Source organism: Protopterus annectens, chromosome 4.part0 (genome assembly GCF_019279795.1).
Source record: "Protopterus annectens isolate FY-2018-M chromosome 4.part0, PAN1.0, whole genome shotgun sequence".
Lineage (NCBI taxonomy): Eukaryota > Metazoa > Chordata > Ceratodontiformes > Protopteridae > Protopterus > Protopterus annectens.
Window position 1 is genome coordinate 820,558,233 of NC_056733.1, and position 72,089 is coordinate 820,630,321.

Consider the following 72,089-nt stretch of genomic DNA (forward strand, 5'->3'; position numbering starts at 1 on the left):
TAACTGTATATGTGTGTCTAAAAGTGTATAAAATGTATGTAGCATGTAGAATACTATATGTGGGATGCAGTACTATGTTTAAATGCACGTCTAACTGTGTGTGCGTGGGATCATTTAAACACATTTAAGTACTTCTGATTTCCCTTTCTTAATGTTTTTAATTCAAGAGCATATAGTAAACATACTTTAAAGTAAATTCAGCTGTATGTTATGGTTGCCATCAATGGTTACATTCCCTTTGTGGACTACAAAATGCTCATGCACTTACCATTGTAAGAACTGACTCAAAGTCGGTGGAAATCTCTTCCCATGGATCTATGTGTACCAGATATGCATCCCCCTCTAGAAGGATGTCACAAAAAAGCATAAAAGGCATTTTCATGAACACTATGAGTGTACCTAGTTGATAGGGTTGCCACTTGTCTCTCTTTCTGCAGTTGTGTCCTGTGTGGGGTGGGGTGGGGGGGTCAGAGGGGCTTGAAAGGGGTAAATATGTTGATACTTTACAAGAAAACATATTTTCTTATTTTACTCTACATGTCACAGAAGTCTTTGATACTACATTTAAGTTATCTTAACATATAAACTATTAACCAGCATTTAAAGCTTATCAGTTTAATACTGTATTGCTGCTTATGTAAATTTGTCAGAAAATGTGACAACAGCCTTTAAACCCTTGACTGATCTAATTGCTTTGTTTTGCTATGAAAGTGGAGTGTTAATTTCTCCTCCTATCTTCAATAAAAACAGTGGACAACAGTTCCACAGCTTTTTGTCTTTTTTTATATCAGCTACTGTGTTCCTGACATTAGCAGGATTAATTGCCCATCTAACACTGACAGCAGTACCTGACAAGGTAAACTACAAATTTAACTGTGTCTATGATATGTCATGCAGGTGGAGACAAATTCCTCTGCAAAGTATGTGCAAGGTTAAGCTTAAAAAAAGTAGGTGGGCTTTCCATTCCATTCATTTCAATGCAAGGAAATAAAAGTTTTAAGAATTACAAGCAGGCTTCTGGTACCTTCACAATACTGGAACCATATTGTAGGGAGAAAAGAAACCCAAGGATTGAAGTAAACTGTAGGATAGTCTGGAGTTTTCCTTTAAAGGATTTTTCCATTAGTACAATGATGTATTTTTTTATTGACTGTATTAACCTGGGTTCAGTATTTAAATCATTTAGTGCCTGTAATGTATAAGGTTTCTCAAAATACTTTACAAAGAAGTGAATTAAGTTTTTCTTATCTTATGGTGCTTTATGTCAGGATTAACACCAGGGTTGACTGAAATAATCTCTTATGTTATTTTATTAAACTAGTATAATCTATCTTGCCCACCTTGCAGCCAGTTAGGTTCATTCATTCCCCCACTTGGTGAAAATGAGAGCTGACAGTGAGATGATGCCATCTGGGCAGCTATCAGGATGTTTTCTATAAAACCTTAACTCCTTGTCTGTTGGCAAACATGCATACTTACTGACACAAGGGCTCTGCAAAGCCCCTCTTCCAGCAGAAGGATGCACAGGCTACCATTTATGCCCTCACCAGAAAGCTACATACTGTTTTAGGACTGCTAATGAAGCATCTTGGCAGAACCTGAGTTCCTTGCTTTATCCTCTGCATGCCTTTCTTCATCCTCCAGTGGGATTCAGCATTGTATCAGACTGGACCACCACACTGCCCTCTGCATAATGGGTGAGCCAATGAATCTACTTGGAAATGTCGACTTACCAGAACTAGAGAGAGACCACAACGTTGAAACTTCATAAAGCTAAAGTCCTGGAACGTCGCAAGTTAGCTCCGGGAAAATAACCACTGGACCACCAATCACTTTAATACAAAAGTAAACAATCTAAACCCACCAACGTGGGGGCTTCACACCCCCCCATGTGGGGGTCTGCTGCCCCCACACCTCCAATAACTAAATATACCAACTCCAGGATTGCACTACAGTGGAGAACAGGGCATATGTCACCATAGTGGCCCAGTGGTTATTTTCCCATAGTTAACTTCCAACTTTCCGGGACTTTGGCTTTATGAAGTTTCAACTTTGTAGTCTCACTGTTGTGAACATCAGTGTTCTGATAAGTTGATCTTTCAAAGGGGATCCGAGTCGACATTCTCTCCTGATCCCTATTTGCCTGGCTCCTCCAGTGCCCGAGAGACTACATAAACTTGAATCACCTGACTCATATTTAGGCCTTCATCTCTCTATGCCATGTAGCGAGAGCATTCGACATTTTTTATATTTCTTTGTAGCCTACTCACTACTCTGGAGCAGCTATGCCCTAACAACCCTTGTATTCTTCCAACTTCTTGGCATTCAGGGATGCCAAGTGAGGGAGGCAGGAGCTGAGAATTGTGACTTTCATCCAGTGAGAACTTAGGCAATTTTTGCTTTTTTCACTCATAAGCCCTCCTGTGTGCTCCTACACTTCTGCAGTTCCTTGCTAGAGCTTGTTGCACCCATTGGTAGAGTTGCTGCTTGCCTTCCGCTCATTATGCATGAAGCATACATCTGAGAGCCAATCCACAGAGAGTGGTCCTATAATTTAATTTGGCCAAGCCCATATTCCTGGTATGGGCAAGTTGGCTTCAACTGCTCTGTGTCTTTTCCTGGCTGGCCTCTTGTTTCCAAGTCACTAATAAACCCAGGTTATCTGGGACATAGTCAGAGATTCATCCTTTTTATGATGCAGAACAAGTTTTGCATGTAATATTTTTTTTCTGTTGTCAGAAGCCAGAACTAAAGAGGCATATACCCTAGCACAGAGTATTACAAGAAACAATGTCAGAACCTGGCTGCACTAGATTTCACTGTTGCTTAAGCCATTATGGAGAACTGTCGGTGTTAATATAAATTTCACCCAACATGTATCAAAAATGGGTGTATTATGTTTTATCACTGCTAATATGAAAGTAATCAGTGCCATCTTCCTCGTTTTTTATTAGCTTAATATGTTCAGTTAATTTCCCCAGTATAAGGACGTGATAACAGCTAGCAAATTAATGGTAAATATATGCTGTCATATTGGGAATTAGCTTAGACAGTGTGCAAATATTGATGACAGTACTAGTAAAGGGATAGGATATTTGATGCAAGTGCATTTTATGACTAATGTTCACTTTGAACTAGCCCAGTAACAGTTTTACAGTAAGCTTAAAATATAAGATCAAGTGTATAAAAAAGGACATGCAAGTAAAATGTATGTCCCTCTGATATGCCTCCCTTTTGTTTACTGTCTTCCCAGACTCATAATTCCAGTAAAAACAGACTAATTCTCTATATATTTTTAAGGCACAGATTTTGAAGAGTGCCACTTTGTTAACTGATGAACAGAGAGTTCTTAGTTTTTGTGTCTAAGTCATCTATATTAGGAGGAGCTGGTTGTTGCTGTGACTTCAAAAGTAGGCCATGTCCAGATAATGTAGTCACGTTAATGGCTTTATTAATGTCCTTAGTAAATACAGGGTGGAAGGGGAGGATGCTTATTAAACAAACATGTCTGCTGAACGTAATGTTCACACCTTGTAGTTATTCTGCTGTATGATGAATTGTCCCCCTATTTGTTCTACCTCATTGAAGATCATAGTATATTGTCATACCTGCAAACAGTCCACAACAGTTGGTACCAGCATAGATTCTGTTAATAAAGTTCATCCTTGCTGACTTCATAATAAGTGCAGGAATAGCTTCAAAGAACGAGACTTAGCTGATCAGGATATTGAAAGAATCATATAAGTCAGGAGTTAATCAACATTTGAAATGGTCTTTTTATGTAGAGACTATCAAATGAAAATTATATCATGGAGAGCAAATGATTTTATCCCAGCAAGCATTTCAGTTTCTTTATACTTTATCCATATAGAAAGTTCATGAGACCCTTTACCTTTAGATATATACTAGAACAAATAATTTACTTCATCTGGTAGAGATGGGAAGAGGCCTTGTCATCTAAATTTATTTGTGTCTTTGGTCTAGCCAACCCTCACTAGGTTATCTCCTTCCAATAATTCTGAAACTTTAATTCTTCACAATTTAGTAGTTACAAGACCAGCTTCATGATGTAAAGCAAGTTTACAATTTGGATTGTCAATAACTGGTTGCCCAGAAGCTGTTTGGGGGCAGAATACAAAAAGGCTTCTCAGATGGGCCCAGACCTTAATCAAAATGCCAGCTGGAAAATATTTCTAGTCTATTTGAAGTTGGTGAGTTTTCAGTATGTATGGCCTGTTCATTAATATGAAAAAAATGTTGCTTGCTTGATTTTAAACATCTTGGGAGTAAATGACTACTAAATAAAATATCTAATAAAGGAAAGAAGGGCAACATTATTAAAACTCCAATAAAGTACTTTAAAGTAGGGATCATGTACAACATCCTCTGAAATCAGGTGACTGAAAATTGTATCCTCTTAAATCAGATGACCAGAAATTATTATAAATAATCCTAGGACAACTGCCTTTCTGAATTAACTCTTTGGCTGAGTTAGTAATACAAGAAGAACAGCCCTTATTAAGACTGACAGGAAGTGTATAGAAAGAATAAAATAGACAAAGTAAAAACATTTCTAACATATTAGGGATAAAAGAAGACTGGGTCATCCATATACATCTGGTAGCACTATTTTTCTAAGATTATTAGATGTTTAGTTTTCCAGAAGGTTGACATATGGGTTTAAAAAGTACATAAATATTTGAAGCCAGTGAGAATCTGCTAGAAACCCAAATGGGAAATATCATTTGAAGTTAGATTAGAATGTAAATCAAGCATGCAGGAAATGTCTATATTCATTTTATAGATAAAGAAAACATTATGTTTGTCAACTAGTTTCCAAAACAGAGATGAGGGAGTCCTCTAGGAGATCCTAGCATTAATATTATGTTGTAAACATGAACCAACAATTTAATAGGAATCTCAGTCATTTTAACAGGAGCAATTTGGTTACTAATTTAGAATTAGATTAAAAGGAAAAGGAGGTGGAAGGCATCCTGGTTCTTTAACCAAATGGAAAGGAGGTGGAAAAATGCCTTTTTGGCTACAACTTTGGCTAAGGGATAGAGTACAGGAGATTAACCTAATGACAGGAACCCCCTAACTTTAAACATAATGAATGGATAAATGCAGGTAGCATAGCAAAAGGTCTTTCTGCATTGAGTAGAACTAAGGCCCAAAGACCAATAGACCTATTATGTATTTTGCCACAGCCAGGATATAGAGAAATTACAGACTTAATCACAAGGTTTGCAGACCTAATGATACCAGTATGTTCATTACTCACTTTTTTCAAACCTTTTCAAAATACATGGCTAAAAGTTTTGTAAGAATTTTAAGTTCAAATTTGATATGAAGGACAGGGATCCAGTGGATCCTTAAACAGAGAAAGCGATAAACCTTTCCCTAAATTATTACTGTGATAGAAGCCTATAGACGAGGTGGATGTCAGGAATGGTCATATAAAACTTGTTGGAAGAAAAGAGACAAATAAGAGATAAGACATTTACATTTATTAATTAGTTTGTTGGAGTACATTCATTTGATTGGAAATGCAATATACTGAATCATAAAATGCTGAAAACTCAAAATATTGATAACGAGAATTTGCCCTTTCCCAGTTGTTCTGCTATCCTGGTTTGGGATATATAATTAACAAGGGTGTTGGGGTGCAGAGGGGGATTGCCACCTGCATTATTCAGGCTTTCAATATTTTGAGTTTTCAACACTTGTGATTCAATATTTTGTATTTTTGATCAAGTGAAAGTATTCTTATTCAGCACATAGGCTGTATGTTCCATATGACTTTCCAAATTTCAGCTCTTAATTGTGAATTTGTTCTCATCTACTGAGATAGGGGAGTCGATTTATGTCAGTACAATGTTTACATAAAAACTTGGACCAGAGGATAGTGGTAAAATTGATAGAGGTATATAGTCCTTTGTAGCATTTAGTTAATTCATCCTCAACACTTGAATTGCTAATCTTAAGGTTTATTTTTAATGAAAGGGTTTTGAAGGTTTCTTTCTTCATAGTCCTTTAACTTGACCCAGTGTCTTGCTGGGAAGCTTAGCTAGCCACCTTTACAAAGTTTTGTACTTAATAAGGCTGAACTTCTGTGGTTTCATTTGGGGTTAAATTCCTTTGATTTCATTTGGTGAATTTTATATTACCATAAACATTCATTTACAGCCTATAAAAAGCAAAGGGAAATCTATGAATGAACTGTTATTGCATTTCTCTCATATGTTCTAGTATTATATTATCCTAATTTCTATGTTGTGTTTCTTATCTCTTACTGCTGATAGCTAATGATACTCTTGAAAGACAATAGACTTTAGGGTGGCCATTTAGTTTCTGAAAAATTATCACCAGTGTCACTAATGTAGATGAAGTTTGTAGTGTTACGTTTCGAATGTTCTTAGAAGTTTTCCTGATGCAAAATGATAGGAAAATACTTTGTAATTAATGAAACAGTTTCCAGCAAAACTGGAAGCTGATTATCTCGTCTAACTAGTTAAATCTTAGCAGCAGGTGTAAAAAGTATGCAAAATGAGAATGATTCTGAAAGAAAAAGATACATTTGAGACTAAACTATGCCTTAACTACTTTAGTTTATCATGAAATTATCTCCACAGGTCAGCCACATTAAAGGTCCCTACTCACTCATATAAAACATCTGCATCTGTGTTTTATTTGGCCAGGTTGGCTACAATCCAACCATAAAAAGGGCTGAGCATTAGCATTCCAATCACCTGCAAGTATTCTGGAGTCACATTATGCTTTGCAGAAGTGCAGCTCAAGTTTTATAATGAGTGACCAGTTCGATTGGGTCCAGAGCAGGAACCTTAAACCCTGTTGCAGCTCCCTCTAATGGTCCTTTTGACAATAGGGTATCCTTCTGCATTGTATCTGCTAACTATGTTGATTGTCCAGCTGTGATATCTTGAAGAAAGAGACTTGTACTTCAGTTTGCCTGACTTCAGCAAAATGTTTAGAATGGAACTCCTTCAACTTAAAAAAAAGAAAAGATTTCATTATCAGTAGTGATATGGATCTCTTGAGCAAGCCAGATATTAATTTTAAGTTATTTAAGGAAAGTCTGAGCATTAGATCATTAATATTAATAATCTTTCAGATAAACATTTATATAGACCTTTGTAAACAACTTCTGGAAAACGAAAATATGATGAACCACAAACTCCAGACCAGTCACGGTGCAATTCTGTAGAATATTTAATAAAACAAATCCAAGAAACTTGTTTTCTCTAGCTCCTCAGCTTGAATCGCCTTTATCAGAGTATACTAAGTCTCTTTCTGTCTCACACACCGACACAGATGGACAGATAGATGCATGTGCACACATCCCATAGGCACATACATATTTAAACACACTAACCTGCATACAGTCAAGCACACATATATACAACACAAACAAACACACACACAAAACGTTTTTTTAGGAAGAAACTTTCAAGTACTTAACTCAATCACCAGATGCCATGCTAGGAGACAAGAAGTGACCCACCAGAAATTTTTTTTTTTTTAGAAAGGAAATTGACCAGCCTATAAGGGCAGCTAGCCTATGAAATGATGGCTTTGCAGTTGGTGTTTTGTATGTATGTTTTCTATTGGCCATCATTAGCTTTTAATATTTTGAAACAGTAATGATGCCACTTCCGCTCAGTCTACTTTAGCTCAGGCATAGATAGAGAAACAGCTAGATGGAAACCACCACGATGTAAAAATAAAGTTGATTTATTTATATAACAAGCGCTTTCACGTGCATCCAAGGCACGCTTCCTCAGGTTTATACAACTTTATTACAATGAGTAGCTTTTATATGCTACCAAATCATTCATCACGCAATCTAATTCAATTAACCAATAAAAATATTTATCAATTAAGCTTGCTAAAAACTAATACAATGAGGTATAGCAATTTGAAAACAGAAGTAAATGAAATAAAAAATATATATATTCAGTTCCTTAGAACATGAAGCAATATTATCAAATTTTAATCTAGCATATAATAAATTATGATGCCTAGGACCTCTTAAAAATAAATCATAAAAATATATAAAGAAAGAGATAATACAAAACCTGTCTAAAATAAACTTATATATTATCAAAAATATTTATATATATATATATATATATATATATATATATATATATATATATATATATATATAAAATATAAGCTCAGGCATAGCAACGAAACTGGAAATGATCAGAAATCAGACATAAAACTTTTCAGTCTTTACAGATGTGGCTAGCACTAATTTCAAATAGCTGAATCTATTATTAGTCTCATTTAATCATGACAGGCTTCAGGAATTCCTTCTCTCTTTTTTGTACCATTTAGCCTATGAAAAAGAGGAACTCAGAACCATCTATGAATAAATCAGAACAGTGGAACAGACAAGCTTTGGGAAGCTAAAACTGGAGTGTTGTGCTGAATATGGAGCAGTTGAGAGGTGTGGTAGACCATGCTAATATATTGGCTACTTTGCAATCCATTTATGGATTGCTCATTTATGTATTATATAAGTGCACTAACTGTAAAGAACGTCACTTATGCAGACAATTACTGTGCTGCTAGGGTGGGTTTAGCATAATGTATAAGGTCTTCACCTTATAAGCACAAGGCACAGGGTTTGATTCTGACCTCAGGTTATTGGCTAGGTTTAAAGTGGCCTTTCTAGGTAGTTAGTCTAGTATTCACCTATGAATCTGTTGCACAGGCAGGCATTTTATATAACGCAGTGAACAGTTATAAGAGGTGATTCGTGAGTGTCAGTTGTTGGAAAACACTGCTAAATGTATGACAATGCTTGAAGTAACTCCCTAGACATCTGACACATCTGCAGTGTATGATCTAGGTATCTTGAGAGGCACTGTGTTACTGCATGGGTTTGCTCATGCTGCTGTATATAATGATTTTGATGGTGCTTATGTGGTAATTATGTAAAGTTTCTAGCCATTTTGAGATTGCCTCATTCATATCACAGTATGTATTTGCATAGTCCAATGTTACACTATGCAGTGTCATAGGATCATAGGAGGTTAATATGTGATTGGCCCTAAGGCCTCTACAAGCCTAGCCATATTATACCCTTGTTTTTTTGTTCCCTTGTTGACTAAGATATATAGTCTAGTTCTGTGGGTGAATCTAAGATCAGCACCAGCTGCCCCTATCTAAGGGGGACATAGTTGAAACCCCTGGTGTAAATCTGCAGTTTTCTATCCAAATGTCCAGGTTACACTTAAACAGGGTCATTGAGGAGTTCTGTTTTACATGAATTTTTCCAGAGGAATGGCAGCCTCTGGGAGATATATCTGTCTGTCCAGCACGTCCTGTTAATATCACAGGTAAGGTTAACCTAGAGCGAGGGGATTTTGTCCCATTTGATTTGCGGGTGTGCAGTAGCATCATCAAGGCAGGGTCTTAGACTGCTGTCTAGGCCAGGCATAAGTTGCCTCTAAGCAGTCTATACAATACTGAGTAAAGTGATAGGGCCTTCAGTCTGTCCATGTGGGTCATGTGTTGAAGGCCCTGAATTTTCTTGGTGAGAAACCTCTGAGGTCTCTCCAATTGCTGCAGATGTCTGGTGAGGTACACACAGTAAGGAGCATTGTACTGTATTATTGGTCTGATGAGAGCTGAGTACAGGGGGCTTATAACTTCTTTAGCTTTGGATGCTATACCCTTACTTATGAAGTGTGCATTGTAGAAGGCCTGTCTTACTACTGTAGACAACTGATGATCAAAGTTAAGGCTGCTATCAACTTTCATTACTAAATTCCTCACCACTGGGTTTGAACTTAGGGGGATAATGGTGTAATTAACAGGGGTTTCTCCTTAGCCTGAATGGGATGATAATGCATTTTTTGGGTTTAGTTTAAATCCATGGCTTTGACACCAATCATTTGTCTGTGTAAGCCCATTTTGTAGTATGTTGATTGCACCCAGTTTGCAGTCATCAGCAAACTTAGTAAGCCATAGGCCATATATTTTCACCTGGACTTCTGAAAAATGTATACCAAACAATAGAGGGCCTAGCACAGATCTTTGTGGAACATCACTGGTAAAAGGTCTGCTAGTAGAGGTGGCATCCCCAATTTTGACTGTATGTGTTCTGTTTGTGAGCCAGTTGGTAACCCTTTTAGTGATGTAAGAGTTAATCCCCAGCTGTGTGAGTTTCTCAATGATGCCTGAGTGGGGGATTGTGTCAGAGGCCTTGGCTAGGTCGAGATAGGCAGTGTGAACTGTTTTGCCTTCATCCAGGACCTTGGTGACATTCTTGAAGAAGTCCACCAGGTTTAGCAGGCAAGGTTTGCCCTTAACGAAACCAGACTGGGTTGGGTCAAGAGTTTGAAGGTCACCTATATCCTTGTTTATAAGGTCCTTGATGATTCTCTCCATGGCCTTGAAGATAAGGCTGGTTAGGGTTATGGGTCTGTATTCCTGGGGTCAGTTGAGGGACTCTCTTTGTGTAAGTGGATTTATGTTGCTGTTGTCCACTCAGCTGGGACAAATCCAGTGCTTAGACTGAGATTGAAGAGTGTGCTCAGTAGTTCTGCTAAGTCCTGTTTTAAACCATTTAATAAGCAACCTGTTATGTTGTCCAGTCCCACAGAGGCTGAGGTGTTGTCCTTGAAGAGCGAGGCTATGACCTGCTCTCTGGAGACACTAGGCCAAGCAGAGAAAGCTGTTGTAAGATGGGTAAATCCAGGAGTAGCATTAGGTCAACTGGTAGCCTAGGCAAAAGGGCTCTATGGTGCCCCCCACCACACCACCTGGTGCCCCCATCCTGGTCTACCTACACCAAATAAACACTGAAAAAGCACCCCTGCTAGTGTGGTGCCCTAGGTGGCTGCCTAGTTGGCCTATGCCTAAGGCCGGCTATGGGTACATCATTTTACTGTCTAGTTCCATAAGTTTCATACACAACTAATGATCATGCCAAACCTGCCCCCACTTTGTGCCCTGGTGCAAGATGTTCATGTTGTGCTGCACTATTGAACAATTGAAACAGAGAACACTTTTGCAGAACTGTGTACAAAATATTTATAATTACCAGAATGGACACTAGGGACTATTTGATCTACCTTATAGTCAAAAAGAACCTCTTGAGTATTGTGAATTTTTTTGCATTCTTTTTGTGTCATTTGTTTTTCCTGTGAGCCATCAGCTTTCCCTCCAGTCACCCCACTGATCCATTCATTCACTCTGCACCAACCCTTGATTGAGAACTGAGTGAACCAGGAGTGGAACCATCATCTTTCCTGTGGAGTGGAATATACTTCTTAAGCCTTGTCGTCCGGCTGTGTATGCTCATTGGCATTTAGGAGATTAACATGCAATGGGCTTTGTGGTGCATGTCTAAATCTCTGCATGTGATGTGATGTGATCAAATGCCCCTGACCTCTTGTAAACAAACACATCTGTGTGATCCCCCATCCACAATGAAGATTATGTTCCAGACAGTGTTTCAGAGCACACAGCCCCTGCCCTCTCCCCCAAAGATAGGTAAGCAGGCTAAGCCACTTCATTTATCTCCTCCCTATGACAGTTCCAACAGGTGCTCAAGGTGCTACTCAAACTGAGATCACCTGGGTCATAATCAGTGCTTTTTCCTTGTCCAACAGGGGAGCATGGAATGATGCTTGAACTTATAATAAAAAAATGAATGTGCACCTGTCAAGTTACATCTGCAAATGCATTTGAGTCTTCCAGTATGAATATATACAAAGCAGTAGTCTCAGTAACCAATTGAAATGTTGAGACCCACTAGACCAAGACTGAAAAAATGGAGACAAAATGGATGAAAAAATGAACTTAAATATATTAAGTCTGAGGAAGCCATTTCTTGGAATATTTCCTTTCCTCTGAGGTATGCTGATGCTAGAGTTGGTATATAAAGTTCAGGAGTTATGGGGGGTGGGGGGTGGGGGTGGGCTTGCCTCCTGAAAAAAAGAAGTTGAAAAAGAGCGATGTTTGAGATTCACTATTCTGCTGAACTTTCGGTCTTTTATTCCAGCATGTTTGCACTCAGCAGATTGCAGTCTCAAGAGTAGTTAATGGCATGAATGTTCGATTTACTTTGGAACTTGAAGAATATCATAATAATGTAGCATATTTGTAGTGCTAATTGTATCAACACTCACAAAATAATTCCACACATAGCAACATCTTATTATTCTTTGCATAACATTCACATACTTTAAGATTTTATTATAAATGTTTAATATTTCACTCGCGTGTGTTGCATAAAACCTTGAAATGAAAAAGATATTTATCCTTACATTTGTATTTACCTAGGATATATGCTGTCATCGGGGACTATATCACCAAGTCAGATTCTGAAAAGAGTGAATGCCCTTACATCAACACAAAATAAGCGAACATACGGAAAGTCAAACAGCCGGAACAACGATTCTTTTTCCACACTTTATGTTGTGTTTAGATTTTATTTATTTATTAATTTTTTGGAGCAGCGATTTTGTTCTGTATGTTCGAGTTTCTGTGGTTTTAGGTATTTGGTTTCGGTTTAAGAGCATTCGCTCTTTTTAGACTTCGATCTTGCACTATAGACCCTATCATCGGTGTCACTTGCTTCTCCCTCTTAAAATAATGACATTCCAATATGATGAGCTGAATTACAGTGTAATAAACCAGTAATTCAATGTGTTTTCCAATATGATGGTGATTTCATTATATTTTTAGTGTGCATGCATACAGAAAGAATAAAAGTCAATTCTAAATTTAGACCAATGAAAGCCATAGACTGGTAGTGTTACAAATAACAAATATCAAAAGAAATGCAAGTTTGAATGAGTGAGTATTGTAGCTGAAGCTATCAAATTTCATAAAATTCATTGTCTCTGTCAGTACTCAGTCTAGTTCTAGAATTTCAGACAGATTTCACAGAAAAATTTGTAAAGCAATGGCTTCCAGCAACCACATTTGGACATAACCAGCAGGGACTGAGAAACCTGTATCCTGCAATAAATCTAATCAACATTACTTGGTGGCAAATACTTTAAATATTCCCCTAAAACTAATAGCCAGTGAATGATGAAATTTTAAAGGCAATAACTACTGACAGATCCCTTGTCATGGGAACAATGCTGCATTTTGATTAGATCACATGTGGCCTTGGGACAAGTTAATGATGTCATTTTTACAAAAAAAAAAAAAAAAAAAAGATGGGTAAAATGGGCATTCCTTTGTACATTAACCCTGAATTTCAGAGAATTTCTGTCTGCCCACACTAGTTGGCCAACGTGAGTTGATCAATTAGTATGATATAGAGAAATTATGATTTAGAAACATAGTATAACAGCACACACACACACACACACACACACACACACACACACACACACACACACACACACACACACACACACAGACACACAGAGTCATCACAAGCCCCTCCCCATACTTTCTCACAAATATGGAAACACTGAACCATACACCCCCACACACACACACAAATGCTCCAACACACATTCAGACTTGCAATCCTAAATCTAGAATAATGCAACCATCCAAACACATGCGCGCGCGCGCACACACACACACACACACACACACACACACACACACACACACACACACAGTCTTGGCATCCACTCCTTGCCTAAATGTACACTGACCTTTCAGGCACATAGACACACACACACACACACACACACACACACACACACACACACACACACACACACACACACACACACACAGACACATATACACACACACACACACACACACACACACACACACACACACACACACACACACACAGACACATATACACACACACACACACACACACACACACACACACACACACACACACACACACACACATGCAGCCTCATTCTTTTCCCTACAGACATTTCCAAACACATGCACACTGACATATCTCTCACAGCTTCACTGGACTTATTCGCATATTGAGTGAATGGGTGACTGCTGTCTTTTAATTGCATTCACCTTTTCATCATGAATTAAAATTTTACTTAGCCAAATTGCCCAGCTGTGCAAACTGGGAGCTGCTGACATTTATGTGGAGAGCACAATGCTAATTAACATTTGCCACTCCCCCAGAGTGCCACATTAGCATGTGATTTTGCACATGAGAATAAAGCTCCTGAGAGGTGAAAATCACAGCGGAAGAGTGGTCTGTGAATTGAAAAGGTTTAATATGATCCCAAATCCTCCTGAAGTAATGCTTCAAAATCATACTAAGCCTTTCCAATTCCGAGAGTACGTGTATTTTGCAGCTGAAAAGATATAACACTACAAGGCCCCTGAGTATGTATTTACTGATTTTTAAGGCATTAGCCATATAATTAAGGAACTTGATTATTTTAATTGGTACGCTGCTCTTCATATCTTATTTTTTTATTTGCTAATTTGCAGTGGAATATAGCATATAAATGTAAGTGCTTCAACTTGCATTAAAAAACAACTTTTTTTCTGTTTTAAGCAGGGTGGATTATATCCTGTTTTAAGTTAATGTGATGGTGAATTGAACCCCTACTCTAACAAAAAAGAGGCCATACTGTACATGTCAACAGATTTGTAAAACTTTGCTAGAGAAGCAGTTACAATTACACTATATGTTTTCTTATCTGCTGCAGCACCTTTTAGGCTTACCTTGGTTATAGTACAAATCCTGGGTCTGTGTCTATCAGTAAGTATATATGTTTTAAATAAGAAGACAACAGCTCAGTAACACTCATAACATTTTTCAAACAATAAATTATTTTAAACAATATATCTGTACAAGCATTTTATCAGCTAAAAACAGTGTCATATACATCTTTGCATATCACACTATGTTACATATATAAAACAGGAACTTGTTTGTGTTGTATTTCATTGTAAAATATCATGAATACCTTAAAATGAATTCACAAATCCAGTGAAGCTCCCAGATGTTTTTCCAAATAAAGCCAGTCAATAAATATTTAGCTCTGGTACTTTAGTGGCAAGACTATTTTTTTTTTGTTCAGTATTTAAAATTTAATCTGTGAGTCTTAAAAGACCTATTGAAATTAGAGTGCCTTTATGATTTTATTTACTCTCAAACATGCAGTATATTAATGGTTTGTTATAGAGCAGTAAATTAAAGATGTTTATATTATTCCATAAAACTATATTTGTCAATAGACAAGAAACCACAATGTGAATTGTATGAGTGTTGTGCCCTTTGTATATTTAGTAGTTGAATTCATTTTATATTATAAAAATTGGCAAATAAGCCACATCCAATATTTAAACTATACCAAAGTATGTCTTATACTAGTCTAGATTTAATAATAGAAAACTCTTATATGTAGATTTGTGTATTTTTATGTTCCCATTAAAGAGTGATAATGTTTGGTTATATATTCCGTCATGTTGCCATATCATAACATAGTTTCATTGTGCTCTGCATTAATCAAGTATAATTCTTTTAAATAAGTCACAGATAATTAACTATAAATATAATTTAAATAAACTAGTCAGATCTCCACACATCTTTTACAAATATTGTTCTTCATAGTAAATGACACTTGTCTAGGGATTTGATATAACAGTAAATCCTAAATGTTACTTATATAAATAAGTTCAGTAAATGTCTTGAGTCTGCTGGGCTTATAAATATAATTTTTCAATATTATTTATAGATGTGTTCTGAAATTTCTTTAGTAAAATAGTTTGACCATTTACTTTTATGTTAGAATTCTCCCATATGGTTTACTCTCCTATGTGGTTGAGAAATGAAGTATTATCATTTTAAGTTTGGTAGCTTTGATAATCAAACAGCTGTCAAAAGCAATTATGTTTTGCAATGCATATCTTTTGTTAACAAAAACAAGTGAAGTGATATTAACAAACATTTAAATATTATTTGCCTATATTAGCAAGTTGGATAAATATTTCATCCCTCCCCAATGATTTGAGAAATTCCAATTGCTAAATGATAAAGGAGGATATATAGGGCCTTAATGTATCAACGGAGATTGAGGATACCAAAATGTAAGCACTTTTGATGTAAGACAATTAAAATACATTTTAGTGGTAGCTTAAGATGCAATGCATGTTAATTTTAGATCTTTTATTTTTGCAGAGCAAATATTTCACAAAAATATTAATTAGAGAATCTACCACCTACAAAGCATGGGAAAACATTTTTAAAATGCAGAGAGGCATAGTGGTGCAGCAGTTAACGTTTTCTCCTCACAGCAAGAGGTTCTGTGGTTCAATTCTCGGCTGGGGTGCCTTCTGTCCAGAGTCTGCATGTCCTCCCTGCATTTGTGTGCATTTCCTCCGGGTACTTCGGTTTCCTCCCGCATTCCAAAGACATGTGCCTGGAGCATTTTTCCCTGGGCCTCTGCTGAAAATAGGCTCTGTCCTAGTTGGTCTTTCCCGGTCAACAAATCTTAATTAAATAAATATACATGATTTTGCAACACATATTTATATAGTTCAGTGTCGTAAAATGTAATGTGTGAAAATTGCTTAGTACAGTGTATCTATAAAATTATCTAACTATACTATATTGTCCTGCAGATCACATGTAGCACAAATATTTAAATGAAGGATTATATTAAGGAATTCTATAAAATAATCACAAAACCTAGTAATTTTTAAGATATTCAGGTAAGTGAAGAATAATATGTTTTTGATGGGTTAATGTGTATCACATAGTTGCAGGAAAACAGAACAAAACAAAAAAACAGTATCTAGCTTATTGGTTCTATTTTCCTAATTACTAGATCTATAGTAATTAAACAATCATATAAAGATATTGTACTGGTAAATGCTTGTGTGAATAGAGAATTACTGAGAATTGAATCCTACAATATGAATAGTGAAGTATGCTTTATTATACAGAAGGCTAATATATTAAGTAAATTTAAGCAGAATGGCTGCTGAGGTTTTGTACAGCTATATATTCTGTATGGCTGAAGGTTTTTTTTCTACATTGCAAGACAAAAATCTTGGAAGAAACATTGTTAAAATCAGATGACCAGTATATAAAATATTCACTTTAGGTTATCTGAAGACATTCCTGGGAATTCATTAAAGACCCTAATGTGAGCTGTGCAGTCTTTGTTAGAAGGACTCTTACAGTGCAGCACACCCATTTGCAATTCAGGAACATGCTAACCATGATGATGTAAGAAGCCATGATGATGTAAGAACCAGCAACAAGTCAGGATAAGTGATTTAACAGCAATGCCTTCATGGAAAACCAGTAACCCAAAATGAGGAGTCGAGATATGTCCAAAGAATTCCACAATGTCTTCTTCTTGACTTGTCAATGTTTAATAAAACTTAACTAAATGTTTGCAGTGAAGTGGTGTCAGAAGTTGAGCAAACAAAACCACCAAGCATGCAATCATCACCAAGGTGAGTTAGTCATAGATATAGGTTACTGGATTGCAGGTCATTGAAGTAGGTATGAATTGGAGATGTCCTTGCACAGAAACCTGAGGGCCACCACTGGTCACATTTTTACTTTCTGAGTTTGTTAAAGCTTCTTCCACTGTGTGTGTGTTCTGAAAGCCATTTTGCTATCCATAGATTCATAGGTTCTTAGAGGTTACTTGGCTGTTGGCCCTAGGGCCTTTATAAGCCTTGCCATGTTATAGCCTTCTTCCCTTATTGACCGAGTTGTATGGTCTACATTTGCAGCATGAGTCTATGATCAGCACCGACTGCCCTTATCCAAGAGGGATATAGGTGACACCCCTGTGGGTACATTTATGTTCTCCATTCCAGTTGTTTATATGAATTGCAAGTTTGTTCCAGAGGAGTGGCAATCTCTGGAAGACGTATCTGTCTCTCCAGCATGTCCTGTTAATGTCGCAGGCTAGGTTAAGATTTCTAGAGTGAGTGAATCTTGTCCTATTTGACTCACAGATGTACAGCATTTCCATTAGGGCAGGGTCCTTGACTGCTCTGTAGGCCAGGCACAAATCACTTCTCAGCAGCCTGTAAGATATAGAGTATAATGACAGGGCCTTTAGTCTGTCCATGTAGGTCGTGTTGAAGGCCTTGAATTTTCTTTGTGAGAAGCCTACGAGGTCTCTGCAGCTGCTGCAGATGACTGGTGAAGTACATACAGAAGGGAGCATTGTACTCTATTACTGGTCTGATGAGGAATGAGTACAGTGGAGGTATAACATCCTCAGCTCTGGATGCGATGCCCTTACTTATGACATGTGCAACAAAGAAGGCCTTTCTTACCAATGTGGATACATGGTGATTAAAGTTAATGTTACTATCAACCTGTGTTCCCAAATCTCTCAGCACAAGGTTTGAGCTAAGCGGGGTACTGTTAATATTGTAATCTGCAGGGACTTCCCCTTTGCCAAAAGGGATGATAACACATTTTTTGCATTTAGTTTAAGTCCATGGTTTTGGCACTGATCGTTTGTCTGTGTAAGCCCTTTTTGTAGCATGTCAGCATCATTGGGGGACTCAATGATTGCACCCAGTTTGCAGTCTTTGGTGAACTTGGTAAGTCACAGGCCATCAATTTTTGCCTGGACTTCTGAGAAATAGATTCCAAACAGTTGGGGGCCCAGCACAGATCCTTGTGGTATACTACTGGCAACTGGTCTGCTGGTAGAGGTGGAATCCTCAACTTTGACTGTGTGTGTTATGTTGGTGAGTCATCTGGCTACCCATCTAGTGACATATGGGTTAATTTCCAGCTGGGTGAGTTTCTCAATGATGCCTGAGTGTAGATTTGTCAAAAGCCTTGTCTAAGTCAAGATAGGCTGTATGTACTGTTTTGCCTTTATCAACAGCTTTGGCAACATTCTCAAACAAGTCCACCAGGTTCAGTAAGCATTATCTGCTGTTAACAAAGTCAAATTGGGTCAGGTCAAGAGTTTGAAGATCACCGATGTCTTTTTTGATAAGGTCCATGATGATTTTCTCCACGGCCTTTAAAAATAAGGCTGGTTAGGCTTATGTGTCTATAGTTCCCAGGGTCAGTTAATGGACCCCCTTTGTGCAAGGGATTTGCTGTTGCTGTTTTCCACTCTGCTGGGACAAAGCCAGTACTTAGACTGTGGTTGAAGGGAGTGCCAAGTGGTTCTGCTAGGTCCCATTTTAGACCATTTTATAGGCAGCCTGGGATGTTATCTGTTCCCATAGAGGCTGTGTTTTTGACCATGGAGAGTGTGGTTATGACCTACTCTTTGGAGATACTCGATAAAGGACTAGTGACAGTTATGCTTTGGGGTATGTCTGGTGGGGTAAGGGGGGTGAAGTTTGTGCCAAATCTGTCTGCTAGCAGGTTGACAATGTCCTCAGGGTCAGTATGAGTGGTACCATCCAGCACTAGGTCAGCAGAAAGCTGGGCCTTCCCTTTTAGATTTCTGATGCAGTTAAAGAATGCCTTGTGATTATCCTTAGCAAGGGATGCTAGTTTAGCTTCGTAATCCCTTATAATATAAGGCATTATGCATAGGCCTTGAGTGTGTTGACAATACCAGATTATTGTATGCTGTGCAAATTGAAAGATCATCATCTGCAACTCCTGTTACCCTTTCAAAGAAGTTTGCTGGTTTGAGTAAACAAGAAATACCCATGGTAAAGCTGATTTGGTAAGGGTCCCTGGTAATTAGTTTTTCAATATTTAAATTTATTAAGCCTGATATTGTGCATTACATATCTTTGCAAATTAGACATATTAGGATAGTAGGCCTGTAGTTACCAGGGTTGTAAGTAGAACAACTTCAATGTAAGGGCATTAAAGTGACCATAGTCTATACTTCAAGACTATACCCAGTGGAAATGCTTAGGCTGAAAATGCTTAAGAGAAGATCCAACAGAACATATTTAACATGGGTAATAATGCATCCAGGAATATTACTGAGGCTTATGAACATGGAATTTCTGGCTTTGGAGTAGGTGGTTATGACTCTTGATCCATGGCAGTCCTTGGAAAGAGATGAGACTCTGGGATTTGTGGAACTTCTGCAATTGTAGGTGTGAAATTAGCACTAAATGTATCTGCTAGCAATGCATAGTGCAATGTCCTTTGGGTAAGAGTAGCTATTATCATTGTGGATTATTTTACAACATTGCTAGGTGTTGATTATTACTTTCCTGATATAACTGAAAAATGCTTTGTAAATACTCTTGGTGTCTACTACTTTTTCCGTTTGTGTTTGGCCTCGACCTTCCTAATGTTACTTTTTAGCTGTTTATTGATTTTAGCATCTGAAGCCAATAATAATCATAAATGTTTCTATAATTACCTTAGTCAGTTAAGAAATAATACTCAACAATGCTCAAATTAACTCATAACAGTACTACCGACCATGACTGCCAATATATATATTGTTAATATACTTGCCGGTAAATGTAGTGCCAACTTCGCACTACAAACATTCATCAAACTTCCAGAGATTACTGTGTCCCTTTCTCCCCAAACATTATTTTTTGTATGCCCCCACAGGATCTGTCCAATGGATGCTCTACCTTCATCACTACAGTACATTCATTCAGTGGAGAAGGGAGACGGAAATCTCTGGACTAGTCAAGAAGTCCATGTACTATTTATTACTTCTCAGGAATCCCAATTGGCCTGTCCATCCTGCAGTGAAAGTCAGATGGTAAGGAACAGGCCAGTTTACTATCCCTGCAAGGTGGTCCACCCTCTGTACCAACACAGGAACCCTACCTTTGGAAGTTCTTATGAGCTGTGCTATTGCTGTGTAACAAGAGGAAGCATGTCTCTGCATGCTGATTTCATTGTGGCTTACGGTACAAAAACACATAGCGGAATGTACTTCGTAGGCCTAAACTCCATGGTGTGTAGAAACTACTGCTTCTGCTAGCTCTCATTCATGTAGTGAGCCAGAGCAGTCTCCATCGCTCCAGGATGGCTGAGACAGAAACATCCTCTTACATACATACTACTGCTTCTGCTAGCTCTCATTCATGTAGTGAGCCAGAGCAGTCTCCATCGCTCCAGGATGGCTGAGACAGAAACATCCTCTTACATACATCATCCACTGCCAACTTCTAGAAGCTCTCGAGGCAGCATTTGAAGTCAGGTCACATTCTCCATAGTCATGTCTTTATCCATCTATTCTGAGGAGCAGGCTTCCTCTCCCAAGATTATTATGGAATATGTCATAACCGCATTTCCTCAAGCTAAAAGTACCACCTCTATGGGCCCCCAAAAAGTACCCATTTGCTTAATTAACAGCACCAAACACACTCTGTCTGAACCCCTCCTAAAACTGTTTAACTTTGTATCAAAGTGCTATCTAAACTGATCTTTTTATTTCCATTTTTTTTGTTTGTAAAATTTGCTTTGTGTCCATATGTGGGCTGAGTCTGAAATATGTTCCAAGTGAATTAACACTCTGCCTCATTTAACAAATCTAAATACTAAATAAATAAATACATAAACTGAACATAGCAATAGGGGATGATTTTGAAATATTTAAAATGGCTGTCATGATGTCATTCCATAAAAGGGGTGTCCATAAATTCAGATGTGTAGCAGTTTGTTCAGTAAAATAGTAACTTGGAATTTAGAAGACAAAAATACTTTCTTGCTTCAGATCCTGAGAACTATAAACCTATTAGAGCCGAACATACCCAATTTCCAAAGTCACAGAATGCATTATATCAGATTTCATAAGCTCTAATATAAGAAATGTTATTGCTTTAGACATACAGCAATATGGTTTTGTCAAAAGGGGATCATGTCTACATAATTTAGTGATTTTTCTTCAAGAAAATCATAAAGCTGTACATAGTGGCAATGCTGGTCATGCAGTGTGCCTGCATCTGCCTGAGGCCTTTGACTCTTTTCTCCATATTGGAATAGCAAATAAGCAGCTACTTCTCAGATCTCCAGACCACTAACCCACACGTATAGCTAACTAAATCTGCAGATGATTGCAAGTTGGACATTGTCATTTACTCTGCATCCAATACTGTGTTATTGCAGCAAGGAGTAAACCACACAAGACAAAGGTGCTTTAGAAATGGGCTTAACTTAAGTGCAAAGAAGTGTAGCAATGTCACATTTGGTAAACAGATCTTGACAACAATTTATAGCATAGACAACACTCCACTCCAGATTAATACAGTCTTCAGAGACCTAAGCACCTTTGTAGACCCATCCCTATAATTAAATGCATGTCACCCAGGTCAAAAGAAATTATACTTCCTCTGTATTCTTCCCTGATCAGGCCAGTTATAGAATAAAATGATATTTTTGGTATGCATTTTTTTTAAACATATCATATATCTATAAAGATCTCAGGTTTCTAACTAAGGAGGCCACCAGACTAAATCATCATGACAAGCTTGAAGCTTTGTTCCTATGCTCTTCTTGTTACAGACTCCTGTGTGGTGATTTACATTTAGCATTCTGTGCAGTTAAGGACCGAACTCTCCATGGTCTGCTATAACTCCACAAAACAAATGGCTTCACAAACACTCAGGCTAGACTTCAACTACATCAATAAACAAGGCATTTAAGAGGAACTGACCTATTCAGTATTTTCCCCATCTCCAAAAAAAATTCCATTACATATGAACCAGAGTGGTACTGTTGCTTCCATGAAGACACACCCTAACAATAGGATGTCTGTCTGTAAATTCATTACAGGCTTGAATTGCTTTACTCTTTGGGAGGCAGGAGGTGCCCTTTGAGAGTGGGCATTAGTTATTGCTCATGGACTGACTGTAATTTGTAAACCGTATAAATCATATTTAGGTGGGCGGATTGCAATTCGTTGAAAGCATATAGTAATTTATTCATAGTTTCATAGATTCATAGGTTGTTACTAGACTAATGACACGAGTGGGGGGGGGCTTTCTAAACCTAGCCACGTTTTCCCAAAAGAATAATGATGTCCTGTATCCAAATCTATACATCTTAGCTGTGGCTGCATGGGCGGGCAGAGGTATTGCAGTGGAATTTCAAACTGACATTGAAGAGTTTTAAAAAGTTTGCTTTTCTTGAAGTCCTTAAACTCGTTTTTTTAACAGTTTCTTTAGTAAAATAGTAGCTTAGAAGTTAGGAAAAAAATGCTTTCTTTTTTCAATTTCCTTCTTTACAGTTTCATAAGTAATTGCTTTTTTAACGGTTGTCTGATGATTGTTTCAGCCTCATTTGCTAAAGTTGTGGCTGGCTGTTTTAGCATATGAAGCTACAGAAGTGTGTGATTTTTTTTAAAAATGAAGTTCTACTTCAGGTACAATTATTTCCAGCAGATTTAAAGTATAACCATCTCCAGTCCATTGCTATTTTGTATTGTTGGACTCAGACATTTTAAGTTCTTGTTCTTCTTTATTATACTGTGTATTTTGTAAGTGTGTTTTTCTTTTTGTATGACTTTATATTAGTGAAAAATGTCTACAAGCATTCGTAAATTACTGAGGATGACATTGTACAGAAATAATCTGCAATACTGAGTATCTGAGTATGGCTACATGGAATTTTGGGAGAGGTCTATTTAGGGGTGGAACTAGGATGTTTAGTTACCATGATATGTGTAACATGTGCCCTGCGCCATAATAATGAAATGTGATGCTTGAACAGAATCATTGTACACTTTCTCAGCAAAGGGATAGGGTGTCATTGGCTGTGGCTTTTGGAGATGTGATGAGTTTATACGCAAATGGCAGAGGGTGAATAGTCACTGACATATAGTGTGAGATATTTTAGGATGGGGATGATTCTATTGTACTGTCTGTAACTATATATTTACTATTACCCTTATGACTTATGTAATATCTATAAAGGGTCCAAAGACCATCCTATCTTACCCATTAGAGAAATGATACATAACTAAATCTTTGCTCTTCAATAGGGTGTAAATGCAGAGTCTAACTGCTTATATGCCATGGTGTAATCAAAGCTGACTATTGAAAGGGTGAGTAGTCACACACAAAAACCATGAACACTAGAGAACTGACAAGGAGAGATGGCCTGGAGACTGTGACTACAGCAGATGAGGTGAAAAGGTGGACAGAGGAATCTGCCGGATTGGTGCATGAAGTGGATTGGCAGGAGTCTCAGCCCCAGACCACTAAATCTTGTGGTGTTTACCTCCAACTACTGCCAGGCTGGTAGGATAGGATGTTCCAGACACTGGCGGGCCATGGTGAGGTAGACATGGGATTATCTTGACAGCATAGGTGAGGATCTAGTGAATATATCTACTGAAATGCATACAGGAAATGTGGGGGTGGCAACTGCAGGTTTACAAGCTGGGAGGAGACATACCAGTTATCACTAAGCATGGTATGGGGTGGCCAACAGTATTGGTGGCACTGATCAACACTAAAATAAGGTGGGGATGCTGTTTGCTGATAGTGTGCATGTGGGAGTCAATCAGTTCTTAGTGATCTCAGGCTGGTGGGGCACTGTTATGTTGCTGGCAGTGGAGAGAGCTCTGTACATTGGCTTATAAGGAGTTTAGTGAACCAAGATTCTCCAAAATGTTAAATACATTGTTCCAAGTTTTAAGGATTAACAAATTCTATCCTCTACTCTTATGTCATCATTCACACATTTGTATGCCTCAGACCGTTTTGCATATTTTATATTTAACTAAATTATTTCAGATAGGTGTATATATAATAATATTACTTTTTTCCTTAAATCCAAAGTTGTTAACCCCCATAACTTTGTACTGGTATTATTTCCTGTTTATCTCTGTAAATAAAAAAGTTAAAAATTAAATATGCTGACCTCAACATTCTGCTCTTTCTCAGGTAAGCTCTTTTTGTAGCCTGTCCTATATGTGTAATGTTTTATATTAGTGTTAAATAATTGCACATCAATTAACTTGATCCAGTGTTGTCTATTTTCATCCAATTCAACACGTGGGTTGTTGGATTTGACTGGATCCAACCCCAGCACCGATTTGGAAGTTTTTTGGATCCAGAGCTCTGACTCCTCCCCTACCCATAACTCCCTCCAGTCCACCTTAGTACCTCAGATCTTGTTTGTCACCTGATGACTTCGGACTTGTTCCATGAGGGCTCGACGAACGGTTTAAATCCTTTGGATTATAACTCCTTTTCTCCTCCTCCCTACTGAGAAGCTTGTCACTCTAGCATTGGTTTACACATTAATAAGTGTTTTAGATAGGGCAGGTAATTATTAGGGTAGCAGTACTAGTTACCAGTAGAGTGGAAAAGCATTTAAATCTTAACATGTAGTTTATAGTTATTAGTCTTAGTTAGATAACTTAGGGTGCGTTTTTTCTTATTAGAAATAGTACCAACTCTTTCTAGGGTGTTTTGCAGTTCCAGTTGCCTTTGTTTCTTGTGGTTAGTTATATTTGTTACTTTAGGCAACATAATTATGTCTGGTAGTCAAGGATTCAAATAGTGTACTTAATGTGGGCACAACCTTCCTCCTCAGAACCACAATTGACTATGTGTGTGTATTGTTTGGGTGCTGCCCACCTCGATAGTGAATGCCAAGCCAGTGCCTCTTTTAGTTCTAGGGCACTTCAGACTAGGAGAGAGAAACTCATAGTCAAGGGTCTCCTTCCTCCACAGACAGGGTCTTCAGTTTCTACTGGATCTACCTCCTCTGCTACTGCTTTCCCATCTGGGAAGCAGGACCAAAAACAATCCCAAGGACAAACCAAAACAGAAAGAAAAGGAAAGGAAAAGAAAAGTGAGTCAGACAAGACAAACAAAGTAGGATCTGAAAGGTCCAGGAAATGTTCTCCAGATCTAATGGTGTTGATTGGGCCAGATCTGAAAACTCCTACAGGTTCGGGCCTGATAGTTTCTCGGGTCATCCCTCTTTTCCTTGGCTGTATTTCTCTCCGGGTCCATTGAGCCCAAGTTTCCATTCCCATATACTTCAGGATCAGAGATACTGGATACCACCTTCAGTAGCTTCTTCTATCCAGTCACCCAGGAGCCTAACCAAACAAGATGTCAACAGGATGATGTGGAAGTTTCTTAGAATGCAAATCCATCTTAGGGTTCTCTCAGGCCTCCAATACCAAAGGACAAGGTGCTTTGATCCAGCTTTGTTCCATCCAACCCCCAACAGGATTCTGATTCTTCCTCCCACCTCTCTGTCAAACAGGGATAGGCAGTATCACAGGCTTCTGAGACTCCATGCTATATTAGCTCTCATTCTGATTCAGAACCTTCTCATCTCCCACCAAAACCAGTTCACAAGAAACAGACATTCAAGCAGAAGCACATAAGACTCATCTCCAGAGTCTTTCAGTGAAGACATGGATTTGGATGAAGGTGAAGGCTCCCCTAGATCCTCCTCAGAAGACATCACCTTCGGTGAGATTCTTGAATTGATGAAACAGAGAAGGGGATGGTCAACCGAGAGCCCTTCACCTAACTAGCCTGCATTCTTGGAAGCCTTTGGTGCCAGCTCAGCATCATCCTGGGTAGTGCCACCTGTTGACCCCTTATTGACCTCATTGCTCAATGGGCATGGAGAGACCTTAATGTGGTGGAATCAGTTCCCCAAAAAAAACAAACAGCAGGACAATGGCAGCCTCAAAAGACAGAAGGCATTGGAGAACAGGTCCTCCAGTGAATGATATGGTGGTAGCAGTAGCCACTAAAAAGGATTTATCGTAAGAATGTTCCTTTTTCCATCCCCCTAACAGGGAGTCTAAGGCTACATACTCAAACACCTTTTTATACTTCACCAGTTGTCATCCTTTTTCTCAGAAAAGGTCGGTAGTCAAGGGCCAACTAGCAAGAGTGGCTAGGATGGTCAGTTTGGACAACGACTTTTTTGAGGAATGTGAAGTACTTAAAGGTATGTTTTTATCATGAGGCTACCCTGAAACATTATTGGACAACCTTATAGATGAAATTATAGGTAAACGGAGTCAGAACATTTACATACCACTCCTCCCAGTAAAGAGTAATATACCCACGGAACCACCAAGTTGTGTATCTAAATGTGACAGTGTTAGGCCACATGAATTAGACGTTAACTTGTCACTTTGCATCAGTACTACTAATACTATTTACTTTACTACTATTTAGTGTAGGAAGTAATTTTTGCATTAACATAATTAATAAAAACTGGGAACTGTTTAAAATGTACCCTATGATATTTGACAAATTGGGAGTCGCACCTAAAGTTGCTTTTAAAAAAGGTAAAAGTATTAAAACAATACTAGAAGGCAATCCCACCATACCAACTCGTAACGCTGGCATGTATAAGTGCCAGAATTGCAATTATTGCAAATATGTTGAAGAGGCTACCTGTTTTTTTGTAAATGGTATATCATACAAGCTCAAACACAAATTCAATTGTAACTCTACATTTGTAATCTATTTGGCTAGGTGTACATCCTGTTTGGCTTTTTATGTTGGAAAGACCGAAAGGAGATTGCGAGATAGATTATACGAACATGTATATGCTATTAAAAAACTTAAGCTTGAAAATGCCCTAGCCAAACACATTTCAACCTACAGTGACCACAATTTAAGTTCATTATTATTGATCATATCAGCTGTAATTGTAGAGGTGGACCAAGGCCACTTAAACTCGAAGAATTAGAGTTGATGTGGCAAGTAAGATTAAATGCATACAGCAACCCAGGGCTCAACGACACTTGCTCGATCTCATGCTTGCTCAAGTTGAAAAGCCTTAGGAGATAACTAACCTGTTTCAATTCTACTTAAAACACTCAGGTACGCATATAATCATTGTAGTGGCACTACAACGATTTATATATACATAAACACATTTCCCTACTTAAGGGGATGACACTTATGTTTTTACTGGATTTGTTTTATTCATTATATATACACTCTTTCTTATTCTTCTTTTTTATAAACACTTTTGCATTTTGTGAATTTTTTGCTTAGCAAAGTGTCTCTTTAAACAGACCGGATAATGATGTTCAGTAATCTTAATTATTTTAATTGTTCAGCTATTTTAACTGCTTAATTGTTAATTAATGTGGTTTTAAATACTTCATGATTGTGAAAGTATGGTTTGTTCCTTCTGAAGAAGTCAGCTATTTCACGCTGATGAAAAGCGCTTAAAGAATACCTTTTAATAAACGGTAAATCACTACTTGTTTCGGTTTTCGTCTGTTTGCTGCTTGTACCCATTTTTTTACTTTTTATTAGTACTGTCACCTTGTGTTTATAGTCTAAGGCTACAGACAGGTTTGGGAAACAAACATATGCTTCAGCAGTTTTTGCACTCTGAGTGCTGAATTATTTCACCCATGTTACTAGATTCCAGAGAGAATTAGCCAAAGAGCTTTCCAGGTCTCTCTTGGGTAATCTGCCTGCGGATGTTCAGAAGTCTGTGGACTCCTAGCTTTTTACCCTCCAGTCTACTTCCAAAATAACCATGTGATTGCTTTCCATTGCAGCTGATGGAATGGCTAGAGTGGCAGGTACTGGCATCACTATGCATCAGCACACCTGGATGCATCTTTGTGATTTCACAGAAGGCTTTAAGATGTCCTTCATTAATGCCCCCTTTGATGGTTCCACTCTGTTTGGACTCAAGGTAAAAGACACACTAACCAGGAGTCACCAATATAGTAAAACTGTTTCTACAGTGGGGAATCCATTTTTCCACCCCACAGAGAACATTTTCTAGGAATCAGAGGGCTGGAAAGAAGATGTGGTTTCAAAATTACAACATTTTTATCAGGACAACCCTGGAGATAGACCCTCTCATGACAGAAAAGAAGGTAACTACAATGGACATCACCCTAGAGACAGAGGTAGACTGCACAACTAGGGCTTTCATGGCCTCTTCAGCACTTCTGAAGGGTTGCTATATTGCTGCCCTCTGAAAGCAGTGAGGGGGTGCTTCTCCATGCACCCACAAGCCTAGCAAAACATAACAACAGATTCTTGAGTGCTAAACATAATTTCCAGAGGATATTCCATTTCCTTAATCGAAACTCCTAAAGATGTGCACATCCTACAAAAGGACCTCACTGAGACAGATGCCTGGTGTCAAAGCCATGGCCTCAAGCTCAATGCTAAAAAGTGCATTGTCATCCCTTTTGATAAAAACTCTGTACCCATGAACTACCACATAGGCGGTAGTCTACTTAACACCGAAAGTGTGATAAGAGACCTTGGGACACAGGTGGACAGTAGTCTCTCCTTTGATAATCACATCGCCACAGTAGTCAGGAAATCCTTCTATATGGCACACCTTATCACAAAAGGCTTCTCATCCAGGGAAAAAAGAGGTAATTGTTCCCCTCTACTCGTCACTCATTAGACCCATTATAGAATACAATGCCCCTTTTGGTATGTACCCAAGACATCTACAACAACTGGAAAAGCCACAGAAATACCTCACAAGGAGGATTACTGGCCTCAAACAGATGCCCTATGCAGACTGTCTCAAAAAACTCCAGCTTTACTCTGCCACATATTGCCTACTTAGGGGTGATCTCTGCCTAACACACAAAGCTATGTCAAACTCAGAGCTGTTGGACATGCTCCACTTAAAGAAATCCCAGTCCCTCCGAGCTACATGCTCTAGGGACCTAAACCTGGTAACCACAATAAACAGAACATGCTGGAGGGAAATATTCCTGTCCCAGAGACTTTCCATACTCTGGAACAAACTACCTATCTATATCAAACATAGCTCCTGATTAGCACTCTTCAAGAAAAATCTTGATGATTGGATGAGAGATAGGAAATTCACCCCGGGGATCACTTCTGTAGCTCTGCTCAACAGGGGCACAGGAAAATAATTTTCTTGGGTGGGAAACCTTTTTGGCTAGGCTTATATAGGCCCTAGGGGAAGTAGCCCAGTACTTACCTATGAACCTATGAACCTTTGCTCTTCCTCCAATAAAAAAGGAGAAAGTTCCTGATGTTCTACCCAGTTAATGGGAACTCGCAGCAGCAGACGTTTCAAAGCTGCTAAGGAAAAGAGTCATCCAACCAGTCTCCTAAGACCAGTTAAAGTCCAAATTCTATCTGATGTTGTTTGTAACACCCAAAAAACCAGGGTACCTCAGACCCACAATGGGGATGAGTCACTTAAATCTGTTTGTAAAACAGACAAAATTCCAGATGGTCACAATTCAGTCCATTTTGGTTCTACTGAGGAAGGACAACTGGATGTGCTCCATAGATCTCCAGGCTGCATACTATCATGTAAAGAGAGAAAAGTGATCAAGGAGATTTCTCTATTTCTGGCTGGGAGCCAATCACTATCAATTCAGAGCCCTGCTTTTTTGTCTCACCACAGCCCCCAAGGTGTTTACCAAGCTAACAGTAGTGGTGGCGGTGCATGTCTGCCAGCTATGCCTCCACGTTTTCCCTTATCTTGATTATTGCCTCCTAATTGCTGCCATCATCTGGACCTTCTGCTCCACTTAATGCAAAATCTAGATATTGCAATCAATCTACCCAAAAGCCACCTAAGTCTGTCACAGCAGACAGAATTCATCAGATGCCACCTGGACTCAGTACTAGAGATCAACAGCCTCCCCCACTCCAGAGTGACCGCTCTATGTCTCACAGCTATGCAGGTACTTCATCAATCTTCTCCTCCAGCAGGGTTGATTCTTTGGATTTTTGGTATGAAGGCCTCTATAATGTTAATGATCCTGATAGCCATATTTACATGAGAGTACTTTGATGGACCATGTCCTAAAGCATTCATCTGCTGCACACACAATTCACATCATTCAAATCTGCAGGCAATACATCTACTGGGGGATAAAATTTCCTTCATTGACAGAAGGATACCCATTTTATATAGGATTCACCTGTAGCTGCAGTAGCCACAGACACTTTCCTTTGGGGGGGCATTTTGAAGGGAGGACAGACCAAGGTATGTGGTCACATATAGAGGTCAATCTTTGCTTCTCTCTAAGGCTTTGATGTCTGTACACTCAGACAACATGCCAGTAGTCTGGTACATCAACAAACAGGGAGTAGCACACTCCTATCCCCTTTTTTGAGAGGCTATGATAGTCTGGCAATGGGCGACATATTCTCATTGTTATCTGACAGCAATGCATATAGCAGGGACATCCAATGTATTGACAGAAAAACTGAGCAGAACTATCTTAATGCCTCTCAAGTGGCCCCCTCAGTTTAGCAGTATTAGCCATGATTTTTCATCACTGGGGCCAACTTTGTGGTGACCTCTTTGCATCCTACGTAAACAACAAGTGTAGCAGTTACTTTGTTCTGATCCCTCCTCAGGACAGTCACCAAGGGATAGTGTGGTCCACAATTGGCCCCAGGTCTCCTTTATGCTTTTCCCCATTACCCTTAATGAAAAAAGTCATCCAACGAGCAAGAATGTGCAAGGCAAGAGTGATCTTTATTGTTCTTTTCTGATACTGATAAATGTGGCTTCCTTTCCTGTGGCCTCTATTAGTACACCCCCCATGGATGTTGGATCAATATTCAAACCTATTAACACACCCATCATGATTGCCTCCACCAGACCAGAGATCGATGAAATTAACCACTTGGTTCCTCCAGTTCTAACCTTAGCCAGAGATGCCAGGCTCCCAGCATCAGTTGTTCAGATCATATCAGCCTCTCAAAAGCAATCCACTAAAAAGATCTACCATAGCAAATGGAAGAAATTTTCCATTTGAGCTATGTCAAAAGGTTTAGACCCCTTTTCTGCTCCTATTCCTTCCATATTAGAATTCTTGTCTGAACTTTTCCACAATTGCTGTTGTTATTCCACTATCAAAGTGCAAATGACCGCAATCTCATTTTTGACATAGGGCAAAATGACAAATCTATAGCTTCCTTAAGAGTCTCTAAAGCATTTTTGAGAGGAACATTTCTTCTGTGACCCACCTATCAGAGATCTACTACTTCCCTGGGATATTACTATCATGGTTCAAGTATTAACACAACCTCCTTTTGAACCAGCAGCATCACTTGATTTGAAGTTCCTGTCTTGGAAAACCATTTTTCTGATGGCTGTTACATCAGCCAGATGGATTTTAGACTTGCAAACCCTTTTCTGCAAACCTCCTTATTTGGTATTCCATAAAGACAGAGTCCCCTGTAGATCTAATGCTTCCTTTCTTCATGAGGTGGCATCCAAAACAAATTTAAATCCGTCAGTAAATCTATCTGTCTTTATTCCCAGATTCTCAAACAAAGGTGAATACATTGTTCATAGGCTGGACATTAATTGCAAACTTCATATTCTACCTTCACAAAACTAAACAATTTCGAAAGTCTGATCAGTTGTTTTCTGCCTTCTTTAGACCAAACTTAGGCAACCTGATTGCCAAGGTTATTCTTTCAAAATAGCTGTCAGGCTTCATTTGTTTTGTCTATAATAAAAAGTGATTGTACCTGTAATCTAAAACTAAAGCTCACTCCACAAGGGCAATAGCCATGTCAAGTGCATTTATGAGTAGACTCCCTATTGATATTTGTGCTGCAGCAACTTTATCAACAGCTCACACATTTGTAGCTCATTACAAATTGAATGTACAGTCGAGATCATGCTCGGTCTTTGGTTCAACCATTCTCAGGAATGTCCTTCCTTGATACCACCCAGGTAAAAGCTTGGAAATCTGTCTCACATATTGAATTGGATGAAAATAGACAACATTGGATATGAAATTATGTACTTACCATAACAATTGATCCATGTTGTCTTTTTTCATCTGGTTCAACCTTCTTCCCTCCTGCCCCATTCCAAACTAACACAGATGGGTGTCTAGTGACTGGGCAATTCTCACTTACACCCTGTCTGTGAACATCCCTAACAAACTGCCTTCCAGTCTGGCTTATTGCCTGTCTGCTAGCATTTAGTTTTGAATGTAGCATGATTGTTATAAATTATCTTTATTGAGGCAAACTTGATCTGAGGTACTATGGTAGGATGGAGGGAATTATAGGTAGAGGTGGAGTTAGAACCCTGGGTCTGAGAAGCTTCAAAAGCAGTGCCAAGGTAAGGTCTGTTCAGATCTGACAATCCACTTGGTGAACCAGACTAAACTCAGACAACATGGATCTATCGTTATGATAAGTAAATATCTTTTGTTTTCCAAGCCATTAGGTAAAGATGCTTATCAGTCCATCACCCAGATCCTCTTAATGCTACTTTAAGTTAGGGTTATTTGTTTCAAAACAACTCACATTCATACAAAAACAGATTATTTAAATATAAATTTACTAAGTAAATTGGTATATACATTATGTGACCGACTTATAAGCCCATAAACATTTACTACAATCATAATTTTCTTACAGAACTATAGTTTAACCTATTAGACATTTTAGTTTGCCTTCATATTATTTAACAGAAAATTAACCTTTTCATGAAATAGAATTCCAGTTTCATTCTTTTCAGAACTATTGTTGCCTTAATCTTCAGAGTAAACAAATGTCTATGCACTAGCTTATAGTAATGATATATAAAATATATTTCTTATAGAAATACAATAACAAATGTTATCGGTCTTTAAATATTTTAAGACTTTTATCTCATAATTTTAGTATTAAGCCAAAAGTATCAGATATTCCTTAAAACTAGACAAATCTGTATGTCATTATTTTTCCATTATTTTCATGTTCTAAAAAGGATTTTTTTTATGCAGTAACCCAACAAGAGCTGCAACTTTCACAGCTCTGTAAAAAATATATTAACATTAAAATTCAGCATGGATTCTATATATGCCAGAAAGTCTGCTGACATTCAATATCAGTTTATAACCCTGACATGTTAAAAAGGTAATAATATAAGAAAGTATGACAGGAAAAACTAAGGAAACAAAATGTTAGGCTTAAGATAAGATGTGGTTTGATCAATTCATGAACATTGTATAGTTCTCAGAATAATGCTTATGGTGTGATTCACAGAATAGCAAATTGCTGAGTTAACAGTAATTTAACCGTAGTGATGTGAAAGAAAAGTTTCAAAAGTCAGCAAAAATGAAACCTAATAATAACAAAGAAAAACAAAAAAAGGAATCCAAATAAAAACTTTAAAAAATATGAATAATAAGCCAGCAGCACGATGCATAAACATGACAACATGATGAAACCTTTAACCAATGGCAGTGCTTAATCCATGACAAGAGTGCTAGAAACTTCTGGTGAAATTTATAAAACCTCCCCAAAGGAAGAACAAAAAACAGTGTTTCACATAAATGGATATATGTACTATAATGAAAAAGTAATGGAAAAACATAATGGAGTTGCAAGCTCAGGGCACACATATATGAAAAGAAGGTTCCAGCTTCTGTGGGCTACAAGGCAGAATGGTAAATAACCATGCACCAGACATTGCAGTTAAACTAAGCTTAAGAAAATGCAGAAATAAAAGATCATTTTAATACCATAATTACAGGGCATATCAAATACAAGGCAGAATGGTAAATAACCATGCACCAGACCTTACAGTTAAACTAAGCTTAAGAAAATGCAGAAATAAAAGATTATTTTAATACCATAATTACAGGGCATATCAAACATCATAGAGACAGTAACATCTGAATGCTCACTAGCCACCACCCTTAACCTCTCCAATGCACATAATCTTCTTCAAACAGGTGAAAGAACCAAAGTGTAAAGCCAAAGAAAACCTAGAAGTACATGTGAGACAGACACTGCGCTTACTTTAATAAACTTGTGCACTGTATTCATCACGGTTTCCTATGTAAATGAAGGAAATATTAATGAGCTACAACGCAGCTTACTGGATTAAAAGCTATTTTGACATTTATGTGAATGTCATTTGTAAATAGTTATGTTGTTAGTTAGATATAGAATGATTGTGTTTTTTTAATATTGTTAAAAATGGAATACTTTATGTAATATATTTCTTTATTCAAATTTTAATAAAAAAATTTTTTCAAAAAAAAAAGCATATTTATATTAAATGATTTCAGTTCTCTTTCAGTTAATTGGTGCACTTATACATCTAAGATTAGGTATGCCCAACGATTTCTGGACCTTGTAAACAATTACTCCTTAGAACACATAGTTAACCAGCTAATTAGGAGTCAGAATATTCTGGACCTGGTCTTCGTCAACATTGTCCCCAGGTGTACCAAGCCTTTTGTATGCCCACTACTGATTAAGTCAGGTCACAAATCAGTAGCCTTCTCCTTTAATGCCACTAACCCTCACAACGGAAAACAGTTCTGATTTCAAGGACTTTAAACATACAAACTAGCTTAAGTTCTGTGCTGAGTTATCTATGCTTGGTTGCAGTGCCACTATCCCTCATGACGCTTCAGCTGCTGCTTTTCATCTGAGCTCTACTCCCACATAAAAGTGTTAAGATCTAGCAGTCCTTAGTAATACCAAATATAATGGAAGTTTCAAGATAAACCACTGTGGTGGTCTATCATTACAAATAAGCACCATAAAAAAAGAAAAAAAAAACTTTTAAAGTTCCATAACAAATAGGTTCATAGGTTCATAGGTTGGTACTAGGCTATCGGCCCTAGGGCCTATACAAGCCTAGCCATAACAATTCCCTGGCTATTTCTTCTCACACTATTTACTTCCCTGGACCCCTGTCTAGCAGGGTGACTGATGTGATCCCCGGGGTGAATTTTCTTTCTCCCATCCAATCGTCAAGGTTCCTTTTGAAGAGGACCAAGGAGGCGCTCTGCTTGACATGTATGGGCAGTCTATTCCAGAGTCTGGGGAGTCTCTGGGTCAGGAACCTATCCCTCCAGCATGTTTTGTTTATTGTGATGACAAGGTTTAGATCCCTGGAGCATGTGGCTCTGAGGGGTTGGGATTTCATTAAGTGTAGCATGTCCAACAGCTCTGGGTTTGACATGGCCTTGTATGTTAAGCAGAGATCGCCTCTGAGTAGACGATATGCAACAGAGTATAGCTGAAGTTTTTTAAGGCGGTCAGCATAGGGCATCTGCTTTAGGCCTGTGATTTTTTTAGTGAAGTATTTCTGCGGCCTTTCCAGTTGTTGCAGATGTCTTGAGAGGTACATACCAAATGGGGCATTGTATTCTATAATGGGTCTAATGAGGGGTGAGTACAGTGGGACAATGACCTCCTTTTTATGGATAAAAAGCCCTTAGTGATGAGGTGTGCCACATAAAGGATTTACTGACTGTTGTGGCGATGTGGTTATTGAAGGTGAGACCACTGTCCACCTGTGCCCCTAAGTCTCTTATCACACTTTTGGTGTTTAGTGTACTGTTACCTATGTGGTAATTCATGGGTACATGTTTTTTCCCAAAGGGGATAACTATACTTTTCTTGGCATTGAGTTTGAGCCCATGGCTCTGGCACCAAGCATCTGTTTCTGTAAGGCCCTTTTGTAGAGTATTCACATCATCTGGGGATTCAGTAATGGCTCCCAGTTTGCAGTTCTCTGCGAACTTTGTTAGCCAGAGTCCCTTAATGTTGGCCTGTACTTCAGAGAAGAAGATGCCAAACAAGAGCGGTCCCAGGACTGAACCCTGAGGTATTCCACTTGTCACTTGTCTGGAGCTGGATTTGGAAGTCAGCTACTTTTACAGTGTGGGTTCAGTCAGTAAGCCAGTTGGCTACCCATCAAGTGACATAGGGATTAATGCCCAGCTTAGAAAGTATATCTATGATTTCAGAGTGGGGGATGGTGTCAAAGGCCTTGGCGAGGTCCAGATAGGCTGTGTGGACTGCCTTACCCTCATCCACGGCTCTGGAGACTGATCCGAAGAAGTCAATCAGGTTCAGGAAACAAGATCGGCCCTTCACAAACCCAAACTGGGTGGGGTCCAGTGTTTGAAGGTTGCAAATATCTTTGTTTATAAGTTCCATGATAATACTTTCCCTGGCCTTGCAGATCAGGCTTGTCAGACTGATGGGGCAGTAGTTCCCGGGATCAAAGGTGGATCCACCCTTGTGGAGTGGGATATCTGTAGCTGTGTGCCATTCAGTGGGCACGAAGCCTGAGGTGGGGGTATGATTAAACATGACACTTAGGTGAGGTGCCAGTTCATTTTGTAGTTCATGTAGTACACAGCCTGGGATGTCATCTGGTCCCATGGATGCTGTATTCTTAGCTTTGGAGAGTGCGTTTTTTACCTGTGTGGCCATTATTGCCAGAATTTGGCAATCTTCCGATATTGAGATGGGCCATTTAGGGGGTGAGAGGGGGTGAAGTTGGCACTGAATCGATCTGCCAGGATATTGGCAATATCCTTGGGAACAGTATATTTAATGCCATTCTGTTGTAGCTCAGAGCAAATCTGAGCATTGCCATTTAGATTCTTGACATAGTTATAGAATGCCTTGTGGTTGTCTTTGGAATCTTTGGCAATTTTATTTTTGTAACTAGCTTTGGAGGATTTTATGAGGGATCTCAGCTTCTTACTGAGGCTAACATATACAAATGTGGTATTGGATTGTGTTGAGTCACTGCATAGTGAGATTCCATAGCTATTTTTTTAAATGTGAAGCAGTTATGAGTTTTAGATCTAATAGAGGACACATGAATTCATAGATTCAAATTCATAGAGTCTTATATTCATAGACTGTTACTAGTCTAATGACGTGGGGGGGGGGCTTTCTAAGCCTAGCCCAGTTTTCCCAAAAGAGTAATGATGTCCTGTATCCAAATAGGACATTGAGGGCCAGGCATTTGTAAGCTACCTCTGTCCAAAAAGGACATGGTTCCAGGCCTGGTGTAAATTTACTATTCTCCATCCACTGGTCTAGGTTGCACTTAAACTAGGTAACAGATGAATTCAGCTTCACGTGAATGGGAAGCCTGTTCCATAGGAGGGAAGTCTTTGGGACACATATCTGTCTCTCCAGTATGTTCTGTTTACGTCACAGTGAAAATTCAGGTCCCTAAACCGTGTGTTTCTGATACTGTTTGACTTATGAATATGTAGGAGATTCAGAAGCGTGGAGTTTGCGGATGCCTTGTAAACCAGGCATAGATTACCCCCCCCCCCAGCTAATCTATAAGAAACTGAGTAGAGGGAAGGGGCTTTAAGACACTCTTCCTAAGACAGGTTTGTCATGCCTTGTATTCGTTTTATAAGGAACCTTAGAGGACGCTGTAGTTACTGCATATGCCTGGTGAGGTACATACCAAAGGGAGCATTGCACTCTATGATTGGTCTGGTAAGAGAGGACTACATATGGGATAATGATCTCTTTGGACCTAGATGCCATGCTTTTACTTATAAGTTGCTCAGCATAAAAAGATTTCCTCACCATTGTGACCACATGGTGGTCAAAGATAAGACTACTGTCTGCATGCATACCCAGATCTCTGACCACTGGGTCAACTCTTAGGGATGCATTATCTACTTAGTAATTAACCAGGATGGTTCCCTTCCCAAAGGGTACAGTTATGTATTTCTTAGCATTGAGTTTATGACCATGGCTTTGGCACTATTTGTTAGTCAATGATAGACTTTCTTGAACAATACCAGTATCTGCAGGGGAGTTTATGATAATCCCCAACTTGCAATCATCTGTAAACTTAGTCAGCCATAAACCTTCAGCATTTATTTCCATTTCAGAGAAATAGAAGCCAAAAAGGTGTGGGCCCAGTACTGGGCCATGGGGGACTCTGCTAGTGACTGGCGTCTTGGTGGAGGTGGCCTCACCTGTTTTGACCTCCTGCGTCCCATCAGTGAGCCATTTGGCTATCCAGCTATAGTTAAAAGGGTTTATACCTAAATTAGTGACCTTGTCTATAATGTTTAAGTGGGGTATTGCATCAAAAGCCTTGGCTAGGTTGAGGTAAGCTGTGTGCACAGACTTACCTTCATCCAATGCTTTGGTGACCCTCTCAAAAAAGTCCACTAGATTTAATAGGCATGACTTTCCTTTAACAAAGCTAAACTGTAATGGGTCCAGTATTTGCAGATTACCTATGTCCTCATTTATCATGTCCATGATGATTCTTTCCATGGCCTTATGTATGAGGCCGGTAAGACTTATAGGCCTGTAGTTACCTCGATCAGTAGCAGGACCTCCTTTGTGCAGGGGAATAACAGTAGCCACCTTCCAAACCTGACTGAAGAATCCACATTGATGATTTACTCAAAAAGATCAGCAAATAAACACAAATTTCTATAGAAAAAAAAGCTGAACATGAACTGAAAATGGCATCTGAAATAATAACTAAAATTCCTTCCTTCCTTAGTTAAATAAACTGAGAACTAACAGCTTGGCATCTATGGAACTAATCCAAAATAGCATTACAATCTCTGACCCTAAAGACATAGCTAACATTCTTGCAGACTGATTTAGCGCTAATTTCACTCTAGAAATATTAATTCAAATTCCACAGATCCCTGAGTCCCACTCAGCATATAAGATCTCAGTGGAACATATCCTGGCTGTACCGTCTAAAACTAAAAACACCACTTCCCAGGGTTCAGACAATTTACCTGGATGCCTAATAAATAGTGCCAGACATGCCCTTGTTGGAACTTTAACTCAAACCTAGCCATGGGTTATGTCCTTCAGGAGAAAAAATTGCTTGGCCAACCAAAACATCTGTAGAGGTTCCCAGTGCACAAAGGGACCCTACCACAGACCTAAGAGCCTAACTTGCAAGGTCAAGGAATGTATCATATCTGACTTCTTAACCTATGATATTAAAAATCTCATATAACTTGACCCACAACACTTTGATTTTGTTGTGAGCAGATCTTATCTACTTACCTTCATTAAGTTAATTGAGAATGTTACTGAGTAATGGATAGTGGCCATTTGGATCACACAGCATATCTGGATCTGTCCAAGGTCATTAACAGTGTACCTCATGCTGACATTTGTAAACAAGCTAATAGAGCTAAAGTAGATCTTTACCTGTTAAGACGGATCACAAATGACCAGGAGGATAGGACTCACACAATTAAGGTGGAAAGTGCCACTTTGGAGAGTAAGAGAGCAATCAGTGGAGTGGGAGGGTGGCCTAATGGTTAAGGTGTTTGTCTTAAAAACACAAGGTGCAGGGTTTAAGTGTCACAAGGGATAATTGGCTAGGCTTACAATGGCTCACAAGGGCACTTAGCCTAGTACTAACCTATGAACCTATAATACAGAGCCCAGTACTAGGACATCTCCTTTTTGTTATATACTTTTCTGACATCTGTCTCACAGACCCAAAGCTATGGCTAACCAAATTTAGTATTGACCAAGCTGCTTGCTATCATTCTATCCCCCAGTGATACAGAAATGCTGCAGCAAACACTAGTCCTTACAGACCAGTGGTGTACAGAGAAGGGTCTTTATTATGTTGTTGAAAGGCATTTTCATTGAACACCTTTTCATTGACACATAAAGAGCAAACTCCCAAAATTCCGAATGGCCACTTCTGGGAATTTTTTCCCAGGGGAAATAAATGCTTGACCGTCATTGGGAATTTGCCCTTTTCTCCACTGTAGTGCGATATTGGAGTTGGTATATTTAGTTGGGGCGTGTGGGGAGCATACCTCCCCATATCAGGGGTGGGGGGGGCAAAGCCCCCCATTTCGTAGAGTCTGATTGTTTGGTTTTTGGTTGACCAAGCAATTTTTTCTCCTGGAAAAAATTATCTGAAGTGGCCATTCAGAGTTTTGGTTGTTTGCTCTTTATGTGTTGACGAAAAGGCGTTTGATGAAAACACCTTTTGACAATGTAGTGAAGACCCTACAGAGAAAGGGCTCAAACTAAATTCAAAAATTAATGTATAAAACAAGTAATGGAGGCTGCTGCTATGCTGGTAAATGCTCGTGCAAGCAGTATAAATCAAAGTTATAGTAAATCAAAATAGCAGGACTGAGCGAAAACAAGTGTAACACTTAAAGTTCAAAGTACTTTATTATCAATAATTAATAAGATAAGCGCTTTCGCTGTGTAGCTTCATCAGATCTTACATTCATTCTAAGATTCCACATCTTATATATACACAGGTTTTAAACAATTAATCAATCAAGTAAGTTAATTGGTATGATTATTTAAAGAAGCAGGCAGACATCAAAGACCCAGCTTAATATACAAATCTGATAAAGATAAAACTATTTAAAAACAATCTCATATATAAAGTATACATAGGAAACACATATATGAAAAGTTATATATAAAAATATATATAAAAACATATCAGTTAGTACATATATATTTGTAATTAAAATAGATATTAGTGTGAGAAAGATTCTATAGACAAGTATGCTTAATGTCTAACATATAAAATTTCATATATATGTATGTATAAATTAATATAATGTCTTATAAAATAAAGTAACCACACTACATGTGGTAACTAAATCTATGATGTAATGACATGGTAGTGATATAAAAGACAATTCATTTACAGAGAGATAGAATACCTATTTCTAGGGGGTTTATCTAATGTTTCTACGCTGTCTTAATTTTGGCTTGATAGAGGCCCTATCATTGAGACCTAATCCTTTATCTGATCTTAGTAGAATTATCCATTCAGTTTCCTTACTCTCTGTATATATCTTAATGTCACCCCCTCTAGAGTTGGGAGTAATTACTTCAAGTACCTTGAACAAAAATCTATGTGTGTCGTCATTTAGTGCTACATGCTTGGCAAGGGCATTATGTAATGTACCTTTCCTTATGTGATATACATGTTCCCTTATCCTATCCCTCAGTGGTCGATTTGTTTTACCAACATAGAAGGATGAACATAATTGACAAACAGCTAGGTATATCACATGAGAAGTCATGCAGTTGGCATCAGCTCTTATATTAAAAACTTTCTGTTGATCAGGATGAAAGAATTCTGTCTTACAGTCTATGTAACAACAGAAATTACAGCGACCACAGCGTCTTGTGCATCCATTCTGTATAGATTTCCTATCAAATTTAAGATGGCATAACATTCTTTTTAAGTTGTGTTTATTCTTAAAGATAAACCTCGGTGTTTCTCCTACTATCTGTTTAATTTCTTCATCTATCTGTAATATACCCCAGTGTTTGTCTATAATCTGCTTAATCTCTATATGATCAGATGAAAAGAAGGTGGAGAATTTAGTGAAAGATTCACTCATATTTTGTTTCTCATTATAGCTAGCACTGTTGGATCCAAAGTATGGCATAGCTGAAGTGGAGCGTAAATTGTACACTTCGTCTATCTTAGAATGTATTTCCTCGACTTTATATCCTCTGTTTAATAGTCTATATTTCAAATCATTTATCTCAGTGTGAAATCCCTCTTCCATTGGATTCAGTCTGGAAGCTCTAATAGCTTGTCCTTTCACAATATTTCTAAAGACAAAAGGAGGGTGCATACTGGATCTTAGAAGCAATGAGTTAACATAACATGTTTTACGATGAACTCCAGTGTTAATTAAATTATTATGTAGCCTCTCTATATATAAGTCTAGAAACTCAATTCTATCCTCTGAAAACTTCATGGTAAACTTAAGACATGGTATTAAATTGTTCATGATTAGGTATGTGGATTCAAGTTGTTGGGGTGTCCCTTTCCAAAGAATAAAGACATCATCCACAAAACGTCTGTAAAATATCACATGTTTCTCAAAGAAATTTTGTAGAAATAATGTATGTTCTTCCCAATGTGCAAGAAACATATTGGCATAGCTGTTGACACAAGATGTACCCATGGCTACGCCATCTTTCTGTCTATAGATGTTATCCTTGAACATAAAGACATTATTTTCTAAGACTAATTCCAAAAAGTGAACTATTAAGTCAATAAGTACATTAGTATAGTCACTGTGATTTTTCAGGTACTGTAATGTATAATTCAAGCCCAGTTCATTGGGAATCACTGTGAACAGTGACTGTATGTCAAATGTGACAAATAAATAGTCTTTAGTGATTGTTTTGTCTTGAATACAATCATAAAATTCTGTAAGGAATTGTTTAGTGTCTTTTAGTACTATTTTATTTTTATTTAGTACAGCCCTCAGATGTTTTTCTACAAAAACTGATAGATGTTCTGTGACCCAACCTCGTCCAGGAACTATTGGTCTCATGGGTGGGTTCTTATTATCCTTGTGTATTTTCGGCTGTCCTTGAATAACTGGTATAGTAGGTGTTAGAATATTAAGATAGTCAGATAATTCCTTGTCAATCAGTTTACTTTTGAAAATATCCTCTAGCGTATTCTTCACATATCTTATAGTTTCTATAACATCGTCTTTTGTTATTAAATCATAGAATTTGTCCTGCATCAATTCTGTCATTGCTCCGATATAATTTTGCATATCCATAACAACAATGCTGCCTCCTTTGTCAGCTGGTCTAATAACTATAGTAGGGTCTTCCTGTAATTGTTTTAGACTTACTCTTTCTTTATAAGTTAAATTATCTCTCCTTTTACATCTTTTTGCTCTACTCTATCTGCATAGTATACATGTAACTCATCTTCAGTTAACTTCAAATATGCCTCAACGAGTGGGTGATGGGTTGTACGAAATCACTTAGTCTCTTAAATGTGAATGCTTCTGTTTTAGAAGTATTGCTAGTTTGGGTTTTATATAACAATTTTAGCATGACATTTCTGCAGAATATTTTCAAGTCAGTGACTGTGTCTGTTAGTTTACTGTGACTTCTTGGAATAAAGTTTAGACCCTTGCTTAACAATTGAATATCTTCATAAGTTAGTGTCTTACTTGATATATTGTGCACTAATTCTTGTGCGTCCACATTTTCTTTAAAGTTTGGTTGGATGGAATGTCTCCTGAAAATTTCCTCTTCTGCCTCCCACGACCCATAGACCTCGACCTCTGTGGGCCTTTGTCCATACGTATCGGTAGAGGAAAAACCAATTCAGCATTTGTTTTATTGCTAGATTTTTCTGTGGTTTTAACCTTTGGTCTCACTACAGCCTCAGAGTCTCGATTCATATGAGGTGTCTTGTCTTTAACCATGTGAACATTAGGATATAAATTAGTGTCTAAGTTCACACTGGGGCGTATGATGTGTATAACATCTATTGAATCTTTACAGTGGGGTTTATCAGTTACATCGATTGCTACATTCTCTATACAAACATCATTATTTAATTCTGTAATCTCATCAGCAGAAGGTATACTCTGAACATTTAAAGTCGACATATTACTATTCCCAGCATTATTGTTTGGAGCATTTAAAGTTCACATATTCTTCTTAACTTCATTACTAATATTGTCACATAAGATAACATTCTCTACATTCCTTTTATTCACATATTGTGAACTATTCATAGCATTATCATTGTTCACCATTGCATTACGTTCATTCTGTCCATGCCCTGGTCTGGGCCAAGTAAAGACATGGCTTTGTCTAAAATCATTAATGTCTCTTTTAGCTTTATTCCTTTTTTGTTGTAGTAGCTTCCTTTCAAATGCTAAAACACAGTCCAGTAAGTTCTCCAGTAGTGGTTGAACCAAAACATCAGCAAAGTCTCTATATAACATTTGTTGCTTCGCATTTATGCTTTCTATCAATTTACTTTCTTCTGGTATAAAAAAGTCTATTAAAAGTCTAAGATAATTCCGACTCACCTCTATATTAAGTCTCTGCCATTTCGCTAGCAATTTGGGTAATCCTTGCCCTGGCTAGGCATCGTAAAAACCCTTAAGCCTCTTGGAATAATGTTTTGATCGAGGCAAAACTGAAAATGTATTCTCTGTGTTTGCAGGCGTTTCAGCTTCATGAAATCCTTTTCAATCCCTTCTAGTAGTATATGCAGCCTTTCCGAGTCAACTGCACCTTCATTCACGTCATCAGTAGCAGTCACATTCTCAAAGAAGCACGAAGCGTTAGTAACTTCATTGAGGTATTGTTTAAATCTGCGTTGCAGTACCTCACCCCCATGGTCTTCACCTCTTGGTCGCATTACCTCACTCCCTCGGTCTTCACCTCTTGGGATGTAGTCCAATTCGATGTCAGTCATATTACGCAAAACACTTGTCCCAGTTAGCAGCAAAGCAAGAAATATAATGTATAAAACAAGTAATGGAGGCTGCTGCTATGCTGGTAAACGCTCGTGCAAGCAGTATAAATCAAAGTTATAGTAATTCAAAATAGCAGGACTGAGCGAAAACAAGTGTAACACTTAAAGTTCAAAGTACTTTATTATCAATAATTAATAAGATAAGCGCTTTCGCTGTGTAGCTTCATCAGATCTTACATTCATTCTAAGATTCCACATCTTATATATACACAGGTTTTAAACAATTAATCAATCAAGTAAGTTAATTGGTATGATTATTTAAAGAAGCAGGCAGACATCAAAGACCCAGCTTAATATACAAATCTGATAAAGATAAAACCATTTAAAAACAATCTCATATATAATGTATACATAGGAAACACATATATAAAAAGTTATATATAAAAAATATATATAAAAAACATATCAGTTAGTACATATATATTTGTAATTAAAATAGATGTATGTCACATAAGGAAAGGTACATTACATAATGCCCTTGCCAAGCATGTAGCACTAAATGACGACACACATAGATTTTTGTTCAAGGTACTTGAAGTAATTACTCCCAACTCTAGAGGGGGTGACATTAAGATATATACAGAGAGTAAGGAAACTGAATGGATAATTCTACTAAGATCAGATAAAGGATTAGGCCTCAATGATAGGGCCTCTATCAAGCCAAAATTAAGACAGCGTAGAAACATTAGATAAACCCCCTAGAGATAGGTATTCTATCTCTCTGTAAACAAATTGTCTTTTATAGCACTACCATGTCATTACGTCATAGATTTAGTTACCACATGTAGTGTGGTTACTTTATTTTATAAGACATTATATTAATTTATACATACATATATATGAAATTTTATATGTTAGACATTAAGCATACTTGTCTATAGAATCTTTCTCACACTAATATCTATTTTAATTACAAATATATATGTACTAACTGATATGTTTTTTATATATATTTTTTATATATAACTTTTTATATATGTGTTTCCTATGTATACTTTATATATGAGATTGTTTTTAAATGGTTTTATCTTTATCAGATTTGTATATTAAGCTGGGTATTTGATGTCTGCCTGCTTCTTTAAATAACCATACCAATTAACTTACTTGATTGATTAATTGTTTAAAACCTGTGTATATATAAGATGTGGAATCTTAGAATGAATGTAAGATCTGATGAAGCTACACAGCGAAAGCGCTTATCTTATTAATTATTGATAATAAAGTACTTTGAACTTTAAGTGTTACACTTGTTTTCGCTCAGTCCTGCTATTTTGATTTACTATAAATTCAAAAATTGCAACAATGCCACCTTTTGGAAACACTCCTCATCTACAATTTACTGCACAGCCAGTACTCTACTTCACATGGACACAGTAGTTGGGGATCGGAGTGACAATTCCAACACCTTTGACCACCAACTTGCAGCAATAGCCAGGAAATCCTTCCATCTAGCATTACTAATTTCAAAGGTATCTTACCTAGCCCAAATAATATTATTGTTCAGCTCTGCCCTAATTAGACCAATTACAAAGAACAATGCCCCATGTAACTTGCCAAACATTTCCTGCAGCTAGAAAGCCCTCTAAGGTTCCTCACAAGAAAGATTATTGGCCTAAAAACTCTTACCTATCAAGGTAGACTAGAATCCGTACTGCTGTACTTTCTTTTTTACTCCTTCATAGAAATCTATAGAAATCTATGCCTGGTATTCCATGCCATCAAAGGCCTCACATTAACACTACTCTTATACCTTCACAGAACAAACAGCTACACAAACACTTCAACCAAGGATTTGAACTTCCACCAACATATAAATTTAAACACATTGGAATGATAAATTCATTACCTGATGGTTACCTCAGCTCTGGAACAAATTGCTCCTGCATGTTAAACAGAATGACCCCCTTGGCTCCATCAAGACTAACTTTGCTATCTGGATAGGTACCCACAAGTTCATCTCTGGCCTGAAATGTTTTGCCCACCTGGAACTGCATGGGGTTATATATTGAAGGTTGTATTTGGCAAGATACTTATTGTTTTCAGACTTATTTTTGTTGTTGTACCTATGGTCTTATAAAATTCTCAGTTTTGTGGAATGAACACTATGACAAATTATGAAAAATCAGAAAAGAATGAAATAAACACGTACAGCACTAGTAAAATCAATATATGACTAAACTCATCTAGGGCACAAAACACTGTTGAAGGCTTGCACCCACCCCCAACTAAAACACTTGTTTAAAGATGTCACACAACAAAGTAAAATATGCTGTGCTCTATTCAAAGGAAGTAAGACTTAACTTCTACTACTGCTACTTATAATAATACTGCTGCTACCAGTAATAGTACTACTACTGCTGATGCTACTACTACAATTAGTACTAACAATACTGCTATTGCTACTGCTACTAATACTACTATTACTACCACCAGTACTACTACTACTAGTACTACTAATACTGCTACTGCTACTACTACTACTACTACTAGAACTAGTAATACTGCTACTGCTACTAATACTACTACTATTACTACTACTACTACTATAAATAGTACTACTATGGGTACTACTAATGCGGCTACTACTACTAATACTACTACTATTGCTACTACTACAGCTAGTACTACTACTGCTACTGTGACTGCTACCACTGCTGTTACTACTGCTACTAGCACTGCTTCTTCTACTATACTGCTACCGCTGTTGCTAATATTACTGCTACTACTGCTAATGTCTTTCATTATCTCCCTTGAAATACGGCTACAGACTAATTAAAAAGGCATTAATATCCTCCTAGACACCAGCATGGTTCCACAGTGAAAGGTTGAGTTTCAAGTTGGCAAGAAATCATATAGCTGAACAGGAATGGACAAAATACAATGATAATTTAAGCTGTAAGTACTGTTTATGGGGGGAACTTATGTATACCACCCAGACTTATGTACACACCCAGCCTTATGCAATCCATCCCACAGTTGCACAAATGTGAAGATGGGAGAAAACTCCCTAAATGAAGGAATCATTTTGTCACACACCTAGAAGCTGCACTAGTTGTGATTTCCTACTGAAAACAGTTACTACATATGCATTTTGTACATCAGAGGCTTGAAGCTTAGGGAATTTGGTCTCAGGAAAATGTAGATATATACAACAGAATGCTCTACATGGTGGATATACTCTAAGAAGGAGTGGCAAATAACATCCAACTGACACCAGATGAAACTAGTTACAACTTTACATAAATCCAAAAATATCCTGTGTACCATACATTCCAGAATATCAAAAACTAGATGGTGCAGTGGTGCAGAGGTCGCGTTGTCGCCTCACAGCAAAAGGTTCTCTGGTTCGATTCTTGGCTGGAGTGCCGTCTGTGTGGAGTCTGCATGTCCTCCCTGCATTCGTGTGGGTTTTCTCTGGGTACTCCAGTTTCCTCCCACATTACAAAGACTTGCATCTGGAGTGTTTCTCCCAGGGGCTCCACTGACAATTGGCTTTGTTCCAAGTCGGACTTTCCTGGTAAACAAATGTTAAATAATTAAAACTGGCAACTACACTGACAGCAGAAAAATCTCCACCACATAAATCTCTTTGTGTCATTTTACATGCATGTTTCCATCCACACATGCATGTTCGCTTAAGATTATTGATGGTTTGCTAACTACATGTACAATTCTACATCAATGCATTTTGTACATGCCTCTATTTGCTCATGTATATAATTACAAATCCTGCATATTAAATGAGCTGTTGCATGCAAGCTACTGCATAATCATACATCAACCAAGAGAGACATGCAGATAATTACGTCAGAAAAGTGTAATGAATAACTCATTAAATTAAGACTAGCAATTAGTTTTTAAACCATCACAGAAAATCATAGAAGACAACTAATACTGAATTTCCATTTATTTGCTTTGCTAAAATGTTTCCCATTTAACAAATGTAATATTTTAAAAACAACCCCAGAAAATAATCAAAATGTGATTAAAAAAGAAAAAAATATATCAAAATAAGAATTGAATTAGAAATGGTTATTCAGTTACAAGCTGACTAGATATGATAACACAGCATCTAAAGTGGTATTTCTGTTTATTGTTTAGCTAATAAAAGAGTATCAGATCCTGTGAAATAAAACTGACAAGAGGTAATACATAATTTACCACCATATGTGAACTGTAGTTATTTGTTCATTCTGTTTACATTGTCTGACTTATGACAATAAAAATGTCAGTATGTAAGGAATAAACAAGGAGACCGAATAAAGGAGGTGACATCTAAATGTATATTCACTGTTCATCTGTAATGTGATTATCTTCCACATATTCCAAAATGCCGTAAGGTTGTCCATGCATTGCTGCAGTGAATTCCACAGATTCCTACACCACCATGTCACTCATGGTGCTTTGCTTGCACAATAGTTTCATCAGATATTTTAACTTTTTAATAGGCAGTGTGGTCATATCATATGCTAGACATCAAGCTTTGTATCAGAAGCAGTGAAAAGGAAGAGGCTTATTAAACTATCAGATGTGTGAGCAGAAGAGTAATTCAACGAGGTGGTTTACCTGGCTGTGTGGAACAGAGAGAGGAACCCCAGTTTGTGATCCAGCTGGTCGGGGTTGATTAACAGACCTGGCACTGGTGGAGCCACTGGCAGGGGACAGAAGAGTGAAGAGGTGGAGCTTGTTTGCCCCTCTTGGGGGAAGGGTGTGATGTACACATGCCCAAGGTACATGCACAAGGTCTGATTTCTATGGTGGAGAACAGTGAAACAACCAAGCAGTACTTCTGTGCTGATGTCAACCCCATGATGAATTGAAGAGTGGTTCAACATTGATATCCACTGCACGTCCGACCCACTGGTAATCTCTGGGTAGGCACAGAGGTAGGGTTTAAAGAGAAAAAAATACTAAACCACCCCTTATGGCTGAATCAATGATGGCCTGTTTTGGTTGGTGCTCACCCTTGCTGATGGTGGGAATGATTGGGTTAGTTGGCCAAGAGGAGGATGATGACCAGTAGACAGAAGGGACAAAGTGGTTAAATAAAACATTGTTGAGGGTTTAGCTCAGGGAGTTACACCTATTATTATTACTCACTATAAGAAAGAATGAACAAGTCAGTTTGTAATAAAGTGCTGATGTCAGTGTGAGGGAGAGAGACAACAAATAAAAAAATGAAAACCATAAGTAATTTGATTGCTTAAATGGATAAGAGACTTAGAAAAAGCTGAAGAAAGCTGTATGTCAAACTCTCTGACCTGGTTTAACATCTTTTAAAGTGGATTTTCTTTTCTTTTAATTAGTTCTTGTGGCAATTTACTGATCGTCTTAGATACCGCATGTCTTTTAGTGCATCTCCCTTGAAGTATAACCTCTTGTTTTTAAACATGTACTTACTGATTTTGTTCTTAATGTTGAGGAAACCGACTAAAACTTGCCTTCTTGACAGGGTTTGGTGTAGAGATTCCACTATGAGTGGAAGAAACTGAATGAACTGAGGATTGGAATCCCCAAACTGCATTTGCTGAGTAAAATGGCCTAAAAAACACTTTTGTAAGGGTTTTTGAACCCCCCCCCCACATACAGAATTTATATGTATCAACTCCACTGTTGCACCAGTTTGAAAAAGGAGAAAACTCCCAGCAAAGGGGATGCCTGCCATCAGAACTCATTGGCAGTGCTTTCCACTGGAGGAACTCTGATCATTGAAGAGTTGAGCTACGGGCAACTGATGCTTGAGAGTTCAGTCTTTTTCCATCAGTAGAGTAATGTAGTTTGGAAGAGCTGCGACCCTTTTTACTGAGATATTTAGAGTTATTATGTCGATGCCCACCTTAAGAACATTCTGGTGATACATTTAGTGAAGCCTAATGACTCATTTCCTGTCAGATCAAGCTTCTGTTACTCCTTCCGTCTCTAGTAAACATTTGAGATTTTTAATTAAATGTTTTATGATTCCTGGTGTTGCAGAAATTTTATTCATATGATAACTCCACACTTTTCACTCTGTCTTTTAAGTCCTTAATTGTAGTGTTCTTATCTTTTATAGATTATGTACTTTCTACATCTTGGTCACTTGTAATATATTATCGACATAAGCCAGCTTATGGTACAAAGGCAAGGGTGTCCACTGGTCACTGTTAAAAGATTATGGACATAAGCCAACTTGTGGTACAAAAATCAGGGTGTCAATTGATTACTTGTAAATGATTATGGACATAAGCCAACTAGTGGTAAAGGAATATTGTCTGGGCCAGATGGAGGGGTTGGTATAAGGGTTAAGATGTTTACCTCACAGACACAGCATACAGGGTTTGATTCTCACCTTTGAGGGAACTGGCCAGGCTTAAAATGGCCCACAAGTGCAGGTAGCCTAGCACTTTTCTATGAATGTATGGACCTATGATCTGGATTCAATAATAAACCAAAAGCAGAGGCTTTAGGAGCTCTCTGAGACCCATTGGCACCTTGGGCATTTGGACTGTTAAGTACTGTAGGGTCTCATAAATGTAGTATTCAGTTCTCACAGGTACATTCATTGTGAGTGAGCATGAAGAGATCACAATCTTCAAGAGCTGCACAAAAAGGCAGGAGAGGGTTTAAGGATGAACATGGTTTTCCTCATTAGAATGGTGGGAGCCAGTAGTGTCTCACCACAGGCAGGGATGGGCCTGCACTGCCTGGTATAAAAATGTTAACAGATACCCTTGAGAAGTGTTCCGAAACACTAGAAACTTTGGACTGGCGAGCAGTGTAAGGAGACAAACTCACCCATAAAATTTATTAAAAACAGATTATAGATGCTTTTTATATGAATAATTGTCTGACACTTGTTTCTGTAGGAGTTTTCATGTTGTAAATACAGCCAAAAAATGCATTTATATTCAAATAACCAGACAATGTTTGTAAAATAACTTTTCTCTGGGAATTATAGTTCTAATATAAGGAATCAATATGCAGCTAAAAATATTCGCTATACTTTTTCATTATCACAGCTTACCACACGTTAGCAATAAAAATCTTCATTTCAGTGATTCTGCAGAAATGAAAAGTGATAAATTAAGCATCTGCCGTGCAATATTTGAAATATGAGTCAATGACTAATTAAAGGAAATGCAGGAGACAGGATATTATTTTACCTAATGTGTCTCCTAAGAATAAACTGACTGAGGTGACAGACCACAGAGCTCACCATAAAAACATCTCCTGCTGTCACTGATGGATTAAATTCCCTTATCTTTACCAAGTTTCACTCTTAAAGGGTATCAGTTGGGATTTCACAGCTGATGGAAAGTATAGTGTTCTGCTTCCACCCTGAGTAAATGGAGGAATATTCAGAGATAAACAGTAAAACACAACCCCAAGTAAAATTATATCCCATTCCGAAGACATTATATAGCACATGTCCATCTTCAAAACTTGTGTCCTTTCTCTCTCACAGAAGTATATTTATGTATTTATTTTTACAGTGAAAATGTCCACCATTGACAGATATGCTTACAAGCTGATGTGTTGCTTGACTGATTACACTTTGGGGCCCAGAGTATTTTACAGCTGTGCAGTAGTGGCACAGCAAGTAGCACAGGTGCCTTTGTCGCTGAAAGACCAGAAGGCACTTGGTTCTATTCCCACATCAGGTAATTAAATTGCTGGTATTGCAGTGCGTTATTTGGAAGCGATGTTGTACTCCTGAGTGTGACATCCTTCAGCTGAGATGTTAAAATAAAATCCCATCTCCTCAACAGCTCTGGTGGATGTAAAAGGCCCCATGAGATCTATCAAAAATAGAATGAGTGCTTTATATACATTTGTATTTATTTTATATCACATCATATAAAAAATTAAATCATTTATTTACACACTCATTTTTTTTTTACATTCATACTTAAAATTATTTACAAGTTATCAACACAAAAGGATGACTTATCAATACAAAAGAACTTTAAACAGTTTTATTTCATTCATTATGTTTTCTTTTATGTTTACTTTCTATCCCCCACCCTTTCTTCCTCAAAAATCTTCTTGGACCATATTGCAAAAGACTTTCTCTCAGTGTAAATCTGCCCGGATTCCGAAAGATGTGCTCTCGGTGTAAGTGACTTATTTCAGTCTAAGGTGAGGCCTATCTATAAAGAGTCTTACAGTGGGGGCCAAATTCCAAAACACCAACTCTAGGCCAGCTCTCAGTATAAGTGACTTACTTCATTATAAGGCCTATATATAAACAGGCTTACAATAGGGGCCAGAGTCCAAAATACCAACTCACAGCCTGCTCTCTGTGTGACTTACTTTGGTGTAAGGACTGTAATTCCTTCCATGAGTACACCAAAAGTATTTTTCTGAAACCATATTATGTCATTCTTTTTTTCTCATTGACTTCACTTACTTTTAACTTCCATAAATTCATTTTTGGCATATTCTTTTTCTTCCATCCTGTCTCTTTTTCATTTCTTTTCCCTGTTATTTCATCCCATGCAGTTTATATTTTTCATATAGTTTCTTACCAATCATTTATTTTTTTTACCTTTGTCATTACCTAAGATAAATGCATAGATGATGTGCCCCACTGGATTTTTTTAAATTCAACCACCTTCTTCTTTTTTATTATAAATTATCCCTCTTCCCACCAGATTCAGCCTTAATCCCCAAATGAAAAAAAAACTGTAATATCCAGTATTAAGTCAGGTACCATGACGACCCCAGCGTGATTGAATCAGCAATACATTGCAGGACTTGCTTACAGAAGGCCTGATGTTACACTGCATGAACATGGTTCTGTATGCCACATGCTATATTCCTTCCTCAGCCTAGTAAGAACTGCTGACTGTTTTGCATTCTGTGTAAAAAAAAAAAAATAAATAAATAAACTTATGACTTGATATATCTGTCTAGCTGACTTAATGCATCTCAGATACTGCAATTAAGAAAGGGTCTTAGCATAACAAATGTTCCATTGCAGTAGCATTGAGAGCAACACTTCTTTTTTCGGATTGTGGAAAAAAACATCTCTTTTGCATGGAACTGATCGTTGCAGGTGAATGAATAGTAAAACAATAATGCCCTCACTCCATTCTGCTGTATCTCCCAGCATGCAGTGTTTTTACTTGCTTAGCCTCCTGCATGTATATCAAGTGGCTTCCTGCTTGTACCAATTCAGCCCATTGCTTAAACTATAGCCTCATAGCTCCACATTCCCTTACATTTATTTTTGTAGTACCCATCACATATTGTTCTTTGCAATTGGCTGTCTGAGTGTCTGCAGTGCTCAGGACACATAAGTTTCTACCTACTGTATGGTCACTTCACTTAGCATACACACTCATTTTCACTAGTGGCCCCTATGCAGTACATACCAGTTTGTTCCTCTTGTCCTGTATGGTCATGTCTGCTTCACCAAACACATACCAGTGTGCCTGCCTTCTCTCCTAGATCAGTGTCTGCTGTGTTCAGTATGCATCTTTCTGTATCTTTGGTCCTCTAGTCCAAGTTCTGCTGTATTTAGCATACACCAGTCTTGTATCTCTTATTCCCTGTGCTGCGTTTAATACACCCAGTATATGACACCTTTTTTCTGGTTCCTTGGGTTGGTGTGCCTTCTACACATCTGACCATTAGGATAATGTAGTATATAACTATTTCTCTGGGGCCTGTAACATATAATTACAATTTATTTTTCCTTATGTACTATATTACATCCCTGTGTTATTACTTCTGAATATGTTTAAAATGGCATTTTGTACTCTAATGATACAAAATCTGTAAACGAGTTATATTTATGCTCAGACAGTATTGTTTAGAGACTTGTTTGCATAGACGTCATCAATAAGGTGAAACTATATGTATTTACAGAACTGTCCTTCTGTAGTAAAGATTTAATTGGTTTGAAAGCAGCTCCTAGGTCCATCTGCACTATAAATAGTCACTGAACCAGTTTACCTGTAAAAAAAAAATAGTCATGGATATATGTGGGGCTTGTTTCCCCCATTCCCAAGTCCAACTTTTATGTCAGTTTTAAGAGCCATAGCATATTGTGAAAAATGATGTGAGGAATTCATTAACCTGCATTTTCAATAATGTGCTTTTACTTCTGTACATATCAGGGGCCTCATCAAAGTGTTACAACAAAAAGAAAGCATGGAGTTGTTTTTCTCTTTTTTCTCTCCATGACGAAACTTGGGAAGTTCTAGTCAGAGTGGGGATTTGAATAATTTATCAGAGAATAATGCAGTTCTTCAGATTAAGTTGCACGGGATGACGGGTTTGCCTTGAAGAGAGAGCTCAGATTTTTAAATCACAGCGTGCCATTCCATGAAATACTGTGACTGCACTACTCCAGTCATACATTAATGAGTACTACAGGGCAAGTCAAGGGCGGGCTAACAAATAACATCTTTGACTACGTCATACTAGAATACTGCAACTACTGACTGTCTCAGCAAACACAATTTATTTTTTAGCTGACCGCAGTGTGCCTTTATGGGAAGCACTGAAATGGAAAGGTGGCAAGCAATGTCCTAGTGCCATCCAGAGCACATGGGAGAGCAAAAAGAGAGATTGCTTGGGTTACTATAAATTTAAACAGTTTCAATAACATAAATCATTTTCTTGCAGGCCATACAGTGGCTGTGTATAAAACATAGCAAGGACAGACTGGCAAACAGCATCTTTGGCTCTACTATTCAGAGTCAAACTGTAAGAAATATTGCTGGGCAGGGGGTGTAAACTTCAGTACTCCCAGCAGACACAAATCATATCTTGTTAAGCCTGCAGTATTTTTCTATGTATTATACGGGGGAGGTTAAGTCTGCAGACATGATCTTTAACACGTCTCATCTGGAATCAAACCAAGAAAAAGCAATTGTTGGGAGTGATGTCAGGGCACATATTTTCATATAGAATGTTTGTTACATTCTACTGTGGAATGAGTATGGCAGAGCGAACAGAAAGAGTCCTGTTCAGGAAGAGTCTTGGCTGGAGAGGTGAAAGGCAAAAACATGTTAGAGGCATTTATTATAGGTGTCTTCTATTCTGAAGCAATAGTACATGAAACTGTTAAAATGCTAATCTAAGATATGGCAGATACTGATGTCTAGATAGTACAGAATAAATAAAAATGAAGACAGTTCTGCTTCATAGCTGACTAATAGTTTCCAAAAATTATGCTATTTTCAGGAACGGCATTAATTATCAGAGGTAATACCTCTCTACCTGTTATGTAGACCTCTTTTGTGGGTCTAGGTGGCTAGTGATTTAGAAACTAAAGTCATTTCAGCACTCTGACTTCCACATAACCATATCCCTATCACTTCTTAAGCCAGTCCTGTCCCTATGCCATTTTCTGTCAGGAGACTGATTTTCGCTGATAGACAAAGCCACATTTTTTCCATTTTTAACCAGAAAATCTTGTAAAATTCTATAAAGTGGACTCTCTCTCTCTCTAAGTACCTGTAAAAACAAAGAATTTAAATTTAGCATTGTAGACCAGATCAGTCATTCAGCAGACACTGCTTTTGTTGTAATTCTGGTGTTAGTTATAATTTCCAATAATATAATTGCTTTAATGACTGGATAAAACAGTCACAATCACGTTTCTTCTTTCGGCTTTTCCCGGTTAGGGGGTCACCACAGCGGAACACCAGTCTGCTAATGATTGGCAGCCGATTTTTACGGTGCTGAGGTGCCAGCCCAACCTTCAATGAAGGCACGCCCATTCATGCATGTCTTTCGAATGCCACTCGACCACGGGGAGGACATGCAGACTCCACACAGAAGGCGCTCCAGCTGAGAATCGAACGGGAGAACCTCACAATCACATGTAATTCCTAGAATTTCAGCTCATGAAAATAGAATTTCATTAATGTAAAAACATAAAGTAGAGGTCATAGCAATGGGTTTAATGTGATTCAATAATCCAATTGTAAACCCACAGACCTCATATACTTTAAATGTTTAGCAGCACAGTTGTTAAAACATTCATCTTGGACTGCTGTTCTTCAGCTGTGCGAAGACCATTTTTTCATATATGCTTGCATTCATCAGTACATGGTCCAGATTCTTTATGTGTTTAATGCCCCCAGCACCACACACACGCACACACATGCACACACACACACACACACACACACACACACACACACACACACACACACACACACACACACACACACACACAGAAGCACGCACATGCATATGCACATGCACATGCACACTCGCATGTGCACACGGACACACACACATACACACACGCACGCACACACACGCACACACACACACATGTATGCACACACACACACACACACACACACACACACACACACACACACACACAGAAGCACGCACATGCATATGCACATGCACACTCGCATGTGCACACGGCCACACACACATACACACACACACACACACACACACACACACACACACACACACACACACACACACACACACACACACACACACACCATACTTTCAGTCCCTTATCCAGGATCAGCTATATAGCATTTCATGTCTTCTTCTTCTCCCCCCGTTTCTGTGTGGGAATGTGTGAAAGCTTCTGTATGAACTAAGTTTTTCAGGCTCCTCCCCAGCAATAAAAACCTGCCTAGTGTATATCTTGCATCTAAAAAGTCACCCTATAATCTATCTACCATATGGCTCAGTACATATTTTCTTAACTACTTGTCAGTCCATTTTTTATGAAGAATCTACTGTTAATCATCTTATCCAAACAGCTTTCAAATACTTGTCCGTTACTTTAGTCTGTAAATTATAAATTCAGTACCTACATTTTTTGGAATGGGCAGTTGCGGGGTTAGCGTTGCTACCTCACAGCAAGAGGTTCTCTGGTTCAATCCTCAGCTGGGGTGCCTTCTGTGTGGAGTCTGCATGTCCTCCCTGTGGTCACATGGGTTTCCTCTGGGTGCTCTGGTTTTCTCCCTTATTCCAAAGACATGCTGTAGGTGGATTGGACACTCTAAATTTGGCCCAAGATGTGTGTGCCTTCTGTGGAAGGTTGGGTGCTGGGCTGGCAACTCGACACCATAAAACTCCACTGCCAATCATGAGTGGACAGGTGATTTGCTGTGGCGACCCCTAACTGGGAAAAGAAGAAGAAGACCTACATTTTTTGGAATGCATCTACTCCACCTGCTCAGTGTATAAGGAAATGTGACACAAAATAAGCATTTTATTTGGGGGGGGGGCTTGCCTGCCTGCATTACTGTGAGGGGGCAAACCCCTTCATAGGTTCATAGGTTCATAGTTAGGTACTAGGCTATCGGCCTGAGGGCATTTATAAGCCTAGCCTGAGTGTGTTGACTTTCGCCGCCCCATTGATTAATTAACTGAGCCTCTGTCAAGCAGAGCCAATGAAGTGATCCCAGGGGTGTACTTTCTGTTACTCATCCACTCGTCAAGGCTTCTCTTGAAGAGTGTTAGTGAGGGGCTCTGCCTAATGTAGTTAGGAATTTTGCTCCAAAGCATGGGGAGTCTCTGTGACAGGAATCTATCCCTCCAGCATGTTTTATTTATTGTTGTGGCGAGGTTTAGCTCACTAGAGCGCGTGGCTCGCAGTGACTTGGATTTCTTTAGGTGGAGCATGTCCATCAATTCTGAGTTGGACATGGCTTTGTAAGTCAGGCAGAGATCACCTCTGAGTAAGCGATATGCCACTGAGTACAGCCAGAGTTTTTTCAGTCGGGTTGCATAGGACATATGATTGAGGCCAGTAATCCTCTTGGTGAGGTGCTTTTGTGGTCTTTCAAGCTGTTGGAAGTGTCTTGTGAGGTACATCCCAAATGGGGCATTGTACTCTATGATGGGTCTGATGAGTGATGAGTAGAGGGGCACTATAACCTCTTTATTTCTAGATGCGAACCCCTTAGTAATTAGATGGGCCACATAGAAGGATTTCCTAACTACTTTGGCAATATGATTGTCAAAGGAGAGATTACTATCTACTTGGGTCCCCAGATCTCTTATTACCTCTTCTGTATTAAGGGAGCTGCCGCCTATGTGGTAATTCATGGGTGTTTTGTTTTTCCCAAACGGGATGACTATGCATTTTTTGGCATTTAGCTTGAGGCCATGACTTTGACACCAGGTGTCTGTCTCAGTAAGGCCTTTTTGGAGGCTGTCCGTGTCAGCCGGAGAGTCAATTATGGCGCCCAGTTTGCAGTCATCGGTGAACTTGGTTAGCCATAGTCCTCCTGTGTTTGCCTGTACTTCTGAGAAATATATGCCGAACAGTAGGGGTCCCAAAACTGAGCCTTGCGGGACACCACTTTTGACTGGTTTAGAGTCAGACCTGGAGCCCGCTATTCTTACCGTGTGAGTTCTGTCTGTAAGCCAGTTGGCAACCCATCTTGTGACATAGGGGTTTATGTTCAGGCTGGTGAGTTTTTCTATAATATCTGAGTGAGGAATGGTGCTGAACGCCTTGGTGAGATCAAGGTAGGCTGTGTGAATCACCTTTCCCTCATCTATGGCCTTGGTAACTGTCTCGAAGAAGTCAACCAGGTTTAGTAGGCATGATCTGCCCTTAACAAAGCCGAACTGGGTTGGGTCAAGTGTTTGGAGGTTCCCAATGTCTTTGTTAATGATTTCCATGATGATGCGCTCCATAGCCTTGCAGACCAGGCTAGTCAGGCTTATGGGGCGATAGTTACCAGGGTCAGTTGTGGCTCCTCCTTTGTGGAGTGGAATAACCATTGCTGTGCGCCATTCTGTGGGCATGTAGCCTGTGGAGAGTCTGAGGTTGAACAGCGTGTTTAGGTGGGGGGTTAGTTCGTTCTGTAGTTCGTGCAAGACACAGCCTGGGACACCATCTGGCCCCATTGATGCTGTGTTTTTGGCTTTTGAAAGGGCTATTTTCACCTGTGCTTCTGTGATTTCCGGGACACTAGACTTTTCCGGTATTGTTGTGGACCCTTTTGAAGGTGAGAGGGAGGTGAAGTTTGTACTGAATCTATCTGCCAGTATGTTGGCAATGTCAGTAGGTTCAGTATATTTTGTGCTGTTTTCTCAGAGCATATCTGCTAGTTGCCACTTAGATTTTTGACATAGCTAAAGAAGGCTTTGTAGTTATCTTTTGAGTCCTTGGCTATTTTTCTTTCGAAGTTAGCCTTGGATGATTTTATGAGGGACCTTAGTTTCTTACTGATACTGATCAGGGATGTCTTTCCTTCTTGGGATTTGCTTTTTTTCTGAACTAGTTTCCTCCTTTTGTTGTATAACCTGTTTATGGCAGGGGTCCACCAGATTGGTTTCCTTCTCTTAGGGGAGTGAGTCACACTCACAAATGTTATTATTTTTATTATTCACACTCCCAAATGTTATTATTTTTCTTGCGAGGTCAGTGTATCTCAGAGAAGGGGCAGTCATTGAAAAGTGGTGTTGCTGCTGTCTCAAACTTTCTGTTATGTAGTAATCTTCAGCCACAAAAACTCTCTATTAATTAAGCCTATAAAGCTCTACAGAGAAGTGGCTAATGAAACACAAGGCAAATGCCGACTTGAGCCAGCATGCTTAAGCAAATATGGATTAAGTTTGACAGATCAAACAAGTGAAAGTAAGCCATCTGCATAAACAAACCCAGAAAAAACTTTGCAGTGTGGAGGGTGTGATAGTCACTTCCTGAATTATGTTATACACTTAGTTCACTTAATAAAAATTGGCCTGTAAAATACATGCTACAAAATAATCAAATAGAAAACAGTAGGTAGTCCACAGCTGAGTGGAATATCCCTTATTGGAGCAGACAAACAAGTGATCCTATTTGAGTATAATGAAAAGCACCAAAAACATTCCTTATATATAATCAGGTTGTTTGGAGCAAGGAAGTAGTCACAGAGGGTGGTTCTGTTAAAAGCAGTAAAAGTATTAAAATCATTCCTTTAGCCAAGTCCCCCTTCCCCCTTAACAGCATAGTGCAATCAGAGACTGTGCTACCTAGCACTGAAATTAAAAAGCTAGAGACAAATTACAATCTAAGACCAGGTTAATAACACTTTGTATAGGCTAACTGTCGCTCTCCTACTTTGGAGACAATAGAAGAGTCTTTGTGGGTTCTGTTCAAGCAGCTTTATTTTATACAAACACATCACTGTAGAGGTTTACCGACTTTAACTTAAATAACTTATATACAAACTAACAACTGCGATGTGTGGCTGCGCTTACAAAATGACACTAGGGAGTGCACGTGTCTGGAAATTATATGTGCACGTACAGTCTTGACATGCTTCTTAAAGATACAGCACACTTCACTTGCAATCTGATGTACATCATCCCTTTTTGAGAACTAGATCTTATGACACTATCAGTCTATTTAGCATGCAGAAATCACAAGTAATTGTTTGTCATGCATTACACAATACTAAGTATACACACACACACACATATATATATATATATATATATATATATATATATATACATATATATATATATATATATATATATATATATATATATATATATATATATATATATATATATATATATATACACACACACACACACACACACACACACACACAATCAGGCCCACGTTGCTGGGTATTTCACACTTGGCTTTGATACACACCCATATTGTGTGACATAAAGTTGGGAATTAGATTTAGCAACTGGAACTGTCTCTGCAAAATGTTTGACATTTGGAATGTTTGGAACATTTTCTGGAATGGAATCAAAATTTTGAACACATTCTGGTATGGAAGCAGTGTCTGATTCACTCTTAAATTTGAAGTTTGCATCATTGAAACAATGCTGTGATGGTGATCATGATTCTGATACAGGAAGAAGATGTTTATGGTTCCTCCTATATTCTACACCTTCAGAATCTACCAAGTAGGATCTTGGCTTGGCACATATGCCTGTAATCTGTCCAATTCGATCAAAACCTTTCGTTGTCTGGATTCGTACCATCTCTCCTTCCCTCAATGGACGAAGTAATCTGCTCGATCTGTCATCCCCTAGATTTCTGGATATTACACTTCTTAACCACTTGAGCCTTGATGGTTTTACTGTTCTTAGGTTTAGGCTTCAATAAACTGGAAGTAATGGGTACCGCAGTTCTAGTTTGCCTTTCATGTACACCATTTTGAAATTGTACTTTTGCAATTTAAGCATCATTCTTTGTAATCTCGCTGGAGTAAATACATAGCCTTCTTTAGAATAGTAACTAGAGGTTGGTGGTCAGTCTCAGTCTGAATAGCTCAACCATAAATATAATCATGAAACTTAGAACATGCAAATACTATTGCCAAAAGCTCCTTCTCAATCTGAGCATACTGCATCTCAGTTTGGGTTAGTGCTCTAGATGCATTGGCTACTGGTTTGTCCTCTTGAACTATAACTGTGCCAGGACCAAATTTTGAAGCATCACAGGAAAGAGTAAATGGTTTGTTTACATCATAGTATCTTAATGTAGGTGGGGTGGCAATTTTCTGCTTAAGGTCTTCAAATGCCTTCTGGTACTGTTCCAACCATGATCATACAACATTGCTGTGCATTAGCTCTCTCAAAGGTGCTTTCAACTCACTGAAGTCTGGTATAAACTTGCCTAAATAGTTGACCATGCCTAGAAAATGTTGTACCACTTGTATATTATCTGGTGTTGACATCTCAAGAATAGCTGCTTGTTTGGTCATGTCTGGTCTCAAGCCTGAACTCATGAACAAGTGTCCTATGTAGGACACTGCTGGAAGTCTGAATTTGCACTTCAGAGGATTGAGCTTCAAGTTTACTTCACGTGCTCTGTCTAGAACTTTCTTGAGATTTCTATCATGCTCTGCTTCACTATTGCCTCCAACCAATAAATCATCTACTATTATGGCACAAGGAGAACCTGAAAAAATTGGCTTCATTACACGCTGAAAGACTTCACTTGCAGAATTTATTCCAAATGGCATCCTTAGGAATCTGTATCTGCCAAAGGAGTACTAAAGTAGTTAGAAATGAAAATTTGCGATCAAGCATCACTTACCCAAATGAACTCTTTGCATCCAAGACAGAGAAAACAGTGGCATTCGGTATTAAGGCTGCAACCTCTTCAATTGTGCGCATTGGATGATACAGTCTCTTTAATGCTTTGTTCAGATCTCTTGGGTCAATACATATTCTGATTTCATCTAAAACTATTATGTGAGCTGCTACCATAGATGACACCCATTCAGTTGGTTCTGTGACTGGACAAATCACACCTTGCTGTACCAACTTTATACTGCATGGCTATTAGAACTCTTTTTGTTGGTCTGACTTTGGGAATGACCTCTGGGTATAACTTCATAGAATACACAACTGGAAGTTTGCCTAACTTGTCATCAAAAACATCAGCATACTCTGAGAAAATTACTTCAGAAAAACTAGAACTTGGAAATGCACTTACATGATGGACTTCTTTAGCAAAAGAAAGCAGATTCATTCTTAAACTATCTTTGAGACCCATTAAAGATTGCACTGGTCTTTGGACTACATAGAATAACAAGTTGTAACTGTCCTCAGCCAAATAACATGAAAGCACCACTGAACCTTTGGTTTGAATTTCTTCACCTCCATAAGCAACAAGTCTCACACTACTGACTACATTGAGTTGTTTGTTCTCACTTTAGCAAATGTGTCTGCTGATATAACATTAAACTTTGAACCAGTGTCTACTTTAAGCTCTGTAGATTTTCCATTAATCTGAACAGTACAAAGCACCTCACTTCTCATTAATAAATTCACTGCACCAACACTTTCATCAAGCACTGATACACCATCTACATAGAAAGCTGTCTGCTTTGGCTCTACTTGATCAACTTGCTTCTTTGTGTGACCTTTCTTTACAACTCTGTGAGGCTTACTTGATTTACAAAACTTTTGAAAGTGGTTCTATTTTTTACATTTGTAGCATTGCTGACCATATGCTAAGCACTTCTCTCTTCTAGACTCATGATTTGCACCACAATTGCGACAGTTAACAATAAAGCTGGACTTGGGTTTTGCTGATTCATGCTTGTACTACATTGAGCTGGAGCACGGTCCCTTCTTAGAACTTGCCAGAAAACTACGTGTCTTCCCTAGAAATCTCATAGCTGCCACATGCTTGGACCTACTTTTGTCTGCCACATGTTGCATGCTATCTACATTGCTCTGGAGCCAACTAAACTCATGCTCTTGTCACTCACAAGCATATTCATGCGTTTTTCTGTCACCTCATGGATTTGACAAATCTCAATGGCTTTACTCAATGTCAAATGACTGCCCTCAAGCTGGCCCTCAGGCTGGCGTAGCTGGTCTCGAATCTCCTTTTCAAGCTTCCTATGCACCATGGCCAGGACCTGATGGTGTGTGACAGGTACCTCTCCGCCCCATCTCCCGGGGGGGGGGGGTGAGCCCCATCCCCTGCAGAGGTTCCACCTGAAGGTGGTGCAGGACCAACAAAGGAGAAGGTCCCAGGCTGGGCCCCAGAAGTGATGGTGTCTGGTGCCATGGCCAGCTGAGGGGGGACAAGTGAGTCTGCTGGGACTGGCCTTCCCATACGAGCTATGGTGTTGCAGTTTTAAGAAAGATATCAGTTAGTCATAGTCAACAGCATTCAGGATTAGTTATAACAGCATGCATAGGTATTCCCATTAACCCAAGACACCAGTTTACAACAGTTGCAGATCAAGCAGAACACATGCATATATGAGACAACAGTGGCCATTACAACAGCATGCAGGTTTCATTGATGGCAACAGGCCACCAATATGGGAGTATTTTAACATGGCACATGCATAGAACCAAATGTGAATATAAACCGATAGGACATATGTCCCAACAAAAGTTTGGAGTGTACACGTACCCATTGAGGTGTGTAATAAGGTTATTGTTGCATAAATAGAGGGGGTGTGAGAGAGATAGGTCAATTAACAACTAATATATCCCTGTAGTTTTCACAACTTTCTTAGTCACTGCAATGATCTGTCCCTTAAATGTATTATTACACTACCCAATGTCCTTACTTTGTACAATGGTATGTTTGTAGGTTAGTATATGCGTGGACTGTGTCTTACGTATAGTTCTCGCCTCTTACCTGTTATATATGTTGAGAAAATCATCGTTAACACTACCTGACAATTTCTACACATACTCCCAGATTCCATGCTTGTAGACAAGTTTGAAACGTGATCTGTGTTGTGCCTACAGTCTACATCTCTTACCTGTTATAGCTGTGGAGAAATATCTTTGTTAACAACACCTGACAAATACTACACATACTCCAAGATTCCATGTTGATGTTATACACATACCTAACAATCTGTTATTGCACACACTCTGGTCAAGGCTTGACAGGATGCAGGTGTTAATGTGACATATATTGAGAATTGCTGTCATACACTTTGGGTGAGATACTTCAATGACAGGTTTGTTTCCATATACATTCTCTTTTTATGTTCAGGTCTGACTATCCATTATATGTCAGTATAAGCTGCCTACATTTCTTGGATCATCACACTGATTTGTCAGGGGAACAGGTTACCGGGCAGCAGATTTGGGCCATTTATCTGGACATGCTGGACAGATCAGAGAAGTTGAGGGGTATGACTATGCATGCAGCTTGCTACCTGAACAGTCTGCCACAGTCTGTGCAGTTGATGGCTATGATTATTCTTACAGTGTACTATTTGAACATTCTGGCAAAGTCTGTACAGTTGTTGGGTCTAATTATGCATACAGCTTTCTGTCTGAACATTCTCGCAAAATGTGTACAGTTGTGGGGTATGATTATGCATACAACTTACTACCACTCCTGGGATTTGAATCCCTGCTTTGTCTGGTAAACATATTACAACTGACATCACAGTACACTGTGCTATCAGGGAAGTGGTGTAAAGCATTCCAATGGTTTTTGTCTAAGTCTTGCTCAGTTGTTCTATATGACTGACCTCTTGGGACTTCCAACATTGTTATACTGAACTTCCTACACATTTTAACTACGTTCAACAGTGTGGGAACACTGCTTAATACTACAGTACTATTTATAGAATGCAGCATTACAACAACATATGATAGCAGGATGTACACAAGCACTCCAGGGGTTATACTTTTATTTACAAGATATTACACCTTTATTTCCACGCAAACTATATGACAGTCTTCCTGCCATATTTTCTGGTGTATTCTGTACATCCCACACACAATAGACTTCTTTATTGGTACAACACTTTCCAGAACTGTTATATTTATTTGTTATGACAGTACATGCAGGAATATTACTAACCTGCCTCGCAAAGCAGCCTTTGCAGCCTAGCAGTATGGGCTTGCTGGTTTGCAGCCCACTCATCTGCAGCTGTCAGAGAAATAAAGTGATATTTAGCCATTACCTATCCATAGTATACACAAGCTAGGTAATCATTATCTACATAGTAGAATGGGTACTTAGTGCTGGGGCATCGGCCATCTGCCTTGCTTCTTAGATCCACTGTTCCAAGAGATCACCCCTCCACCGCTTCAGGTCAGCATGGTGATGCCTGACCTGCTCACCAGTCTGGGGGATACTAGTGGCACTGGTGAAGTCATGGGCAAGACTGTCCCAGGCCTCCACTTTATACTGAGAGCCCTGGTACTGGCCCTGCAGTAGTCTCTCCTCATGGTGTTTTACCAGGAGCCAAACCATGAATCTGGACTCCTGGGTGCCCGAGCACTGCACTCTAAATCGAGTGCCTTCTCAAATGCCAGCCATTCTGCCTACAGTAGAGAGCTGCAACCAGTTATGGGAATTATTGGTGCCTGTGGGGTTTAAATACACCTGATTTCCCACACTTTCCCATGATTGGATGGTTTTTAAAAGGCTAAGCTATGGGCACACCTGCTTACCTAATGTTGGCATTGCTTAAAGGGGCATGCCACTGGGCAGATTGAGTTAGATGGCCTACACATTGCTTACCCCAACTAAGCTGAGCTATGCAATGCTTAGCATTGCTTAATATTTAATTTGCATTATCTTTTCCTTTTGCCATTGATTTATTATTTGTTACATGTTATATATTTGTCTGGTATCCGTGATTCATGTGTACATACACTGTATGGGGTCCTGGGGACTTCAACACTTTATTACAATAACACCTCACATCTGGCCTTACTGCAGTTCACATATTTGTGTTATGTAGCAGGTTATACAACATCACACTGTACATAGATTCCTTTCACATATTCAGTTTGATTTCCTATGGTGAGGATTTGTTTGTTGAAACTTCAGTCTTATATACTGCTATGATGGCTTTGTGGTTAACTACTGTGACTGTAATGTACAGGGTCTTGGGTTCAAGTCTTGCAAAGGCTGTTTATTTTGTTACTGGGCAGAACATAGTCCATTGGATACAGAGTGGTTAAGGCACTTTAAAGCAGTTGTAAGTGAGTTTGTGCGTGTTTGCTAACAGTACTTTACTTCTGGTTACAATTTCTTACACTCAGCTTCTACTTTGCTTAATCTGTGTAGGCAATGCTTATCCCCATGCAAATGCACTTAAACACACTTACTAGTGCTTACATATGTGTACTACTGCTTATTTGTGCTTAAACCTGCTTACTAGTGCCTTATTCATTATGACACTGACACTTCACATGTGCATTTCCTGCAGTACTCCAGTTCATAAATATATGTTTTTTAGTGGGTTTTGCAACATAAATATTGTTTATAAAGTGCTTTGCCATATAAAATGGACTGTGCTGCAGTGGGACTTGAACCGGGAATGCCTGCTCGTTAGGCGAATGCTCTGCCCACTACGCTATTGCTGCACTGCTTCATTTGCATATATTTTCTTTTTTATCCTCTTCAGCCTTTTAAGCTGCTATAACTGTAGCTAAGCAATGGGCACACCCATGCACCTACGGTTAACTGTACTTGGATTTAAAAAAAAAATAAAGGGGTTTCTTCATTTGATTTTTATGTACTGTTGCTGTAGTACACATGGGGGACTGTTGGGGATATCAGGACACCTATGAGTGATCTCGCTCATTTCTTAACACTTTCTGCTGTTCTACATTGCAGGAGTGTGGTTATTCTGAGAGCTCTGATCTCAGACACGCGCCCTGTACTCATACACACTCCGTGTAAGCCTAGAAGCTCGAGCAGCATGCCTTGTTAATATGCATAGCGTGCTGACGTCCTGCTCCTAAATGGGTGTTTCCGTGCAGGACTAAGCTAGTCATGCATAGAAGATTAGTGAATCCAGCGGACTGTCTCATCACCTGCAACTACACAAAAGACACACTGGCTTTAAATCTCAAATTATTGACCATGTGAACCTTTTGGACCTGGAAGGAGACATCCCTAATCTTTTAGAAAAGCATGAACTACTGTGGCAGCTGAAACTGAACTCTTTTAGAAAATGGGGGCTTAATTATTATTGCTCCATAAAAAGCATACTAGAACTCAGAAAACTGCCCCACTGTTTAAAAGACTATTAAAAGACTGATATGGGACTGATTAATGCTGACTTTACTTGCTTATATTGTGTTTAAAAGCAAATATCAAACACTCTTTACTTCTTTTAGCACTAACTTACACTGTTATAAAGGACATACTTTAGGTGGCTCATTCATACATTAATAACTTTTGATGGCACCACATTAAATGCTACTTTAGATTTTAAATTGAACACTTTTGTTACACTTTTGCTTTTTAGGCAGTGAATGTCTGATAGGGCACACAATTTGCATGGGTCTAGTCTTTTTCTTTTTCTGTTTTAAAAGTTGCAATTACTCTTGAGTGCACTTAAACACTCATACTAAGTATTTTCTTAGTTAGATGCCACACTTTAACAGCTCCCTATGGCCTTAGTGCTTTATTTATCACTGTATTTCCAGCTTAGCGATTATTTTTATGGTTTTCATCCTACTTAGGTTTTCAGTTGTAGAGCTATACCTATGTTCATTCATATTATGATTTGTTTTTGACACACAAACCTGATGAAGTATTTATTTGATATGAAAGTGATCTTTGTTAAAAGTTGTATATTTATTCTGGTAGATGTTTAGTGGAAAATCTTTTTGTTAGTCAGTCAGTCAGTTTTTTTAGTTAGTTAGTTTCTTAATTAATAAAGTTTTGGATTAGTTGATTAGCCTATACAGTAGACTGCCTCTTACCTGGCCTCTCTTTAACCAGCCATCAAATTTCTGCCATAACCCTAGCAAAAGACAACAGAGAAGAAAAACATTTCCTCCTCCTCTGGGCTAAATAATGACAGACATTTTAGTTTTAGACTTCATATTCATTAGAAAAATGCCTACTAACACAAATCTTGTTATTCTATTTGATTTATAACATAAATGCTATTTTATATGCATTTTCTGATTAACAAGCCATTTGTTTATCCAGTCAAAGGTCCAATCCCAGCGAGACCAGATAAGAGGGAGTCTACTGTACAAAGTGTTAATAAACTGATCTTAGATTGTAATTTGCTTCTAGCTTGTTAGTTTCAGTTTTAGGTAGCACAGTCTCTGATTACACTATGGTGTTAAGGGTGAAGGGGGACTTGGCTAAAGGAATGAGTTTAATATTTTATTGCTTTTAACAGAACCACCATCTGTAACTACTTCCTTGCTCCAAACCTGATTATATATGTTTTGATGATTTTCATTATATTCAACTAGGATCACTTGTTTGTGTGTTTCAATAATGGATATTCCACTCAGCTGCGGACTACCTACTCTCTTCTATATGATTATCTTGTAGCATGTATTTTACAGGTCAATTTTTATTAAGTGAACTAAGTGCATAACATAATTCAGGAAGAGAACATCACACTCTCCATACTGCGAAGATTCCTCTTGGTTTGTTTTGGACCCAGTATAGGTTGCATAATGGGTTTTTCTAAGAGGAATACCATGGAGTTCTTTTTTTTTAAGCCATCTGCATACATGCTTTTTAATTGGAAGGAATCAGTACAGGTACCAGTTGTCAGAAATGCCATGACATAGTGTTATATTAATGGCTCAAATTTGTGATAATAGGTTTGAGAAAAATTTGGAATGGATGTTGTGCAGCCATACTGTATAACAGCATTTTGGGTAGTTGGTAGGTTAGAAGGGACAATGACGTTTGTATTTATAGATGTCATATTGAGAATTTCTCCTTGTAATGCACTCTTTTGCAGGTTTTTTTATCCCTCTATTTTTCAAAAACATTCTTGTGCTTACCATAAAAAAGTATACTATTTCAGTGAAAGGTTAGTCTTGTCACTTTGTACCATATTTAATTTAAAAATTAAAAGGCAAGGAGAATATCTGTCATATTCATGTTAGGCCCTGCTTTGACCTATGCAGGATTTACAAGATTTCAGTGTTCAAGGTGTTCAGTTTTCTTTACTATCTCAGATCACCCGGAAAATACCCATAACTTTCCTTTTTAAACATTCAAGCAAAACATAAGTAAGAGCTACACCAATCTCTAAACCATCATCAAAACAGATAAACAGTTTGAAAAAAAAAAAGAATTTACAGTTTCATTGTTTAGGTCATTTCATGCAAAACAGTTCTGCTGTTGTCCGTGTCAGTCTTATTGTCCCTAGTCCAAAAAACAGTTAAGTGACTCGCTTAGAGAAATACAGTCAGCAAGTGGCAATGGAAGGAATCAAACCCTGTGTCATTGTCTACAGGAAGCAGCTGTTTAACAGCGCTGAGCCTCAATCTTCTGCAATAACTGCCAGACAACTCCTCTAAATATTAAGACAGAAAGTTAAAGAGCCAGTGAGGGTCCTACCATTGTAGATCCCAGCAGAGCCTCAGTCTTTACAGGGTTGAAATTCAACTGAGTAGGAGCCATCCACAGAATCCACACAGGCCTCAAAGCTACTGAAATCTGGCATTTGATCCTCATAGGAAGAGAGGGGTAACTGAAAAGGATCTGTCATGAAAATCTGATATGTAAGCCACTGACTGCGCACACAGACACACACGCACACACACACACACACACACACACACACACACACACACACACACACACGCGCGCGCATACGCCCACACGCGCACACGTGCACACACACACACACACACACACACACACACACACAAAACACACACTTGCACACACATAGATCTATTTGTGTTTCAATCTCTCTATTTTTCCATCTGTATGTATTTACAGAGGCAAACCCACTGTAAAGCCTTCATGTCAGTGATCATTTTGCCATTCCCTTATTTAAATATACTAACTCCAAGGTTGCAGAAGATACATGGAAAAATGAAGCATCTTGCAAGTATAGAAGCTGCAGTCTCACAGTACTGTAAAAACAAATATACCATCAAGCAGTAGTTACTTTATAGAATTTTGATCTAGGAGAAAAACTCAACATGATACTGTTTGTAGAACACTATATCATCAGAATAACATAGCTAAAATTCTACACCGATTTTAATCCTATATGAGTCAGTAAATAGAACCAGTCTATGCAGAAACCTCAAGTTTCGGAAAATTGTTCTACAGAAAGTACCTCTCTGGAGCATTCTCTTACCACCCCCATACTGAAACTATAGCACACATATTCCCTGAATACCCTTATATTTTCCTGTTTGTTGCTCACCACTTAAGTGCATAATGACTGTGCTGCCTATTATCAAGATTTTGCTAAACCCTCTCTGCTGACTTTAGGCAACTAGGAAATATACCAGCCTGTCAACTGCGTTTCTGCATCCAGCTGACATCATTGGAATCACTAGTCACTTTCTGCAAAGATAAATCTATAGCCTTACACAACTCCATTTTGGCTAACTCCACTGCTTTAGATAATGAAGTATCTGCAGCCCTGCATCAACTTCCACAGCTGTTTTATCACCTACTTAGGACCATGGATTGCCACTCTATCTGCCTGAGAATCTGATACCATCTCCAGGCACAACAGCTCCTCATTAAGCAAGCCACGCATTGCCACACTCTTTACTATGTTTTTAATGTTGCAGTATCATTAGGAAGGATGTTCTGCTTTAAATGTGACAGCTACATTCTTATTAAAGATAGTGGCAACATGATTGGGACTCAGGAATTGAACCCTTGACTTTTGTGAATATAGTACACTCTAATTTCTTAATCATAGCCAAAAGGCCAAGAAGTGACGTAAGAAAGACCAAGATCAGAGCTGGCAGAGCTGTGATTCCTCACAGAGGAATGTTTAATAAAATAAATAAATAAAAATAACACAGGCACACATCAGTGCAATAT